The sequence below is a fragment of the Gossypium raimondii genome, chromosome 10, assembly GCF_025698545.1.
Source record: "Gossypium raimondii isolate GPD5lz chromosome 10, ASM2569854v1, whole genome shotgun sequence".
Taxonomy (NCBI): Eukaryota; Viridiplantae; Streptophyta; class Magnoliopsida; order Malvales; family Malvaceae; genus Gossypium; species Gossypium raimondii.
Window position 1 is genome coordinate 43,978,627 of NC_068574.1, and position 72,089 is coordinate 44,050,715.

General features: G+C 33.6%; 2 protein-coding genes across 3 annotated transcripts; one reads left to right on the forward strand and one right to left on the reverse strand.

The window, feature by feature from the left end:
• Nucleotides 1-35,158: 35,158 nt before the first annotated feature.
• On the forward strand, nt 35,159-41,655 carry LOC105776475 (ISWI chromatin-remodeling complex ATPase CHR11). Of its 2 annotated transcripts, none has more exons than XM_012599137.2 (25): nt 35,159-35,421; nt 35,632-35,763; nt 35,842-35,948; nt 36,166-36,272; nt 36,360-36,457; nt 36,585-36,764; nt 36,834-37,055; nt 37,420-37,554; nt 37,645-37,927; nt 38,002-38,075; nt 38,277-38,497; nt 38,565-38,652; nt 38,742-38,835; nt 38,929-39,117; nt 39,215-39,246; nt 39,356-39,432; nt 39,522-39,611; nt 39,694-39,763; nt 39,853-39,907; nt 39,991-40,049; nt 40,124-40,289; nt 40,476-40,654; nt 40,750-40,965; nt 41,125-41,223; nt 41,322-41,655. In XM_012599137.2, the coding sequence occupies exons 1-25, from the start codon at nt 35,230-35,232 to the stop codon at nt 41,337-41,339; spliced, it is 3,183 nt and encodes a 1,060-aa protein (XP_012454591.1). In that variant the 5' UTR covers nt 35,159-35,229; the 3' UTR covers nt 41,340-41,655. The 2 variants fall into 2 exon arrangements, with proteins under 2 accessions (XP_012454591.1, XP_012454592.1); XM_012599138.2 differs by having other exon boundaries at nt 39,994-40,049.
• On the reverse strand, nt 41,647-46,334 carry LOC105776477 (serine/threonine-protein kinase PBL27). Its single transcript, XM_012599139.2, has 5 exons — nt 45,884-46,334; nt 44,819-45,018; nt 44,470-44,659; nt 42,795-43,186; nt 41,647-42,634 (listed from the first exon to the last, which is right to left on the reverse strand). The coding sequence occupies exons 1-5, from the start codon at nt 46,023-46,025 to the stop codon at nt 42,011-42,013; spliced, it is 1,548 nt and encodes a 515-aa protein (XP_012454593.1). The 5' UTR covers nt 46,026-46,334; the 3' UTR covers nt 41,647-42,010.
• Nucleotides 46,335-72,089: the final 25,755 nt, after the last annotated feature.

Below are 72,089 nucleotides of genomic sequence, written 5' to 3' on the forward strand. Positions count from 1 at the left end.
ACCACATTCACTTTTCCACCACCATGGTAGTACAAACCAACTCACACACAACCGGCCAATTGTTCACAAGAGCAAACAAAGACGGACCAAAAACAAACAAGAAAAGAAATAGCCAAATCTTAGAGAGAAATTTCCCCTACCAACTGCTACCAGTCGACATTCCTATGTTATTCTTGCATTATAAATGTAAGGTTGCAATTGAATTAATTATTTAATCGAATGAAATTGTAATTAATTGACAAAATATTTAATTGGTACATTAATCTTCTTAAGTGTAAAATTATATTAAATGAGTAATAGTATTAACCGATATTATTACCTTGCATAATTTAAGATTTTGTGATTAAATTTGTTTTAGTATAAAAATATATTGTTACTTCACTCTGTCTTATGTCGCTAATGAAAATTAATTAATTAATTTAACATAGACATATGCTAGAAAGATTAATTGATTTTAATAAGTATGTTTGCATCGGTTAACAAAAGACCAAGTTCCCATGGAATTATTTGTAACATCATAAACATTGTTTTAATAATTCTAAGTTAAAGAATAAAATTAATCTAATGGACCTATGTCATATTAATTAAACATGTTAAATATTTGCTTTCACTTTGGGTTTTAATTAATTTAATATGTTACTTAGTTAATTTTTAATCTAGGTAATAGCTCACTTTCCTCAAAATATTTTTCCACTACCAATTTGCGTAAGTATATATTTCATAAATATTTGCTTGTTCAATCTCAGTGGAGACGATAACTCGATATACTTATCACTTTTTTACTTGTTATGATAGTGTACACTTGCACATTACTTTTGTCCCGAATGCAAGAGATATGGGATAAGAGACTCGAGGAGGGACCAAGCCAGATCGTGATGGGTCAAAGGGCTTCAAAGAGAAGTGTCATGCACATAATTTAGGGGTCACCTTTAGGAACTTTGTCAAGGGGGCGATTATGATATATTTATTTAGATTCCACAGAGTCTATAGTTTGAACAGCAAACTTTGTTTAAAATTTAGACTTGGTTGTAAGTTTAATTAATAGAAAATATAATCTATTTTAATGTAGTGAAATTTTAGTACGAATGATAAACCGGTTCAGTTGTAACGCTCGCACCCGAATCTGATGAACAGGACGGGCAGCGATGTTACAAAGTTGTTGTTTTATTTTTTAATTATCTTTATTTTTCAAGATTTTGTTTTAGGATTTTGGTGTTTACATGGCATTTAGGTTGTAATGGAACCGATTTTTTTTTTTTTTTACTTTGGTTCTGTTTCAGTGAGGGAGCTCAATGATAAGAAATTTTGCATAATAATGATAACTTTTGTGTATAAGTGAGCCTTTAGTACTTAAAGTTTCTGATGCTAACCGAATTGTGGTACAAGTTTGAACCTCAATGATTGCGCATAAGTTCAACCATGAAATTTTAATTTCCTAAAGAAATCTAAGCATGCATGAAGGTATAAGTCTTTAGAATTTACTTAATAATTCCTTTCAGGCAAAATCTTAGGAGGCTTTGAGATTTAGAAAGGATTTAGGCAAATTTTTCTTGGACTGTTTAAGGCTTTCAAGCCTACCTTGTTAATTATTATCCCTAGAAACCCCACTTTGAGCTAAATGGCCTTTTTTTATTGACTTATCCATACATTAAGTAGCTATTCCCTTTTTGTGTAATCCTCTTTATTTTCTACCAAATCTTAGACTCAGTTTGTCTTGGACATCATCGTGCTAAAGTTTAGGGGAGTTTAAAGAGGGTTACTTTTTCTCTCATTGACTGTTTCTAGTGTCAAATAATACACAATTTTATGCTCAAATTTATCTCAGCTAATACTAGCTGTAATATTTTCATTTATTTATTAAAAAAGAATTAAAATTTTAAAAAAATAGTTTGTCTAGTATTGTTATTATTGAGCATATAGTTGTAATTGAGAAAAATGGAAAGAATTGGGTAACCTTGAGGGATATCTCCATTTGTAAAGGGTTAATGCATAACTATTCATGAGGTCCAAGGCAAGCTAAGTTTTAAGGATTTTAGCCTATAAATTTCCATCTTAATCCATACCTTGAATCTAGCCACATTACAACCATGTGAAGACCTATTAATCTAGATCGCTATGCCAACTACATTAGTGGTGAGGGGTTATTGAGTTCAACTCATTAAGGCATGAATAAAAGCTTAGGATTTCTTTTTAGCTTAATCTAAGGAATGGGGATTGATTGGGAAGAGCTATTCACACACTCACAGGGAAAGCAATCAAATCACGACTTTGTTAACATTTTAATACTTGAGGAATTTGGCGTACAAGTGCATATGAGTTAGATATTTGAAAAATTAATTTAAGAGCATTATATCCTATTGTATGACCATTTGGAGAGTTGATTTTGATTAGCTAATCTTGATCCTTTTGTTTTTGAGTATCTTTGTGTTTCTTGGGTGTCATTTGTTCTGTAGGTTATGTCTTTTAAGTTGGATAGTGTCATCACTCGGAATGAGCAATAAATTAATTTTGAGGGTGTGATAACTCTAGGATATAAATTTATTTTATTACTCTTAAGCTTATATTTCTATCAAGATAAGAGGGGTTTAGAGTGTTTTTGTAGTTAATTTAATTATGTTTATGTTAAGTAGTTAATTTTTTAAGCTTTTATTTTAATAATGTATTTCTGCCAAATGAGATACTAAAAATGTGAACTTTTATCCTTGAAAGTTGCTAGTAGAACATTAGAAATGTGGAGAAAAAAAGATGTTGAATTTTAACATCTGAAACCCCAATGTTGCAACAAAATCGTAGCATCAAGCTTGACGGGAATAGATCAGAGACCGCCACATTTAAAGAATGCCACATCAGCTTTTGGGCTTAAACCATATCTTAATTAAGTGTTGATTAAGTGTTGATGATGACTGAGAATCAGAAGGAATAGGGCTTTATGAAAATTGAAAGGCCCAAACACTCCCAATAAGACAAAAATATAATAGAAAGGAGAGTTAGCCTAGCCTACCATCTTTTGGGGTTATAAATACCTCATTTTTGGAACATAAGGGGAGGAAGCTTCCTTGTACAAGAAAGAACACTCATTTTCAGAAGAAGATAAGCTGGAAAGGAAAAAGATAATAATAGGAAGGAAAAGAAGAACAAATTGAGGAGAATCACCTTACTTGGCTTGAAAGCTCTTCACTTTTCTCTTTGCATTTTGTTTCTTTTCTTATTTTTATCTTGGATCATGGCTGGGTTTTTCTTAGTCGTTTTCAATTTGGTGATTACAGGATAAAGGTTTATTAGCTAGAATAATTATGAAAACCTAATATGAGATTATTGGTTCTTTGCTAAGGATTCTTAATGCAATATGAGATTTATTTGTTCAAGTGTTATTCAGGTTTCATGTCTACTATTGCCTGATCAACATCAGTGGGTGATTGAGTAAATTACTAATTCTGAAAGGGTTGTAATTAATAGACTTAAGACTTGAATTTTGCATGTTTAGTTTCTTTGATTTTAATTTTTAATGATATAGACATATATTATTACTATGCATAATCTTGTAGGAATGATGCTTTAAAATGTATTCATGACATAAAATTGGTGTAGACATATGTTATCTAATTAAAAGATTAAATATAGTGACTTCGAGAGAAGCCTATAAAATGTCAATTCTAGATTAATAAACTGTCATATTATTGCAGCATTGCTACTGACATCACTACCAATAGTTGCATATTAAGGGAATTAATTATTTTGGCTCTTCAATTCATTATTATAATTTTGTGTTACTATTCTTAAATAGCTTTGAATATTTCTTTGCATTCAATCAATTTTGTATTTTCTTTCCAAGTTGTCATTTGTTAAATTCACAATTTATGTTTTAAAATCAGTCCTTGTTGAGACAATAATTGATCTACTACAATTTACAGTGGCTAATTAAGCTTTTTTCACGACTTAATGAGCTTGTATTCAAGTAGTTTGACTTATTTTATGTTTATTTTTGAATTATTTAGTTCTTAGTATAAATTGAATAAAATGCGTTTTTAATGTGATTTTATGACTTGTTAGGCCAAGCTGGGCTTAAGGGAAGACTTATATGTTGATTGAGTGCACAAGTCATCATTTTAGGCTGATGAGTCAATACACTGCCCGAGATGTCGCAACACCCAACTTCGAAGCTAGTCAAGAGCATTTTGCCATCGATGCTGCGAAACAAGAACTTTCATGTTGCAACATCGAACTTCGAACCTGCCAAAGGAGTATTCTATCACCAATTTCGTGACACCAGTCCTATGGTGTCATGACATCAATTTGATGAGGCCCAATTTACACCCAAGGGTGTTTTTCTCTGCACAGTGATAATTAACACAATAAATGGTTAGTAACTTGACCTAATCTAGTCATCTAACCCTAGCACTATAAATATTAAGCTCTTAAAACCTTATTAAGGAGTTCAATAGATTTCTTTATACAGTTTTCTATTCTTTTCAGTAAATTGAGGTTTCTTATATGATTTCTTAGTTGGAACCTTTCTATTCCTAAGTTGAGACAATCGCGAGTGGAGCATATGCAGGACACGCTCTTTTATTGTTATTCATCAATGAGCATTCTCTATCTCTTTTCTTATTATTTTATTGATATCTCTTTCGTTAACTTAGTTAATTGAATGTTTGTATGAATATTAGAATAAATTGGTGTTTTACAAATATCTTGCATGAATCAACTGTTTAAACTAATTATTTGACCAAGTAAATAATAACCTACAACTAAGTAGTTATTCAAGAGACTTAGTTTACTAGGATTGATGACCCGAGTAGAATATCTAGATAGATGAGACCGTGAAGGTATCCTGTTGAGTAAACTTGTGCCAAGCGGTGAGATTGGGAGGGTATCCATATTCCTAGGTGAGACTGAAAGGGTATTCCTTAAACTAAGTTTTATTTAATAAATTTTTTTGATATAAAAATTAGAAGTATTTTTGAATAAAAGTTAAAATTGAACAAAATTTAAAAAACGATTTTTCAAATTGAAATCTAAGAGATACAATTTTGAATATTTACTTTGAACTCTTAAAAAAATTTTGAAACAACTTTAAAATCAAGTTGAAATAATTTTAACAAGTAAAATGTCTTTTAACAAATCAAACTATCATTCAAACAAGTGAGAATAGCTCTAGACCAAAAAGTACTGATACCTTTTTGGCCAAGTATCAATATTTTTTAAAATATGGATATCCATTTGAAAAGCGATACCAAATTGACCTTTTGTTTACACAAATTCAGCTAAGTATCGATCCGGTACCGATACCTATATAATCTTTATGGTATTGATATTTCAACTCCAACGATCATAGAATTTAACATTTATTACAAAAATATCGATACCTTTTTATCTGGTATCGGTACTCGTTGTTGTAGGTGAATTAAATGCTCTGGTATTCACATCCTCAACGATTCTATTCATTTCTCCAGTAACCACAACGGTTGGAATTCAATTCAGGGGTATAAATACCAACTTCCAAATATCCTACAAATACAAGAAAACATACTCAAGCAAAAATCATCAATCAAAGAACATTTGTGCCAAATGCTTCCATATTTTTCTTTCATACACTTGTGAGCTTTATTTTCATTTTTTTACTTAAGTGCTATTCGTTATAATTGAGCTTAATTTTCAAACACTTTGATCTTGTAAGAATTGTTTCTTTGTCTTCTTATTTGCATCTCTTTGAGAGGGTTCGTGTCTTAGGATTTGGGTAAAAATCTTAAGGGAGTTGTAAGGTTAAACCTTGTCTTCAAATGTTGATCAAATTAGTGAATTTTGGAAAATCTTTAGTTTTGGAAAGCTAAGGTAATAGAGTAGGCAATTGGGGTCGAACCACTCTAAATTCTTGTGTTCATTTTTTTTATTCTTTCTCTCTAGCTTTCACAAAATTTTTAAAAGTCAATTCACCCCATCTCTTGGAAAATTCAGTTTGATCATTTGAGCTAACAATTGGTATCAAAGCTAGTCTTTTTTAGATGGTTTAACAACCAAAGAGAAGATCTTTGATGAAGCTCAGCATTATTCAACTCAATTCCTACAATAATGTTTACTTTCGGCTCAATTTTTCTTGGTGAGCCTCAATCTATCTCCAAGCCTTCTTACTTTAGTGGTGCTAATTATTCTTATTAGAAGACAAGGATGATGCTATTCATCCAAGCAAATACTATTCCACTAAATCAAGAAGGAGAGCTCTTAGTTCCAAAAAGTATGAAAGAATGAAATGAAGAAGATAAAAGGAGTATTCAACTAAATGCCAAGGCCATACACACTCTCTTTTGTGCCCTTGGTCTGGATAAATATAGTAGAGTATTGTCATGTTCAAACGCAAATGAGATATGGGATAAACTTTAGTTAACTTATGAGGGAACTAACCAAGTGAAGAAATCAAATGTGGGAATCCTCACTCTCAATTACAAGACCTTCAAGATGAAGCCCGAGGACATAAAAGTAATGTCCGATAGATTCACCATCATCACCAATGGGCTAAAATCTTATGGGAAATGAAGAAGTTGTGAGGAAGATGCTTCTAACCTTGTCGAAATCATGGGAAGCCAATGTAACCGCCATAAAAGAAGCAAAGAATTTAGAAATGTTGACCTTGGATGAGCTCATCAGTTCTTTGTTTACACATGAGATGAGGCTCAATGAAGGGGTTGAATAAGCCAAAATTAAGACGAAGAAGGTTGGTGTTGGTCTCAAATCCACAACAAATAAAGAAATTGAATCAAGTAAAGAGGTGGATGAAGACAAATAGATGGTCATGTTTGCTAGGAGATTCATGAAGTTTATGAGGTCCAATAGAGGGAGAAAATTCCAAAAGAATAAGGGACCTGAGCTTTAGTCTACCAAGGAGAAGGACCTTATCATATGTTATGAATGCAAGAAACTGGGACACATCAAGTTCAATTGTCCCCAATGGAAGAAAAAAGGGTCAAGAAAATAATAGCTCAAGGCACATGTTGCTACTTAGAGTGATGAAGACTCATTTGACAATGAAGATCAAGAAATAGCCAACCTTTTCCTTATGGCCATTGATGATCCTAAGGTAACTTCTAACTCATCTATTTCAAGTTCCTATTCTTTTGATAAGTTACAAAATGTCTATGATGAACTAGGTTTGGAGTTTGAATTAATGGTTTCAAACTATAGTAAAACTATTTCAAAACTAAAAGATGAAAATAATTCACTCTCTAAAGTCAAGCATGAACTTGAAAGTAAAATAAATTATATGCAAGCTATTATAAATGATTTTGAGAAAAAGAATGGTCACTTGCATAATTTACTTTAGAATTTGCACTACTAATTTGTGACTTTAGTAGATTAGTAATTATTATGGGTAATTGACTTAATAATAATTTTCTCCAAATAGCAATCCCTTGGGTATGATCCTCGAAATACTTCTCTGTGTTCCGTTGTAACACAAATCTATATTACAACCTAACTTGTTCGCTTGCAGAAATTGCACTTTCACTTCCATATCTAAATTGCATGATTTTCAGCCCCGACGTAAGCACTTGGGGTGGCGGTCAAGTTGTTGGTGCCATTGCCGGAGATTGCAACGATGTAAAATTATTATTGAGTTGATTACTTTGTAAAATAATACTAGTCAAAAGATGAATGAGCTAGTTAATGCTCTAATTTTTTTACTTAATTATTTTATATTTTCGATATTTTTATTTTTTTATTTTAGTTACCTTGTTGACCGATCAAATTTCATCATGGATGAATTTAACAATGATTACAAATGGTGCGATGATTGGTATATTAACAGAGCATCGAGTTGGGTAAACAGAGCTTCGACGAACCAGTAGAGTTATGATAGAGAATACGATATGCCTGGGTATTCAGCTAAACCTTCTTGTGATTCGTATGAGATATCCTTGTGCAAAGCAACTATGCCATCCACAACTAAGAAGCTATCATGTATAAAAGAACAGTTGGCACAAATGATGAAAATGATGAAATTGCTCCAACAACATTATGAGATGCAAACTCCAATGGAAGAGGTCGTACATGATATTCCCAATTCCCATCAAAAGGACCAGTATATAGATGTCAACCATGATGAATTAAAAGGTAAAGTTCAGCAAGAATTTGGAACCAAAGCTAGTAATGAGATATTGAATATGGAAAAAAGTGTCTCCGATCCAATTGACATAGAGGTAGATGTAAAAGTGGTAATAGTAGTAGAAGAGGTAGTTATAACTACTAAATTGGAGCTTCAATTGTTTTTGAGTGAAAGTGTAGATGAGTCGATACACTTTCTGGCCATAGTTGGGGAGATGCCAACAAAAGAAATTGATGAGTTCATATCGTTCTCATTTGATGATGGAGGCAAAGCTCGTGTAACCAAATCTTCACATGATATGGGGGTGAGGAAGATCGAGGTAATTATACCCCAGAATACCATTTGGAGTTGGCTCGGATTTGGCGTCAAATGACTCATAATGTGGATGTCGCACCAGTCAAAAATAAGGCATTATCAATGGAATCGACCGAAGGTATTGGTTTATATATATCAACAGAGGAACAAATGAATGATTAAAGTGTCAAGGGACAATTGGAAGTTCTTCTTTGGTGGCGATACAGATTGTCCCGATTTTTAAAGGACTTCTATACTAAATTTTTTTTAATTCTCATTTTTTAATTTTGCGTCCTTATCTATTTTGTTTTACGTGTTAAATTTAATGGTTTTTCTTTAGTTTTCATGGCAGGTATCGATACCGTGGAGTGATAGAACTGAAAAATTGAATAAGCTAGAAACTGGACTCGATGTCGCGACATTGCACCTCGACGTCACAAGATCGGGATGCTACATCACGATGAGGTGTCACGATGAACATTGAAGGGTCGAGTTTCATCTTAAACTCTTTGTTTCGACGTTTTGTTATCCAATATCAATCCCTTTCTTTCTTACTTTTTATTTTTCATATTTAATATCAGTTGGTCGTAGTATTTTATTTGATTTTTAGGTATTTTTTTGTTCACTTGGATTACACTGATCCCAATATCATCGGGACAATAAGGACTCAGCCTATCAGGGAAGTTTCCTTGTTTACTATTTATATTTTTACATTTGCGACAATGTATGCTCTAAAGTATGATAGGAGTATATAGGATTGTTTTGAGTTTTTTTTATGTTTTACGTGTTTTTATTATCTTTTTATATACTGAAAAAAAATAGTGCTATTTTTGTTTGAATTGCATGGTGCTTGGATTATGCTATTATTATGAATAATTGGTTGAAAATAATGAAGTATGTATGGATGTTTATCAAGCATGCAATTTTTATTGATATGACATAATCTATTTAATTTTAATATAGATTAATTAGGTTACTTAGTTAAATTGCATAATAGTCTAGAAAGACATATGTAAAAATGTTTGATTGTGTGTCATAGGATAAATAAGCATGATAGATATTTGTAAATGCATGATGGTTGAATTGATTATTATTCATCTAATTAATTAAAAACATGAAAGAAATTGTGTGTGGCAGAATGCTTAGGGATGGCCTTAGGCATTTGTAACACCCCTACCCCCTTTCCGTCATCAAATTAGGGTCACGGGCGTAACTAACCAATCATGACATTTAATTACATCATAAGTAAAACTACAAGCTGACTATTTACATCACATCATATAGGGAGCAATACATGCTAATTTAATATTTCCATAATAATGTTTTATACAATAGAATAATGAATCATGCTATGCAATGATAAACTTGGTCTTACACTATCTACACTATTATCACTATTTATCCCCACTTGAAAGCTAGAAGTTGGATACATAACAAGACTTCCAATTATTAGCATCAGAGTATTAGACCATACTCCAACTATTATCTTCGATGATATTAGTAGAATAACCTACTTCACCTAGTTCAAGTTTTCTATTTCATTCAAAATCAGAGTAAAAATACTCTTATAGTCCTTAATACGAGTCTATGAGACCCTAAAAATAGTCTAAAAACAACAGGGGCTAATTTCAAAAATACTTAAAAACAGGGGTCACATGGCCGTGTGGAATGCCCCAGGCCATGTGGCTTTTGAAGTTGGGACACACGGCTATGTCTCAACATGTGTCTCTACCCATGTAACTCACTGACTTGAGACACACAGCCATGTCCCAGCCCGTGTCTCAGGCCGTGTGTACCTAAATGCACCTTAAAACTCAAGTTTACTTCACCTGTCATTTAACATATTCAAAATACCATTAAACATGCTCAAAACATGTAAAAACAACCATCTTAAGTACCTAACCAATGTATCATCATTGGTACCACATTTTGTATCTCCAAACATATTAACAATGCATCAACCATTCATAACTTCCATTCAAACAAATTTTTACCAATATTGAACTAACTTTTAGCTACTTAAGTTATCAAGATTCAAGCTAAAAAACATGCCAAACATTAAACTAGGCAACATACCAAAGCATAGCTTCAACCATAACCATATACACAAATGACTATCACTTCACTTGAAAACCAAAATATTATCACATATCAACAACATTGACCAAAAGACCTCCTAGGTACATGTCATTACAAAAATAAACATCACTATACTTGAGTACGAGATCGTTGTTGGATGTTGAATCTACGGCAAACCGAAAAGTACCTAACCTGCGCATAGAAAACAAAACTGCATGCTAAGTATAACTCAGTGATATTTCTATAATCCGAATGATTTAACTTAGTATAAGTAATTGAAATGTGAAAACGCAATAAGTAATGTTATGATCATAAGTTTTAAATCAATAACGTAAATTTTCTCATTCTCTATTCTCATCCACAAGATTTCACATGTTATAGTACATAACAATGGCACTCATATGACATTTGATAATTCAACTCATGCAATGTCATGATTCATCTCTTTGTTCAATACATGAACTCATTTCAATATTCACAGCTCATTTCATCATTTCATGTTCCATTTCCCATTTCATATCCATTTTTCATTTTTTTTCATATCAATATCAAACACATAAATTTTACCACTTTGTTTCCCCTATTAACACAACTTGGACTCCGACGGATACAAAAATCCAACTAACACACTAGTTTGGCACCCAGTGCCTCATCGACTCGAGGTCGAAGAAATTCCTGAACTCTTTCTATCTTATGGCATGCCATCTATATCTGACTTAGCCCAAAACAGTTAATAGGATTTCTTTCACTTTTCAATGCAACCAATGTTCCAATTTCATATATGTACTAATTAACACACATATAAGCATGTATTAAATTTTATAACAACCATAATTTCTCAATACACATATTTTTCAATTTTGTAACATTTGATTTCATAAAAAACCATCGATTCTAATATTCCAATCGAATAACAACCTCACCTTAATGCTTATCATCACAAATATATCAATATGTAATAGTTTTTAGTTTAGTTCAGATAATAGAAATAAAAATCGTATATTCTGAGCTACTCAACATCAACCTTGTATTTCCCCTTCTTACTCGAGGATTCTAAGACAACATTCGTAATTTTGCGTTTGAACCATAAGGTCACTAGCCGTGAGTCTCCTTTCTTTCTTTTCTTTTCTTTCTTTCTAATGTTTTCCTGTGATGGTTTTGTTGTTTATTACTATTGTTTATTATCATATTTATATATTAAAGTTAACTTAATTTATATAACATATATATTTAATAACATAACATTAATGATTTTAACCATAATTGTCCACTTTAAAAGAAATAAAGATATAATTGCTACTTTAGTCCCTTTTAGTTTATTTCAATCTATAATCCAACTTTTAACTCTTACGTGATTTAGTTCTTGTTACTTAATAGCTCCTAATTCATGTAAATTACCTATCCAAAATTTAATTCATCTCTAATATAACTCCGTAAATATTTAAATATTCATTGGTCCGGTTAACGAAAATGGAGTCCCGCAAATACACTTTCTAAGACCCCTAACTATCGGGTCGTTACAGTATTGTTTGAATAGCCAGTATTTAAATGACTTATTCGTATGTTATTTACCCCTAGTTCCCATGATTGCGCCTAATGACTTCTTCTTGATGAACCAGTAATATTGAAATTGTTAGCCTAAGTGTGAATGAAAACTTAAACTTTTTCATATCTTTGGTCCCTTATTGCGTTATGAAATAGACATCATGTCATAGATATTGAGGGTTTAAGTAGAGACATTTTAAGGGTTTCAAAAAACTTGAGCGGAAAAAGTAAGAAACGGTACAATATAGTGACTATAAGACTCTTACAAGCTTTTATTAAAAATGAAAAATTAGATGAGTGAACAAAAGCATTGTGAGTTTTAAAAGCAAAACAAGTGAAATAAAAGCATGGAATGAGTTAAAAGCAGTGTGAGTGGAAAAGAGAAATAATTAGAATGTGATCAAATAAAAATCACATGTATGATTAGGACATTTTTCATTCATATTGCACTTAAACTTGCTAGAATTGCTAATAATTAAATTGGTTGAATGATATGTGATTCCCATCCTTGTATCTACTCGATATTTGTATGACTTAGATTGAGGGTAACATGATTAAATATTTGGTCAGTGAGTCACTTCTAAGTTTGTTAGTTATTCAAATTTGTAAAGTAGGAAATTTACTTTAGAAATTTTCAAATTATTGATGTATCAAGATTAAGTTGCATGTTAGATAGAATTAATACCAGTTTAATATTTGCTAACCATGTTTCCTAGTAGTAATATAATTCAAGGGACGTCTTTATTGTATGTTGAGTGTTTGTTTGCTTGAGGACAAGTAAAGACTTAAGTGTGGGGAAATTTGACCTACCACAATTTACAGTGGCAAATTAAGCTCTTTTCACGACTTGAAGAGCTTGTATTCAAGTAGGTTGACATCTTTTATGTTAATTTTAGAATTATTTAGTTCTTAGTGTAAATTGAATAAAACGAGCTTTTAATGTGGTTTTATGACTTGTTAGGCCAATCTAGGCCTAAGGGAAGGCTAATGTGTTGATTGAGTGTGAGGAAATCATTTTAGGCCGATGAGTCAATGGACTGTCAGAGATGTCGCAACATCCAACTCCAAAGCTAGCCAATATCATTATGGCATTAATGTCATGACATCAGATCTTTCATGTCACGACATCTAACTTTCAACCTGCCAAGGGAGTATTCTGTCACCAATGTCGCAACACCGGTCCTGTGGTGTCGTGACACTGGTTCGACGAGGCCCAACTTACAACCAAGAGTGTTTTCGTCTACACAATGATAATTAACACATTGAATAGCTTATAACTTGAACTAATTTGGTTATCTAACCCTAGCACTATAAATATTAAGCTCTTAGAACATTATTAAGGAGTTTAGCATATTTCTTTATACAGTTTTTAGTTCTTTTCAATAAATTAAGGTTTCTTTTATGCTTTATCAGTTGAAATCTTTCTATTCCAAAGTTAAGAAAATCGCGAGCGTCGCATGTTCAGGACACGCGCTTCAATTGTTATTCATCAAAGAGCATTCTCTATCTCTTTTCTTATTATTTTATTGATATCTCTTTCGTTACCTTAGTTAATTGAATGTTTGTATGAATATTAGAATAAACTGGTGCTTTACAAATATCTCGCATGAATCAACTGTTTAAACTGATTATTTGACTAAGTAAATAATAACCTACAACTAAATGTTTATTGAAGAGACTTAGTAAACTAAGATTGACGACCCTAGTAGAATATTTAGACAAGTGAGACTAAAAGGGCATCCTATTAAGTAGATTTGTTCCAAGCGGTGAGGCCGAGAGGATATCTGTATGCCTAGGTGATACCGAAAAGGGTATCTTAGATGGTAATCCTCAGTGAAGAAGAGACCGAGAGGGTATTCCTAGCTAAGGGTGGTAAATACTTACATTAAGGGTAATTATCAACTAAGTTAATAATTAGGGCTTCAATTGATACTAAGCTAAGTAGTTTGCGCAGTTGAAACTAGAAATAGGAGAATCTGATAACTTAACCTAGGGTTAGATTTAGTTTAATTTAATTAGTTTGTTATTCTTGTTTTACTTAGAATTCGCACTACTAATTTGTGACTTTAGTAGATTAGTAATTATTATGGGTAATTTACTTAATAATAATTTTCTCCAAATAGCAATCCATTGGGTACCATCCTCAGACTATTTCCTGGTGTTCCATTGTAACATAAATCTATATTACAACCTAACATGTTTGCTTGCAGAAACCGCACTTTCACTTCCATATCTAAATTACATGATTTTCAGCCTCGATATAAACACGTTGGGGCGGCGACCAATAACTGTAGTAGTTACTACTATATTACTTACTAGCGATTGTGTACACTTGCACATAATAAGAAAATTTGTGACAATGCCCAGCAAAAGTTCGACACTCTGGTCAAAGACCATATTATTACTCTTATGGGGTTCTTTGTCGAGGCCACAGATAATAAGGTCAATCTGGCTAGAACACACAAGTAGAAATGGTGTTCAAAAACTTGTCCAAGGACTTTGTAGGCTTTAAGGACGCATATAACCTTGGAAAAAAGAATCTAATGCTTACACAACTAATGAAGGAATTATAATTCTATGAGTTGATGTTGAATGGCGGTCAACTGGTCTAAAAAGCAGAAGCAAACTTAGAAGTTTCTTTTCCTCTAAAAGGAAGGGAAAACACACTAAAAGAAACAAGGTTAAGTCCTTAAGGCCACCTAAAGTGGAAAGGAAGAGAACCAAGAAGCCTAAAGACGTAACTAAGTCTAAGTGTTTCTTCTGCAATAAGAAAGGGCACTTCAAAACCAATTGCAATGAGTGGAAAGATTACCTAACCAATAAGGGCAAAAGTTTGGACCTCTTTATGCTAGAAGTTTGGTTAGTGGAAGATTCATAAACCATTAGGTTATTGATTTTGGAGTCACTAATCATGTATGTGTTTCTCTACAATGGTTCAAGGAAACGAAAGATCTTAGAGATAAAAGCCTATCGTTGCGGACTAGAAATGAGACAAGTGTGGCAGCTGAAGTAGTGGGATATGTGCATCTTTATTTTGATAATTTTAGGAAGATTATTTTGAAAGATGTGCTCTATGTACCAAGTTTGGAAAGAAAATTAATTTTTGTTAATGTTTATTTAAAGATGGCTTGCCTATGACTTTTAATAATAGTGTTGCAATATTTAGAAATCGTAATCTTACCTGTAATAGATGGATGTCTAACAATTTCTATTTTATCAAACCAAAGATGTACATACTATTTGAAACAGAAATATTGAATAAAAGACTTAAAACTTCTCAATCTAATAAGGCAAACTTTTTGCATTTGAGACTTGGTCATATTAACCAAGAAAGAATCATTAGACTTGTGAAAGATGGCACTTTAAATTCGTTTAAAGAAGTTGTTCTTCGACAATGTGAATTTTACTTGAAAGTTGATCTGCCATAGCAAATTATGTTATTAGCCGCCCTTTTCACAAAATTTTAGTTTGTTTAATAGTAAAATCAAGTCCTTTTAGTAACAATTTACGTTTTTACAATTTAAGTAGTCAATTTATGATTTTCAGTAGTTTTTATAGTATTTGATATCTAAATAAGGTTATGTGGTTATGTAGGATGGATCGGGAGCTAAAAGGTGCAACTTCGGGACAAAACTGCCGTCAATGTTGCGACCACAAAGTATGAAAGTTGAAACATAAAAAAACAGACACAAAATAACTTTGGGAATGAAATTGGTGCGAAAGTCATGACATTAAAGACAAAAGTGAGAAAGGGCCACAAACAGGTTCCACATCACGATGAGGAAGACACCTCATGTCAAGATGATTTCTAACATGTCTCAGTTGGGATTTGAAGGGAAATTAGGTTCTTTTTTCCACTTAAAACCCTATTTGTTGTTATAAATCATTTGAGCTCTAATCACATATGTCTAATTAGTCCCTAAGCTAGAAATGAATTGCATATTGAATAAATGAATAAAAATTGATATCAATGATAAAGTTAAAGAAATGAGTTACATTCGAAATGAATGTGGTTTCTTACTAAGTATAGAAATGATTTGAGAATTAATTTAATTTTTTGAATTATTATTTAATTGAATAATTGAAGTTTAAAATAGAATTAAATTAATTGGTCATTGTGAATCCATTGAATGTAAAAATCAAATATATTTTTCATAGACTCTTTTATGGTAAAGTTGTCATGACTTTAATGGAATTAGAAATGGGTTGATAAAATTATTTAATTGGAAAATTAATTTATTTAAATAATAAATCATATTTATTTTTGGAAATATAAAAAACATGTATTGGGTTGGATTAAATTATAAAGTGCTAGGTTAAAAGTATAAGAAGCACATATAATTTGACCCGATATAAGAGAGGCCCAAAACCCCTCACAATAAGTATGAGGGGCGACAACCCTAGTATTATAAGCTAGGTTTAGTCGCCCCTCTCTCCTAATTCAACTAGGAGATTGATTTTTTTTTCATTGATTTTTTCATCAAATAATTATTATTTGTATTCTATTAATTCAACTAGGGTTTCTCTATCTTTCCCTATAAATAAATGGCACTGATAGAGCTAAAAACAGAAGTTATACACAATTTTGAGATATTGTTATTCTTCCTGAAAATAGTTAGAATTTATTTCTAAGTATATATTCTATTCTTCTAAAATAACAATTCTATTGGTTTCTATAAGAGAGTATTTACGTTTCTACTGAAAGTAAGAAAATTATTTCTGGTTCTATATTTGATTGAAATTGTTTGAGCCCACACTCGAAGCAATTTGTGGTACAAGAATAGTGAAGAAAGTTGTTCGGTTAAAAGACGGGAATGTAAAGGATCTATCTCACTCAAAGCACAAGTACTTTTCGAGAAAATTTTATTGCTATAAATATCACAAACTGGTTCGATTTTAAAAAAAATTGTGATACAAGAAAACCGTTTTTAAACTGGATTTTTTATCCAAAAAATAGATCTTTAGTGCATCCTAAATGTGTCCTAGAGGATGTCAATTCATTCTTCATGTTGATTTCACTGTTTTAAATTTTAATGAAGACTTAAAAATCCCTATCATGTTAGGAAGACCATTCTTAGCCACTTCTAGATTGAATATCAATGTCAAAAAATGTGAATTAACGATGAAAATAGATAGTGAAGTGGAAGTGTTTAAATTTGTTATTGTTTGCCCTGACATGGTAAATTTGTATGTTTCTCCTATTTATGAATGTCACTTAACTTATTCTTTATTTCCTTATGCTACTAAACAAATTGATCAAAGGTATTAGTAATGGTGTAAAGTTTTAGGTCCACATTCAAGTCCGAAAGGAGTCAAGATTCAGAAGAGATTGGCAATCTTTTGGTGCTCAATGAACGATAATTACATAGTTCATCTACAAAAAAAATGAAGGATTCAAATGTTAAGCACCTCTCTCATGCACTATTTTGGGGGCGTAAAGGTTCTCCCAAGAAACACTTTTTAAAATCCTATTTGTAGTTGGTTGTTTTGTACATCATTTAGATTTTTGGGACTATACTTCAATTTCATTTATTTTTCAAACTTTCTTTTATGTTTAAGAGTAGGATTTTCGTAGTGAGAATGAAAAGACATTTTTTGAGTGAACTGTGGTCAATGTTGTGACACACTCTGGTGGTAGTCACTGCACCAACGACGAACAAGGTGTTGAAGGGCATAAATCATGTCCAGTGTTGCAACACAGGGATCTTACGATCCCGACACATAAGCCAGACCAAAAACAAAGTTGAAGTTCAAAACAGCAGCTGAGTCGAGACATTAGGGTACTGTTTTCACGACACGAGAGAAAGTTAACCCCCATCATCGCAACACCAAGGTTAGGAGTCACGACACGGCTGTCAGGATTTGTGAGAAACCCATCATCTAGTCACGGCCCAACCCAAAACAAATCTTTATATTTCAACCAGATTTACACCCCCTTTAGCCCTTATATTTTTATTTTTTTTTAATTTTCAACCTAAAAACACTTCCCCCTTCTTTTTTCCCTCAACCTAAGGTTAGAAGTTTTGATTTTATTTAAAAATTATGCACTTCAAAATTTTCTACACTTTGTTTCTTTCTTTTATTCTCAATTTCAGCACCATTCTTCACCATTGAAGTAAGACTTAAGCAAGTGGTGGTCAACATTCATCTTATTTTTATCCAGAACTAAGGTTAAGGGTTCCAAACTTTAACTTTTAGGGTAATTTAATATATTCTTGTAAAATTTTTGATTGAATGATTATTTTGGGTATTTTTTGAATAGTACTTATCTTCTTTGCACGCTCATAGTGTTTAGGGATTTGAATTTATTTGCATAAGTATTTAACTTCCCAAAGGAAGGTAGTTCTTGATTCGTGCTTGGAAATTTACATATTAGTTGGTTAGAACTTTACGGTGTAAAAACATTATTGTTAATTTAAATTTAATGGTGATATTAGTAGTTAGTCTCCAAAGGACAAGAAACGGGCTTAAACCCAACTGAAACTGCCACCAACCCTAGATCGAGACGAAACTCATTTTCGTACTAAAGATGTTGAAACCTATAATCTAGAACTTCAAGTAAAAACCTTCATCTTTGAATGGGGATTTGACTCGAAGTCAGCACTTTGTAATGAGTTATGGAATTTAGTCCAATACCATGGTTGGTACAATTTTTTCCTTACCCCAAAAGAGATCGTTGTCATCTCGACTATTGTGTTTAAGTAGGTACCAATTTGGGTGAGAAATATGGTTTCGAAAATGGCCTTTTTTTGTCCACACGGGCAGAGACAGAGACCTGTGTCTCAGTCGTGTGTGACACACGACTAGGTGCCACGGCCGTGTCCCTTGTAACTTTTAAAGAAAATAAGTTAGTAGCCTCACACGACCTAGCACACAGGCGTGTGGCTTGGACGTGTGACACAAGTTAGTATACCCTTCAATTTTCATACGACCTAGCACACGGCCTAGCACATGGGCATGTGAGGTCATTTGGAAGGGCACATGGGCGTGTGGGTTGGTCGTGTGACCCAAGTCAGTGATTTACACGGGCATAGACATGGGTTGAGACACGACCATGTGTCCCTATTTTGAATGCCCACACGGCCTGAGACACGGGCGTGTCTCTTGGCCATGTGAGACACACTGCCTGGCCAGACGGGCGTGTGTCCCCTGCACCTTTGAGAAATTTCCATGTTTTTCAAAAAATTCCTTGAGTACTTAGTTTAATCCCAATTTGTTTTTAATGTCTATTTTGGGCCTCGATGGCTAGTATTAAGGACTATATGATTTTTTATAAATGGTTTTAATCTGAATGTGAGATGAATGTGAAATGTCTGTTTGTTCAATTGTAAGTCCGGTAATACTCTGTAAGCTTGTTCTGGCTTTAGATACGGGTTAGGGGCATTACATTTATTGGTATCACAGCTATAGTTTAGTCGATTCTCAAACTAACGTAGCGTATGTGAGTCTAGCTATACATGTCATTATATAACCTGTGATAGTGTGATATCTCCTGACAGTTTAAATCATGTTTTCATATAGTAATGGATTCCAATCCAGTAGACTCTGATGATGTAGAAAGTAACGCGCCAGCCTCCATTCGCGGAGCAGCATCGTCTGGATCGAGATCCGTATCTGAGGGTCGTGGAGGAGAGGCTAAGGAAGCTTTCTTCTAAATGATGAACGAGTGGTTCACTGAGTTTGTCCGAACTAATCTGGCTTCTCAGCAACCTGTACCCCAATATTTTCTCCAACCGGTTCCCGTAGCTCCTCAAGTTTTGGAACCTATATGCTTCTGTAAACTGCTTGTAGATGAAATTTGCAAATATGAGGCTGAAGAGTTTAAGGCTATAGTTGATGATGATCCGGAAAAAGCCAACTTTTGGCTAGGGAATACGATCAGAGTCTTCGATGAGTTATCTTGTTCACCAACCGAATGTGTTAAATGTGTTGTATCTCTTCTAAAAGATGTTGCATACCAGTGGTGGAGCATGTTAATCTCCGTAGTACCGAGAGAATGAGTTACTTGGGAATTCTTTCAGAATGCGTTCAGAAAGAAGTATATAAGTCAACGATTCATCGATCAAAAGCTTAAAAAATTTCTAGAATTGAAACAGGGTCATATGACCATATTTAGGTATGAAAAAGAGTTTATCAGATTAAGCAAGTATGCTTGATAGTGCATTCCAACGGAAGTGGTTATGTGTAAACGGTTTGAAGACGGGTTGAATGAAAATATTAAGCTTTTAGTCTAAATTTTTAAACTGAAAGAATTTTTTTTGTTTTGGTAGATAGTGCACACAAAGCCGAGGAGCTTAGTAAAGAAATGAGAAAAGACGATTCTGAGGCTAGAGATTCGACAAAAAGGTCAACAAAAAAATCGTATCATTCATCGTCAAATAAATCGAAGGAATTCCATAATCGTTCGACTGCTTTAGTAGGGCGTTCTAACAAAGATTGTGGAAAGCAAAACGCAAGTTCAAAAGCTCAAGCTACAGCAGTAGTGAGTGTTGGTAGTGTTAAGGCCAATAGACCTGAGTGTCAACGATGTGAAAGACGACATTTTGGTGAATGTCGAATGAAAGACAAAGCCTGTTTCAGATGTGGCATTTCATTCGAGAATGTCCAAAGTTACCTAAGAAAGACAAACTTCAGACTATTCGACCGAGCAATACAACTACAAGAGGGAGACCAGCCCGAAATACTAGAAATATGAGTGGTAGTCGAGGTGCAATGAAGGATTCTGCTGTGAGATCCGGGACATGAGTGCTAGCCAGAGCTTATGCTATTCGCGCTCGCAAAGATGTAACGGCGCCATATATTATCACCGATACTTTTTCTCTCTATAACAGTGATGTAACTACTTTGATTGATCTTGGATCAACCCATTCTTATGTTTGTACGAATTTAGTATCTAGTAAGATTTTACCTATTGAGTCCACTGAATTCGTGGTTAAAGCATCAAACCCCTTAGGTCAGTATGTCCTAATTGATAAAGTTTACAAGAATTGTCCTTTGATGACTCGAGGTTACAGTTTTCCGTCTGATTTGATGCTTTTACCTTTTGATGAATTTGATGTGATTTTGGGCATTGATTGGCTAACTTTGCATGATGCTGTTGTAAACTGTAGACGAAAGCTTATCGTATTAAAATGTCAAGATGGTGAGACTTTTCGTATTGAATCAGATGATTCGAGTGGGTTGTCCATTGTGATATTGGTTATGCTAGCACAGAAATATGTGAGAAAGGGTTGCAATCCTTACCTTGCGTATGTACTAGATACTAAACCGTCTGAACCGAAGATTGAGTCAGTGCCAGTAGTTTGTGAATATTCGGATGTGTTTCCAAAAGAGTTACCCTAGTTGCCACTAATCAGAGAGGTCGAATTTGCTATTGAGTTAGTACCGAGAACATCATTTATATCTATAGCTCCGTATAAAATGGCTCCTACAGAGTTGAAACAGTTGAAATCTCAGTTGCAAGAGTTAACAGACAAAGGTTTTGCATGACCTAGTTTCTCGTCTTGGGGTGCACCAGTTTTGTTCGTTAAGAAGAATGATAGATCAATGAGATTGTGTATCGATTATCGACAGCTCAACAAACTTATGATCAAGAATAAGTATCTGTTGTAGCGAATCGATGATTTGTTTGATCAGTTGAAAGGTGCAACAGTATTTTCAAAGATTGATTTATGTTATGTTTATTATTAGTTGCAGGTTAAAGATTTGGATGTGCTGAAAACTACGCTCAGAACTAGGTACGGACACTATGAATTTCTTGTGCTGCCATTTGGGTTAACTAACGCTCCTGCAGTAATTATGGATTTGATGAATAGAATCTTCAGACCGTATTTAGACAGATTTGTGGTTGTGTTCATTGATGATATCCTAATATATTCCGAAGACGAGTCTGAGCATGCTGAGTATTTGAGAATTGTGTTACAAACTTTGCGAGATAAACAATTATTTACTAAATTTAGCAAATGTGAGTCTTGGCTCCGAGAAGTTGGGTTTTTAGGACACATTGTATCGGTGGAAGGCACCAGAGTTAATTCGAGTAAGATTTCAGTAGTTGTTGATTGGAAACCACCAAGAAACATATCCGAAGTCAGAAGTTTTCTGGGATTTACTTGCTATTGTTGAAGATTTTTAAAAAGGTTCTTGATGATAGCTACACCGACGATTCGGTTATTGCAAAAAGATGTGATGTTTGAGTGGTCTGATAAATGCCAACTGAGTTTTAACCAGTTGAAATCACTGTTAATCGAAACACCAGTTTTGGTTCAGCCTGAGTCGGGTAAAGAATTTGTGATTTTCAACAATGCATCGTTGAACGGTTTGGGATGTGTTTTAATGCAAAAAGGCAAAGTGATAGCTTATGCTTCCAGATGTTAAAGTCGCATGAAAAGAATTATCCAACACACGACTTAGAGTTGGCTGCTATTGTTTTTGCATTGAAAATTTGGCAACAATATTTGTTCAGTGAAAAATGCCACATATGTACCGATCACAAGAATTTAAAGTATTTGATGTCACAGAAATATCTGAATCTGAGACAGCGTAGATGGCTCGAACTGTTGAAAGATTATGAGTTAGTGATTGATTATCATCTAGGGAAAGCAAATGTAGTCGCGGATGCTTTGAGTAGAAAATCTTTGTTTGCTTTGCATACGTGATTTACTTTGTCTGATGATGGTTCGATATTAGATGAGTTAAAAGCTAAACGAATGTTTCTTCAGCAAATCTGCGAAGATCAGAAATATGATAATAATTTCAAGCTAAACGAGTACTGTGTGAGTCGACTTCTGATTTAGAATCTCAAGTCAGAACCAATAGTTGTTTACTATTCCGAGGTAGAGTTTGTGTACCGAAGAATTCAGAGCATATACAAAAAATTTTGCACGAAGCTCATAGTGGTAGCTTGTCTATTCATCTAGGGAGTAATAAAATATACAATGATTTGAGACAGATGTACTGGTGGTTGGGTATGAAACGTGACATTTTTGACTTTGTGTCCAGATGTTTAATTTGTCAATAGGTTAAAGCCAAACATCAAGTGCCCTCAGGACTGTTACAGCCAATGATGATACCAGAGTGCAAATGGGATAGAGTTACGATGGATTTCGTATCGGGGTTACCCCTATCTCCGGAAAAGAAAGATGCTATCTGGTTTGTTGTTGATCGTTTGACGAAGTCTACACATTTTATTTCGGTACGTACAGACTTCTCACTTGACAGATTGGCTGAGTTATATGTTTCTGAGATTGTCAAATTGCACAGAGCACCAGTCTCCATTATTTCGAATAGAGATCCGCGGTTTACATCACGATTTTGGAAGAAGTTTCAAGAGGCTTTGGGTACGCAGTTGCATTTTAGCACTGCCTTTCACCCTCAAACCAATGGTCAGCCTAAGAAAGTGATTCAGATTCTCGAAGATATGCTTCGTTGTTGTGTTTTAAAGTTCGAAGGTAATTGAGATAAATATTTACCATTGGTTGAATTCACATATAATAATAGTTTTCAATCGAGCATAAAGATGGCATCGTATGAAGCTTTATATGGTCGTAAATGACGAACTCCATTATACTGGACTGAGCTTAGTGAAAAAAAACATACACGGGGTTGATTTGATCAGAGAGACTGAAGAGAAAGTGAAAGTGATTCGTGACAGTTTCAAAGCCACTTCAGATCGACAAAAATCGTATCCAAATTTGAAATGTAAAGATATTAAATTTCAGATCTGCGGCAGAGTGTTTCTGAAAGTATCATCGTGGAAGAGGATTCTTCGATTTGGTCGCAAAGGGAAATTGAGTCCGCGATTTATCGGACCATATGATATTATCGAGAGAATAGGGCCAGTGGCATATCGACTTAAATTACCATAAGAGTTAGAAAAGATTCATAATGTGTTTCATGTATCTATGTTACAATGGTACCAATCAGACCCTTTGCATATAATTTCTCCGACAGAAGTTGAGATTCAGCCAGACATGTCGTATAACGAAGAACCGATCAAAATTTTGGCTCGAGAGATTAAAGAGTTAAGAAAGAAAAGTATAGCTTTAGTGAAGGTTCTTTGGCAACATCGTGGGACTGAGGAGGCTACTTGGGAACTTGAGGAAAATATGAGAAATAAATACCCTAACCTATTTTCTAGTAAGATTTTTAGGGACGAATATTTCTAACAGGAGAGAGTTGTAACAGCCCGTTTTTAGTGAAATCAGAACAGTGGTTTTGGGACCACAAATCTAAAGTTGAAAAAATTATTTTAATATCATTTTGTGCTCTTCAGCATGATAACATTATAGTATAAAAATTTCGTTAAGAAATTTTACCGTTTGCATGTTCAATTTGATGAAAAAGACTAAATCGCGTAAAATGCAAAAGTTGTGTTCTATTAGCTAAAGGTGTTCAATAGCTATAGAAATTTAAACCTTATATGGTAATTAGACCATTAAAGGTAATAGTGGATGTGCATGGCTTGGTAATTATGAAAATTTTAAAGTTAGGTAAGGGTAATTTGGTAATTAGGTAAATAAATGATAATAAAATAAAATAAAACAAAGGGTCATCCTTTTCATTCATGCATGATGAACAAATTTTTATAGTAAACAGACACCTTGGGAGCTTGAAAATTTTCGCAAAGAAAACCCCTCGCATGTAAGTGTATTTTAAGTTTATTTTTAATGATTTTTATGTTTTCAGGATCGTTGTAGCTTAACCCAGCTAGCTCGGGGACTAATTTTCAAAATGGTTGAATGTCTAAGGTTTTACCATGAGTACATATTAGTTTTTTGTGAAGTTTAATAGAAGAAAATGAATTATTGTTGTTAGATAAATAACTTTTGTTAAGTGAGTTTTGATAAATTTGTAAATTAGGGGTTAAACTGAAAAATGTGAAATATGATGGTGTAAATTCTGAATTAATGAAATGTGTGGGCTTCTACAATCTAGAATAAAATTTGGCTAGGCTTGGGTAAGGAGGAAATTGCATGAATTTCATTTTACGAGCTAGGGACTAAATTGTAAAGAAGTCAAAAGTATAGGGGAAAATGGTAATTTTGCCAAAAACATGATTTTTGGATTGAATTGAATAGAATGAGGTTTAAATTAGTTAAATTTGATTATATAGATTAAGCAAAGCAACGTAGAGAATTAGAGCGGGGAAAAGATAATGTGTTGGAGTAATCGATCGATTTCCTCTGTACAAATTCGAGGTAAGTTCGTATGTTTAATAAGCATTAAATTATATTTGATTCAAATGCTTTATTATTATATTCTTGATGATGTGACTCCACGAAAATATTCGACGAAGTTTCGACAACTTATGGATCCCAGTTGAACCTTAGGAATATATAGGATACAAATGACATGTCACTAGGGGTTACCGTGTTTTGGGTGCTAGTCTCGTACGTCCTACCGATGGCTGAGTTTCCAGCATGTGTTACGATTACTTTACAACTTGTGTGAACAGCACCGTATAGCTACGTCTTGACTGACAGCTTCTGTGAGCAGACCCAGTTATGGCTCGAGGAGAGCATTGATATGTGATATGAGATAGTAGTGGTTTTGACCACATGTTGGTACTTAGTGTGCGAGATGCACGCGTATCTGATATTATTCCAAGTGGTTCAACAGGCATAGTATTGTTACTAGGTTATAAAAGTTCGATACGAACTAGTACAGGTATTTACGTGAAATACGAGAAGTGGTTTATATTTGACATATGAATACATGACAAACATGATTGATGGTTATGTGTTAGGCTTTTGGGCCAAATTGGGTTGTATTGCCTTAATTTTACTTACCTAAATTGTGGTTGAATGGTAAGTTGTATTTGTAGTTATACGAACTTACTAAGCTTAATTGCTTACTCTGTTTTATTTTTCTGTGTTTTATAGTGATTCAGAAGCTCGTTCGGATTGGAAGTTGTCAGAGATTGCATCACACTATCAAACGCTTATTTTGGTGCTTTTGATTATATATTTTTGTTTTAATGGCATGTATAGGTATTTTTGGCTAATGGTAGCCTATATGTTTTAGTCATGTATTTACCCATTTGATTTGGCTTGTATTTGGTATATTTTGTTATGTATATATGTGTAAATGGCCTTATCATATTGGTGGGTGTTTATCATGTAAGTGTGTGCTAGTTGTGAATTGGTATTTTGGGTATCATTTAGTTGATCTTGATAAGTGGCATACATGTTAAGTTTTAGGCACAAGGATACGTATATGTGTTTGACCATTTAGGTAGATTTTGGAGACATATTTGGCATGTTCTAAATGGCCAATTGAGGTGCCTATAAGTATCATGGTTGTATGTGATGTTATAACATGTTATAAGCTTAATATTGGTTGGTTTTGAATGCCTATCTATGTCATAGTTATATGCAAACTGTTGTGTTTAGGTGGGTACCAATGTTGTTGAGAAATATGGCTTGGAAAATGGCTTATTTTTGTCCACACGAGCAGAGGCACAGGTGTGTGTCTCAGCCGTGTGTGACACACGGCCAGGTGACACGGTCGTGTGTCCCTTATAACTTCTAAAGAAAACAAGTCAGTAGCCTTACGTGGACTAGCACACGAGCGTGCGGCTTGGCCATGTGACACAACTCAGTATACCTTCCAGTTTTCACACGGCTTGGCATATGCGTTTGTGAGGTCATTTTGAAGCACACGTGGCCTGGAACACGAGCATCTGGTTTGGCCGTGTGACCCAAGTCAGTGAGTTACATGGTCACATATACAAGCTGGGGCACGACAGTGTGTCCTTATTTCGAATGCCCACATGGCCTGAAACACGGGCGTGTCTCTTGGCCGTGTGAGACACACGACCTGACCACACGGGTGTGTGTCCCCTGCACCTTAGAGAAATTTCCATGTTTTCTAAAAAATTCCTTGAGTACTCGGTTTAATTTCGATTTGTTTTTATATTCTATTTTGGGCCTCGAGGGCTCGTATTAGGGACTATATGATTGTTTATGAATGGTTTTTTATTTGAATGTGAGATGAACATGAAATATCTATTTGTTCGATTGTAAGTCCAGTAATGCTTCGTAACCCTGTTCTGGCTTTGGATACGGGTTAGGGGCGTTACATATTTTCTTTCTTACTTTGCGTGAAAGAGAGCAAGAATTCTGCCAACTTTTTTTCCATTTCAATATTTTGGCTTAATTGTTTCCCAAGCCTTTCCCCGTTCACTTACCACCATTTCCATTCAAATCCACTTCCACAACCAACCAAAGCATGATTAATATCATGCTTTACTAAATTCAAATTAGCTTTAGGCCGGTATTTTTTTCGATCAGGAATCGTGAGAAACATATCCGTGCTAAAAATCCTTCAAATCAGTATTCACCATCTCTCTAGAATATTAGGATTGACAAATTCATCCCTTAAAGTTAAATTGATTTCAATTCAAAAAGCGCATTGGGTTGGAGTCGTTTTGGCGGACAGTTGGAGAGACGAGCTGGTCATGCTGTATTTGGATTTCCACGAACAAATCAAGAGAGATAGTGACCAAATTTAAACGTTCCACACAGTTAAGGTTGTTAACCTGAGTTGGGTTCTTCAGAACACAAGGCTACCAAAGTTTTGAATTGCGAATGCGTGTATCGCGGTTAGATAATCGGTAAGGGTTGGTTTACAGGGTGTACCAGAATCTACTACAAGAGGAAGAATTGGTAGTTATGACGTTCTTAGCTGCGATAACCAGTTTATTATTTGGAGGAGAAAACTCATTTTTTGATAATCGGTTCAGAGACCAAACTTCATCGAGTCTAGTGCTAAGGCTTTATAATTCTGTTTACAAAATCCAAATTCATCTTTTAATTTAATTTTACTTTCGATTTCTTTAATTGCTTATTTTTGATACCTCAATTATTTAATTTTTAGACATTTTCAACTCCCTTAATTTATTCAATTTATTTTTCAGCAGGTTCGTTTGGAGTTGTAGGCATGACTATTGCCATGATTATCGGTTCGATCGAAATTCTGTTCACAAGAAAAACACGGAAGTTGATCATAGTTTTCAATCTATGTGGACTCGACCTACTACTCTTTACTACTGTTTAGAGTTATTTTATTTTATTGTAGGAATTATTTTGGGTGGTTTCGACGCCAATTAAGGAGTCATTTGTACTGATGTTTAAGACAAAGTATTTCCCCAATTGGACTTGATAGATGGCATATTAGTCTTTCAATCAATTTGCTCATTTTCGATTAGACTAATGACATGTTTTGGTTCATCTACTAATCTAAGTTATCTTTTCGTATTACGATCCAACTACATAATATCGCTTAGTATTAGTTAAAAATTGGATAATCAGTGAACTAATAGTTGCTTCCATTTTACTTTGCGTGCAAAAACCATTGAGGACAATATACAACAGATATTAATGTAATTTGCTGATAATTTTATTAAACCAATTTGTTCAAAAAACACACAAGTGTACATAGACGAAAACACTATACTCAGGGTACTAGATCCAACATCTTTCCCTTCAAACCATAAAGAAAAGTGGCATTCTTTTTCTCTTCCAATGAATACATATACTAAAACAACAACATGTTTGGTCATATATTGCGCTAAGTTCAGAGTATGATGAACCCAATAACCAACCATCAAGAGCTACAACCAACTATCTGGGTACTAGTCTATATGCATTTAGAAGATCTTAAACAAAAGCACGAGAAGAAAAATGAAAGTCTGCTTCTAACACATGCAAAACGCAGATAAAATCTAGGCCTATCCCCACCATAATTTAGCCCAAAGACTTTGCTTAAGTGGTGTGGCCACTAGAAGCACTAAAATTGTACTTAGAATACTTCGAAAGAAGCCTTTATGTAACACCTTCACCTGACCTGATCATCGAATCTGGGTGTAGAGTGCCACAACTAGGCCAATTTGGAATAAATATCAAATTTCAAGGTCAATAACTTCTAGACTAATTTTATTAATTAATAGCTATTTACTTACAACAGAAACCTTAAATTTTAAAACAAACTTTACTATCTTTAGACACATACAGTAAGGGATCTACAAAACCAAAACATGCTCCACCTCATGACGAAGCCTCTAAGTGTACCCACTTTCAATTTCCATGACTCTTACTAACAATAATCCTTGATCCATCACGGTCTAGCTTGGTCCCTCCTCGAGCTATTTATCCTATGATTCCTGCAAACCACAGGCTAACACCTTGGTAAGTTCAATGCACTTAGGAGTTTCTACTGCATTACACTAAATAAACCCCATCTTACAAGGGTTTTCAGATAAAGAAGATTTAGACACACTACTCCTTATTTCGTTTTGACTATTTCGGTGAGCCTGGGTGTCAAATTCTTCGTCTGCCTATCTTTAATGGCAGAACGGGTACATTCGTAATGGATTTTCCTTAAGGAGACACAGTGTAACAGCCCATTTTTGGGTCAAATCAGAATAGTGATTTTGGGACCACAAATCTGAAGTTAAAATATTAATTTTATTATATTAAAGTTTACAGCATGATAGAATTATTAGGTGAAAATTTTGTGAAGAAATTTTATCGTTTGCATGCTTAATTTGTTATAAAGGACTAAATCGCGTAACGTGTAAAATTTAGGTTCTATTCAAACAATTTGCTATGAAATTAAAACATGAGTGGCCTTAAATGGTAATTAGACAATAATTATTTTAGTGGACAAATTTGGACATTAATTAAGCATTATAAATAATTATAAGTAAGGTTATTATGGTAATTAATAAAATAAACTAAAATTAAATTAAGAAAAAGAAAGACATCATCTTTCTTCTTCATTTCTACTAACCGAATATTAGCTTGGGAAGCCATTAAAGACCATCCAAGCATTCGGCCACCCTTAGTTCTCATGCATGTGAGTATTTTTCGTCCTGTTTTTAAGGTTATTAGAGCCGTTGTAGCTTAATCTAGCTAACTCGTGTCTTCGATTTTCATAGTTTCCAATGATGAGCTTATGTGTTCCTTGATGTTTAATGGTGAAATATGAATATTTGATGTTAGATTTTCATATTTTATAAAGTGATTTTTTATGAAAATATAAATTAGGGATTAAATTGTGAAAAGATGAAAATGTGGGGTTTAAAGTGTGAATAAATGTGAAATATAGGCTGCTGGGGCACTATGGTAATTCGGCCAAGCATGGGTCTTGTTAAATTTTATGAATTTTGTGTATTTGTAAAATAGGGACTAAATTGTAAGAAATGTGAAAGTTTAGGGCCAAAGTGCAAATTGGCTTAAATATGTGTTTTTGGACTGAATTGAATGATTATATGGTTAAATGAGTTAATTTTGAATACATATAGATCAAGAAAAGAGGAATCCAGAATTAGATCGGGGGAAAGGCAAAATTATCGAGTAATCGATCCGATTCGTCAATTTTGAGTACGAGGTAAGTTCGTAATGTGATGATTTCATTATAATGTATGTTAAATGCTTTGATTATGCCTAAACTATGATTACGAGATTTTCATTAATGTATGAATTGTAAATATGACTTTACGAATAAATTCGAAGATAGAATCGACAAGCTAGAAATCTCGGTTGAACCTTAAGAATAGAATTAGATACTTGTGAAACGTTATAAGTTGATATACTGATTTGGCTTCAGGCTATGATATTATCACTTTGAGTGCGATTTATACCAATTTGGCTTCGGGCCATGCATATCGGATAAATTAGTTTCGGGCCATGATAATATTTCTTTGGATAAGTTACCTTGATTTGGCTACGAGCCATGGTATAGGTACTTATCATATGAGACATTGGAGTATTCGATTTCTATTTCGAATGGTTCAACGGGTAAATGAATGAGATGATTGAGAAAGAGGTTAGTACGAGACGATACAGGTACGTACAGAACCTATTCGAGTATTTAATAGAGAAAGATAATGAAATGGTATTTGATCATGTTTTAAGACATGAAAAAGGTTTGTTGTAATTGTATATATGGTGATGTTATGTACAATTAGTTGAATTGTATGTATTTGATGTATTGAATTATTCACTTACGAGCTTACTAAGCTATGAAGCTTACTTCGTGTTATTTTATTATGTTTTATAGAGAATCAAGGCTAGCTCGGATCCAAAAGTCGTCGGGAATATCATCGCGCTATCGAACATCTAAGTTGGTATTTTTGAATTGTATATATATGGTATATGGCATGTATAGGCTAGTGTCATCTTGGTATGTTTTGAGTTATGATATTAGCCATGAGATTTGGCTTATAAAGGTTGGTGTGTATTTGGCCATATGAATTTGTTGTTTTAAGTGTTGAGAAAATGCATGTTTGAACTTAAGATGAATTGATGGTTATAGTAAGTTAAATTAATATACTTTTGAGTTAGTTTGGTAGTAAAATTGAAATGAAATGAACGAAGTTTATTAGTTAAATTTTATATAGTATTATAAATGTTGTTGATCAATTTGATAAGTAAATGTTTTAGGCATGATTTAAATGTATTTGAATGTGAAAATGTGTTGGTTTCCATATTGAATGTAAATTGGTTGCGGTTGAAATTGCAGGGAAGGTTAGATATTTATAAAGGGGTTATATTGAGTTCGCACAAAAAAAATTTTCCCGAGTTTCCGAATTAGTCCCGAATCACTCCTAACTCGTATTATGGCCTCGAGGGTTTATCTAAGGGACTTTAAGATTATTTTATATAATATTTGATAATTATTTGTATATTAATTATAAATTGTCTGATAGGTCCAGTAATGCTCCATAACCCTGTTCCGGTGACGGACACGAGTTAGGGGTGTTACACATAGTCTTGACAGACATACCTGTCACTTGTGTCATCCCTCTTAGCACTTCTTTAGGGACAGGGTCCCTAACTGACCCCTCTGTTCCAAGTAAACTCACTGAGGTGTTTATGATCGTGTCTCTAACTTACCAGAAATTCTTATCGATAGATTCTTACTGTGATCCTCAACTATTTCTCCTTCCGTTTACCCATACACCAAGCTTTATTGGCTCGTCAATCCTCATGACTGACTCTTGTCAGGATACCACCCTCATGCCTTACAACTTTCATTATTACTTTTTTGACGGACTGTTCCCCATTTCTATTATGTTTTTCCTTCATTGACGAACTACCCCATGTTTACTGTCCCAGCGGACTACCCCAGTTGCCAAAGTTGAACTATGATTTTAGACTTTATACCTCTTTGAGGTGTCATATCAAATGACCTTACCGTCATTGCGGTATCACCCTATAGAGCCTACTGACTGCCATCGCAGTGTTGCTCTATGGAACCTTATGCTATCGATATTGATTTATCTCATATTCACCTTGATCCTCGAACACCAAAGTGTCCCCCCCGCAAGGCCTGCAACTTCGCACATCACAGTTTGTTCCCAACAATCTCGAATGGTGAAATTTTAACAAAATTCCATTTTCTCTTATTCTTGATGCTCAAACACCTCAGTTGCCCCTCCACAAGGTCCAGATCTTCGCACATCAGGGTTTGCATACAACAATATCGTATGGCGATATCTAACAAAAATTCTCATTCTCATATCCTAGCTCCATCTATCCCTTCGATTATTTTCCCACCATTCATTCATGTAATATATGTGTTTCACTTTCATTACTAACATGAAATATGCTATCCTTTTTAAATATGGATTTCTAACTATCTCATGCATACCAAGCTACGTGCCAGATACCATATATGAAACAATCTTATGCAAGCTTGGTATATGCAATCAGTAGAATTCATTCATCATAATAGAACTTAACACAAAACCAAGCCAATTGCCAAGTATTTCAGGAAATAGAGTACAAAAACTCACCTGACACTTCTTTGCCTCCTTCTCCGCTTAGCTTTTCTGAACGCTAGAGCTTCCACTCTTTTGGTAGCTAAGCATGAAAAATCCAAAATCATGAGTTAAACTTAGTATTTTCATATTAAAACTTAGGTTTCCAGAAAATATGCAGAATCCCCTAAAATGGTTTTTAAAACCCTTAACTTTGTTTTCTAAATCTTATGTACACCAAAGGGCTTAGAACCTTACTAACTCCCTAGATTTTCTACTTTTCTAAGTAATTCCTCATGATCATCGCTTCATGTAGAGCTTTCCATAACTATCGCTTCCTCGAAGCATCTAAGGAAGAAGATGAAGATGGGGAGAAAAATAGAACAGAATCAAGATGAATCCTCTTTTGGAAGTCACTTCTCAGCTATTTATAACCCTTCTTGCACGACCTTCAACCGTGTAAAATCCATCCATTGATAATCATGGTGTTCCCCACTAAAGAAACAACTGGTTTGAATCTGACCAAACTAGTATTAGATTTTAACCAAGTCCTAAATTCGTTACTATCTTCTCTTGATTTTCTAGTAGAGGTTGCCAACTTATGGCTTCTTTCAATGTAACCCCTTAATTATTTCTTAATTTCCAGTTTCAGTGGAAGCCGGGTGTGACACTCTATACCTTAACACCTTTCGCATTTGTTGTTTAATGATGGTGCATTCAAATTGACCAATAGCATTCGATTCATCCAATGCCCATTCCACAAATGAGTTTTCCCTCTTTGAGCTTGTACCTACCACAGTCGCTTATCTCAAGTGGCAGAAGACCTATCCTTTGGCAGTGGAGGTGATGGTTGGCTCATTATAAACTTTCTCTCTCTTGTAGACCTTTGACCCTTAGCCATTGTAGATTCTTGTGGCGAAAATGGCAAAAGAACAAACGAAAAGCTGAAAACAAAACATGAGGAAAACCTTTAAACTCCGAAGTTGGCAACAACTAAAGAAAAATGAAGAAAATGTAAGAATTAAAGAAAACATAAATGACTTCATAGATGATTGGAACCTAAATTTATAGATTTTCCCAACAAGATTTCATAAAGGCACCGTTTTGGGCTCGAAGGCTATGGCCAATGGCATCTAGCCATGTACCGTGTCAAACATCTTTCATCATGGTCACTTCTCCCTAAACATAGTCAAATTTATGATGAAACTTCTAGAATGGATGCAATAACTCTTCGCTTTCCACCGGTAAGGGGAAGCATTTTTCATCTTCTTTAAACAGTTACATGGATGAATGTTTCACGAAAGGCCATTGTATAACCTCTTGTTCTACTGAAGGACTATTGTTATACCCCTTCGCTACATAGACACGTGTCAGCATGGCAAAAAACGTTGACTTCCTTTTTGACTCCATTTGAGATAGTATCTTAGTTGGCCACCCATCTAAACTTGGGGAGTTGTAACACCTTTTCATCATCAAAACCACCTGCTTTTAGGTGTGAGCACACTCTCAATTCAATAAGGAGCTTGTTTAGGCATAACTTCTTTGTATTAATCAAGTACATAATAGGATGGGCCCCACGGTGCATACCCTTCACGCCCATAAATATCCTTTAAGCATTTTGTGGGACTGAGTATTTATCTTGCCATGTCACATTTATGGACATGAGTACCTTACCTATAAATACCCTTACAACGATGAAGAAAGAATTGACCTTTTGAAACCCTTAAGTTACTTTGAGCAAATCTCTCCTTTTTCACCTTAGTTAATCTATCCTCTTTTTTTCTTTCTGACTCTTCTCCTTTCTAGGTGAACCGACCTTCACTGATCCACCACTATGTCCTCCTTTATTGGGCCTTGCATCAACATACTATGTTCTCCTTTAAAGAAACAATAGTGTTTTTGTAATCTTCAACCATGGTGTTCATGTAAAAATGTTCATGAATTGAAATGAATTGCAACTTAGAATTTTAAATATTATTAAAAACTATTAAAAGAAAATTATTATTAAAATTTAAATTCAAATAAGTCGATTGAACTTTTAAAACTCAATCCAAATTAAATTGAATTTTTAAAAAATCGATTTTGAACCAAGTTTAACATGGCAACTCAAATCGGTGAATTGAAGGGTTGGAAATTTGCCAGCTCCGAGAACGAGGACGCTAAGGCCTGAGGTAGGCAGCCAGCGGGTTAAGTAGGCGGGAAACCGTGGTTTCTCTAATTGGCGGGAAATTCCTCAATTGACACTCAATCCACTTCAAAGCATTCAATCTCCCCATCTCCAAATCCAACGGCCACAATTTTACCAACTTTATTTCACTCTCAATTTTATTTTGCGCCCCATAACTTCCCTTACAAATAAATACTCGGCCTTTTACTTACTCTTTTTCTTTTCTTTCACTGAACGAAAAATAGAAGACAAAGAGAAAGAAGAAACCCTCGATCTGTCAAAGTGATGGCGAAATCGTCGAAGCCGGCGTCGTCTGATGAACCCCTATCCAACGGCTCCGATTCTTCTGAAGATGAGCGAATCAACGACCGGATGGAGGAAGACGACGACGACGACGAAGAGCTCGAAGCCGTTGCACGCTCCGACGCCGCTTCCGACGAAGACGATGAACCCGTCCCTGAAGAAATCGCCGATGAGGTCTTTTACTATTTGCCCCCTCTTATCAACTTCTTTATCTTGCTTTCAAAAATTTTTCCTTTGTTGTTGTTTATAGTTAGGGTTTGCTAATGATTGAAAAACTTTACTTTTAAGCTTTTAGATTTTACACTCTAGAATGAATTATGCTCCTAGGGAAGCTTAATTTCAACTTTAATGTTCCTATCTAAATTAAATGATTTTTTTTTGTAGGACGAGTCTAACGGTGATGATCCAGAAGTTAGTAAGCGTGAAAAGGAAAGGTTAAAAGAAATGCAGAAGCTAAAGAAGCAGAAGGTTCAGGAAATATTGGACGCTCAGAATGCTGCCATTGATGCTGATATGGTGTGTATTCTATAGAAAAGTTCACATTCAGTTATTTTAAGTATAATTGATGGTTCTGTAATGCTTGATTTGTGGCAGAATAATAGGGGGAAGGGGCGTTTGAAGTATCTTTTGCAGCAAACAGAGTTGTTTGCTCATTTTGCTAAAGGTGACCAATCTTCATCACAAAAAAAGGTGAAAGGAAGGTACACTCTATATACTGCAAAATATGTTGAAATCCGCAATTTATCTTTTTTTTTGTGTTGTTTTTATGATATTGCTGGTTGTAAACAATGCATTTTTTTTTATCATTTGGCTTCTATGATTTTCATTGTTTTTTTTTTTTTTGGGAACTACTTTATATTAAAATTGTTTTGACTTAGACATTCTCTAGTAATGGTTTCCTCCAATTGTTTAATATAGGGGCCGTCATGCTTCAAAAGTAACTGAAGAGGAAGAAGATGAAGAGTGTTTGAAGGAGGAAGAAGATGGTTTGTCTGGAAATACACGATTGGTGACTCAGCCTTCTTGTAAGTTCTTTCTCTCTTGCTCACCTAGACCTATCAGTTGGAGAAATCAGTTCAACGTTTTTCATTTCTCCATCTCTGTATCTCTAGGTATTCAGGGAAAGATGAGGGACTACCAACTTGCTGGTTTAAATTGGCTTATACGACTGTATGAGAATGGTATCAACGGAATTCTAGCAGATGAAATGGTATGTGGTGTAGCTGTGACTTTAGAGATTGTTTACTGTTTAAGTTCATTGTCAAGTCTCAATTCTATGGTCAGAACAAGCAGAGATGTCACTGGCTGATGTTTGTTCACTAAATGTTTGAATGCAGGGATTGGGAAAAACTTTGCAAACCATCTCCTTAATGGGCTATCTGCATGAATACCGCGGGATTACTGGCCCTCATATGGTTGTTGCTCCAAAATCAACTCTTGGTAACTGGATGAATGAAATTCGTCGGTTTTGCCCAGTCTTGCGAGCTGTAAAGTTTCTTGGGAATCCTGAGGAACGGGTAAGTTGCTTGATGCATGCTTTTCTGTTTACTCTATACATGATTATTGATGCCTTTTAATTTCTACAGAGATACATCCGTGAGGAGTTACTGGTTGCTGGGAAGTTTGATGTCTGTGTCACAAGTTTTGAAATGGCCATCAAGGAGAAGTCTACCTTGCGTCGTTTTAGTTGGCGCTATATAATTATTGATGAAGCCCATCGAATCAAGAATGAGAATTCACTCCTTTCAAAAACAATGAGACTCTACAATACTAATTACCGTCTTCTTATTACGGGTACTCCACTTCAGGTATGCATCCAAATGTTCTTTGATATAGAAGTACTTACTGAGTTTTATATGTCTACTTCCAGTCTTGGCGTCTGCTTACTTCACCATAAATGCCTATGCTATTTAATGTTCTTGACTTGCATTTCAGTTGAAAAGTTGGTCTAGCATGTATCCCTTTTTCTTGGTTGGGTCCTTTTTAGGTTCCACCTGTGAGTTTGCTAATATTTTTTTTTATCTGTTTTCTACTTCATTTGTTATTCATATTAGCTTGATCAATAGTGACTTTTTTTTCTTGTCTTGTTGATTTCTTGTACTTGAATCATTTTAACACTTCATTGTTCAGTACATGTAATAATCTTGGTATCTTTTGATTACTTTTTTGCAGAATAATCTCCATGAGCTTTGGTCTCTTCTTAACTTTTTATTGCCAGAGATTTTTAGTTCAGCTGAAACCTTTGATGAGTGGTTCCAGATTTCTGGTGAAAATGATCAGCAGGAAGTCGTTCAACAACTTCACAAGGCATGTTAAAATGAAAAATTGCCCTTCTTTGTGCCAGGCCTGTGGGTTTGAATGAATAAGTCATACCTTTTTTTGTCTCTGCATCCTTAGGTTCTTCGTCCATTTCTCCTTCGTAGATTGAAGTCAGATGTTGAAAAAGGTTTGCCTCCCAAGAAGGAAACTATCCTGAAAGTTGGAATGTCCCAGATGCAGAAACAGTACTATAGGGCTTTGTTGCAAAAAGATCTTGAAGTTGTTAATGCTGGTGGAGAGCGTAAGCGTCTTCTGAACATCGCAATGCAGCTGCGCAAATGCTGTAATCACCCATATCTTTTCCAAGGTGCTGAACCTGGACCTCCATATACTACAGGGGACCATCTTATAACCAATGCCGGTAAGTTTAATTCCCAGGTGATATAGGCTTTTATTGGTGTTGAATGAGAACTGACCTTACCGACTTATTTCCAGGCAAAATGGTTCTCTTGGACAAGTTACTTCCAAAGCTGAAGGAACGTGATTCTCGAGTTCTGATATTTTCACAGGTAATTTTGAGGGTTGTCTAAAATTATCTATATGTTTATTGATGCCTCTGCAGTGAATGTGAATGTGTCGTCACCTCTGTATGTGTTCCATACATTATTCTTCTAATTTTAGTTTGTTTACAGCATTTACATCTTTATATGTTTTGTGTGATTTTCTGAGTTCTTATTTGTGATTTTGCTGTGGGAATTTATTGAATTCAGATGACAAGGCTGCTGGATATTCTTGAAGATTATTTGATGTTTCGCGGGTACCTGTATTGCCGGATTGATGGTAACACAGGTGGAGAAGATCGTGATGCGTCCATTGAATCCTTTAATAAGCCTGGAAGTGAGAAATTTGTTTTCTTGTTATCAACTAGAGCTGGAGGCCTTGGTATTAACCTTGCTACAGCAGATGTTGTCATTCTTTACGATAGTGACTGGTAAGGATCTACCTATTTTTTATTACTGTTTACTCATTGGATCTATGATAATAGGGGGATCTTGCAGGAACCCACAAGTTGATTTGCAAGCACAAGATCGTGCTCATAGGATTGGTCAAAAGAAAGAAGTTCAAGTGTTCCGCTTTTGCACGGAGGTCTAAATTTGAAATTTGTCTTTGTATGCTAGTTTGGAAGTTTAGCATATGCTAAGGATAGGCTCATTTGTTTGGTTATTATGGAACAGTATACTATTGAGGAAAAGGTGATTGAGAGGGCTTATAAAAAGCTCGCCCTAGATGCTCTGGTTATCCAACAAGGACGATTAGCAGAGCAGAAGAGTAAGAAGTTTTTATGCAGTGCAATTGTTTTGCATGATGCAATAATTCTGTAGGAGTGTATGTAACATTTCAATGTCTTCCCATTTCTTTCAGCTGTTAACAAGGATGAGTTGCTTCAAATGGTGAGGTTTGGTGCTGAAATGGTCTTCAGTTCCAAGGATAGCACAATCACTGATGAAGACATTGACAGAATCATTGCCAAAGGAGAAGCAGCAACTGCTGAACTTGATGCCAAGATGAAGAAATTTACTGAGGATGCAATTAAATTTAAGATGGATGATAGTATGGCTATCTAACTCTTGTTTTGCTTGTTTAGGAGTTCACTCTCCTATATAAACAATCATATTTTTAGAGTGCTGACGTTTTTCTGTTTATGTAGCTGCTGAATTGTATGATTTTGATGATGATAAGGTATTTCCCCCTTGTTTCTTTCCCCTATCCTTTCTGTTTGGTCTTTGCTAAGTCTACTGTTTTAACAATGCCTGTTATTGTCTATGGTTTTGTTTTCTTCTTGATAAAGGATGAGAACAAGTTTGACTTAAAGAAAATTGTAAGTGAAAACTGGATTGAACCTCCTAAAAGAGAGCGGAAGCGGAAGTAAGTTGGTTGCTTTAGCATTCTACTTTATTTTTGCGTTGTTTATCTTTTACTCTATCTGATTTGTATTTCTCCTGTCCTTCAATCAGTTACTCAGAATCTGAGTACTTCAAACAAACCATGCGCCAGTCAGCTCCAGCAAAACCAAAGGAGCCTCGTATTCCTCGCATGCCTCAACTGTATGCCCCTTCTCAAACTAATGTTTGTTAAATATTTTGTATTGTTAGATATTGTAGCTAGTAAAATTTTGCCATTTTCCAGGCATGATTTCCAATTTTTTAACACTCAGAGGCTAAGTGAGTTGTATGAGAAAGAAGTACGCTATCTCATGGTATGCATGATATCCTGTTTTTATTTTCTCCATTTACTCGTTGATATTGGTTGAGTTATTTCTTGACTGGTTTTTTCAATTAAAATCAGCAAACACATCAGAAGAATCAGGTAAAGGACACAATTGATGTGGATGAACCTGAAGGTATTTTACTTTTGCCATATAATCTGTTGCTTTATGGTTCACCGTCTTCTTTATGCCCATTTGACTAAGTTCGATTAATTTAGTAGGGGGAGATCCATTAACCGCTGAAGAGTTGGAAGAAAAGGAGAGACTACTAGAAGAGGTGAGTGGAATGTGGCATGTTATGCTTTTTAAACTGGCTGGCTTTACTCAAACTTATTTCTTTTGGTGCATTAGGGATTTTCTTCATGGAGTAGAAGAGATTTCAATACTTTCATTAGAGCTTGTGAGAAGTATGGACGGAATGATATAAAAAGTATTGCTTCAGAAATGGAAGGGAAAACGGATCAGGAAGTTGAAAGATATGCTAAAGTTTTTAAGGAACGCTTCAAGGAGTTAAATGGTAAATGATCTCTAATATCACGTTTTTTTTTTTTTTTTTCTTTTGCCTTGTTTGGGTAGGTTTCATGTGACAACATATGCTACATTGATTGTTAAAGTGTTGATTGGTTCAACAAGTTCCAGTAGCTGGTTCAGGATGAGGTTTTTTATGATAACATTAATTGCTGGAATTTTTTTTTTTTTACAGATTATGATAGGATAATTAAGAACATTGAACGAGGAGAGGCCAGAATTTCTAGAAAAGATGAGATCATGAAAGCAATTGGCAAAAAATTGGATCGGTACAAGAATCCCTGGCTGGAAATGAAGATCCAATATGGTCAGAACAAAGGGAAGCTGTACAATGAAGAATGTGATCGATTCATGGTGTGTCTCTATATCATTTTTATCATACAGGAGTTTTAGATCCTCCTTATCTTTACTTCTCTGATACGATACCTCTGTGCATTGTATGTAAACAGGTATGCATGGTTCACAAGCTTGGTTACGGGAATTGGGAGGAGTTGAAGGCAGCATTTCGTACATCACCCTTGTTTCGATTTGATTGGTTTGTGAAGTCGCGGACGACTCAAGAGCTGGCTCGGAGATGTGATACCCTCATCCGATTGGTTGAGAAGGAAAACCAAGAATGTGATGAGAGGGAGCGACAAGCCCGCAAGGAAAAGAAACTTGCCAAGGTTCTCATCTTTTACGGCTACCAAAAATACATGCTTGTTATGTGCCATCAATCCATGCTTATAACCCATTTAGAACTATATACATTTCTTTGGTTTACTATGTTTGTACGAGTTTGGTCTTCTGGTTATCATGATCCTCATCTGACATGATATTTTCAGAACATAACACCATCAAAGCGTGGAGGGAGGCAGCCAACTGAGAGTCCTACTCAACAAAAGAAACGCAAGCAGCTATCAATGGATGATTATGCGAACTCGGTTGGTTTTGTACTGAAATCCGAGTTTTTTGTTGATGAAATTTATTTCCTTCACTGTTGTTACAAAAGTGGTATTTGTCTCGTATATCTGTTTTGCAGGGTAAAAAGAGGAAGTGAGCGAGTAATGTGAACTACAAATTTTGGGTCTAAAAGCTCTGATATTTATTTGGGTTTAAAAGCAGAAATATCAGAACGAGGAATTGGGCTGTAGTTTGCATTTGGTATTTCATGGAACTCTTGAGGTTGGGTGGGAATTAACCACCATTAATGGAAGTTAGTTTAGGTTATAAAAGGTGTATAAATGAGTATAGTAAGTTTAATCACAAGGGATTTTTAAGAACAATCTATTCTTATCCGTCTGGATTTGGAACCATATGTATTATGCTGACCATTATTACTGAAATTATATTGGAGCCGGATACGATTATGACAATTTTTTAAAGGTGTATCATTTAAATGACAGGCCAAAAATTACACATCATCCCAGCAACTCCAGTAACATGAATCTCAACAACAAAAACAGAAAAAGCCTAAATACATAGATTAACATGGAAATGTACCTGTGAATGCCCCCAAATAAATCAACAGCTCCACTACGCGTTCTTTCAACATGATGTGTACATGAATTAACTCTTATTTCCTGGGTAGAAATGGAGAGATCGACTGTCAAGGATTCAAGCTTTTCTTTTTGCCACTGCTGACCCTTTAAAATGATTCAAACATGTTTTCTTTTTTGCTTGAACTAAGCAAAATGACATGTATTTAGTTTTTTCTTTTTTTGGCAGGTTTCAGTCGTTTCTTCCATTAGAGCCACCCATCGCATTCGCCCGTTTTTTCTCCCTCCAAGTCTCACCCCACACTTTAGCCTCTGCAACAGCTCGTTCCCTATCAAGATCGCGATTACGTGATGTTTCCCTTGCTCTAGCAGAATTCATAGGGCTGTCTGTATGAGATTCTTGCTGCTCTGATTCATCCAAACTACCCCATTTCCTCCCTGATCCCTCTCCAGGTTCGTTCCTACTTAACTCTGCACCACTGCTCATTTCCCGAACATGGTTCTTCTTCCTGTAATCAGGCGAATTTCTATGGGTGGACGGGGAACCTACCCGTCCACGTGCATCTGGGCTGTCCAGACCGTCTGCCATACTCCTTCGATCATCCTTGACTCTTGGAGTTGACGGACCAACTCTGTTGCTTTGATTGCCAGGTGCGTTAGGGTCATAGGTTTGCGATGCTAAATATGTAAGTGCTGTCACAACATCGCCTATTAGAGGCCTTGTTGCTGCTTGCTCCTGCAAACACATTGCTGCAACTGCAAGAGCTTGGTACAATCCTCGTATGGGATAACGACCTTGTAGTAGTGGGTCAGCCATTTTTGGAAACTTCCTACGATCTCTGAAAAGTGGTCGTGCCTACAAACCCACCATTTCAGAAAGAAAAGAAGTATTAGAATACACGTTTTAAGTTAAAGCAGTAATGAATAGAAGATGATAATAATTCTGCATAAGCATAAATTTGGAAGAAATCTATTACACCAGAATCTTGTCAGGGTCAGAGAGAAAAGATACTTACCCATGCAACAAGATTCTGCTCTCCCGGAGCACGTGTATTATCAATGGCCTTGCGACCGGTTATAAGCTCAAGAAAGACTACCCCGAAACTGTAAACATCAGATTTTAGCGTGAGCTGCCCAGTCATTGCATATTCTGGAGCACAATAACCATAAGTGCCCATCACACGTGTTGACACATGTGTTTTGTCACCAACAGGACCGAGTTTCGCAAGCCCAAAATCTGATAATTTAGGGTGAAAGCCCTCATCAAGAAGGATGTTGGATGATTTTAAGTCCCTATATATAACAGGAGGATTAGCTTTATCATGCAAGTATTCCAATCCCTTTGCTGCGCCGGCTGCAATCCTCATTCTCGTATTCCAGTCCAGAGGTTCCTTGTCGGATGGAAGATCTGAAAACAATTTAAACAAGGTAATCACTGTGGTCTGCCAAAAGTGTCGTTCTCTAATTCTAACCTGATAGGATATTAATGAAATGAGCGTGGAATAAACCGATGGAGAGAATACATGTTTACTGCTATCTTAAATACAAGAGTATCCCCAGAACACAATCCAAAAGTTAATGCTCATGCTGTATGTCGAATAGAAAACATGATCCAACTGAGTAGTTACAGGGATGAGATGATTTCACAATGATAAAAATTAAACCTGGTCTTCATTTCTTTAGGTCAGATAAAACTCCTGCAGAAGCTACTTGGCTAACTTTACTTCATTTTCTCTCTATTACAACTAACTACAAACTTTGTTGGGAACAATGTAAGTCAGAGATTTTACTTTTGAAAACTTAAACCCGGTTTGGAACTTTTGGAATCATATCAAATATTAGGCATCCGAATCTCTGGCCGAGGAATCTATGCACAGATGTAGATTTTGTCAGCAACAAGTAAAAAGTGCACATAAGGAGACACTCCGTAGATATTAAGTCAAACTACCATCCAACTTCATAACCTTTATTGGTCATATGGCACTTGCAAAGATATTGATCAACATAATTGACCATCTCTAGCATGAGGAATCTGATAATTCCATTTTTACCAAAATATTAAAGCCCAAACAGAGGGGAGGGGAGGGGTTGCAATTATTTTTTTTTAAAGCATGCCATCGATTGATATTTATGTTTAGCAATTCTAACAACAGTTTAAGACACTATGAAGAAAATTTTAGCCACAGCCTAATGACCAGGCAGTGCTTTAAAATATACTAAAAATCTTTTGGAGAGCTCAAAGTGGCATTAAGGAAGAAACCAGGCATGGAAAGAAACAATAGAATGTCTGGTTACATATTGTCTAGTAGCACAGATGAAGGCACAAGCAATCAACAACCACTAATTCAGTGCAAGAAAAGCCATTCATTCTCCCAACAATTCTACAAATATTTCTATCTTTCTAGTAGGCATTAACTCTACATAATCGGTTAAAAGACATCTATAGAAGGAAGTATTCTTAGTCTAAAGTTTATCCAATGCTGCTTCATCACTAATAACTTGGTACATTAAGGTTACAAACCTTCTATTGCAATTAACTCGATCGAAAAATTGTAGAACCTGAAGACTGGCAAAAGCAAAAAGCCATGCATGTTCATTGACGTGAAATTACTTCATAATTAATCCTGAGGATGCAATTCAGATTTCAAGTTGCTGCAAGTACCATGAACACTAAAATACCAGCACCCTTACCATGTAAATGATCCTCCAAAGACCCTAAAGGCATAAACTCGTAGACAAGGAGGCGTTGGTCCCCATCGGCGCAATAACCAATCAAATTCACGAGGTTTGGGTGGTGTAAGAGGCTAAGCATGAGAACTTCAACAAGAAATTCTCTATTTCCTTGAAGGCCGTTTCTATCAAGCTGTTTGACAGCAACTACCTGCAAACATAAAACAATTATTATTATTAGCATATGATTTGCATTCTAGACGCCTGTAATTCAACACAAACAGTAAAAGTGCAATAATGTGCTTTATAACTTAAGAACATGCTTAAAGCACAGTGTCGTTGACATCTATTAGAAGTATCTCTTACAGACCTGTCCAGTACTCTCCAAGTGGCCCTTATAAACACGTCCAAACCCCCCTTCACCTAATAGACATTCTGGCCTAAAGTTCTTCGTGGCAGCAGCAAGCTCTCGGAAGGTAAATGTTTGTGCTGCAATATTTGCTGTTGGTCCATCTTTAGGTACTGCTGGTTCCTTCTTAGGATCAGAAACACTCCGAGATTTTGCTTTGTCTGTTCAAAGAAGTGAATCAGATACATCGGAGAAAATGAAAGGATGACAGTAAACAATAGAATTATTACAATTAAAAGGGAAAAAGAAAAGTTAAAAAGCTGCATTCCAGTAATTGTGGCATAAAGTGAACATAAGAGCTCAATGCAAGTTTAAACTTTCAACCGCAAGAAAACTAAGTCACCTTGAAATAAAGACTAAACCTTTTATAACATTAGAATTGTGTAATATACTTCTTCAATAGAATACCAAGTCCGAGATGAATGTAAACTGTTGTGAATTCATGACTTAGAAACTGCATTTTACATTCTAAATGGAATATAGGAGACAGTTAAAATGCATTTACTAGCATTTAGTCTATGTTAGCTTAATGGTTGTGGATGAACAAGAATTTTAAAGAAAATGAGAAAATCTGCATTCCTTAACCTAAAACCAGACTTACAACCTATGTAGCCTGGATTCTTCATTCTTCTTTAAGTACCCTTTTGCAACACATGGATATGAATATATGACCTCCAAATATATGAAAAAACTTTGAAAATTCTAACCATACTTGTGCAAGATACATACCTATATTGGGCAGTCACGAAGCCCTTCATGTAAGTAGAATTCAAAATATTTTACCAACAAAAGAATCACTAACCATTAATTCATATAAACACTCAAAGATATATTGATAAACCACCTAAATGGATCAAACACCCTAAAACAACCATTGATGTATCAGATCAAACCAGCAACATATTCTAACAGCTAAATGCCATCGAAAACTTGAAAACGAACTCATAAAAAACAGAGATTTCAACATTCTCCAGCTGATGCATAAAACAGAGTGAAGTTTGGGTAAGAAAAAGAAAAACATTTTACCTGAATTAACTCTGTTAACATGATGAGGCTGTCCAACTGAGCTGTCTTTAGTTGAATCCTTTTTGCTCAGTTCTTTCACACTGCCCCCACCATTACTGCCTGCCTTGTTCGATGATCCAAAACAAGGAAAACACCCACCCATAATCAAAACCCAGAATTCAAAAAACAAAAAAACCCAAAATTGAATACAATTCTTCAAAATTTACTCCACTTAACCAAATAAAAAGAAAAACCCAGCTCCGAAAATTTCCCCTTAAAGTTACAATCTTTAAAAATCCTTATTTTCCCACTTCAAATCCTGTACGTCTTTATGATCTCAAGTGCCCATTTAAGACAAAGATCGAGACCAAAGTGGCAGATCAACAAATGGAAGAAAGAAAAAGAATCATGCTGTGCAAGAAAAACAGGAAGGTAAAGAGAAAGAAAAGAAAAAATAGTTTAATGGGAAGAATAAAATGACGCAGTCTCGTATTATTACTTTTACTTACTTGAGGTTTACCGTTGGTGAGTGTTTGAAAGGGGTAAAAGTAAACTTATCTCATTCAATAATAGTCATAGCGGTTGGGGGGTCCCACCGTAGGGGATGTGGTTTCCACAATGCTTTATTTAAACTTGAAAGAAAAAGGGTGGGCTAATCCCCGAATCCAAGTATGATGACCTTGATTTTTGTGTGTTGAGTTTTGAGTCGTTGGATTTAGGTACAAAAGGAACATCCTCCATTTAAATAAAACCATATCCTTTCATTGTTACCTTTTCTTTTTCTGAAACTGCGACCTTCTGTTTTCCTTTTTATCCCAAAATAACTATTTATCTAAGAAATTACGTTTAAAATATAACCACTAAAAATTCATTTTTTTAAATCTATGAAAATAACCATACATGCTACCCTCAGCATCACTTCAAATTTATCCTTTTAGTCAAATTCCACATTTAATTTCTTTCATTCAAATCTTATTCTCTATTGATTTATAAAATATAACATTTGAGATTTAATACATGTACTTAAAAACTTTAAAATTAAGTCCTCCTGTTTTTATAATTTTAAAATCCTAGTCCAATCATTGACATTGTTAGTATTTTTGTCAATTTTTTCAACTCGGCATATTAATTAGGTGCCTCATATGATGTGGTATATGATCACGAAAAATAAACATATTAGTTTGACAAATTCTTATGGAAGCTATCAACAATGATAATGACTGGACTAAGATCTTTAAATTAAAAAGTAAAACAATTGAATTTTTAACTTTTAAAATTCAGTGACTAAATCTCAAATTCTATAAAAGTACAAGGATTGATAACACATTTTAACCAAAATATAAAAAATAAAAATACACTCATAATAATACAATTTACTTAGTTCAATTACGAAATAGTTAAAAATTGTAAATTAAATTTTAACCATTACGTAATTAAACTAAGACAATTGATGGACAAAAACATTAATTTTTTTTGGTACAAGTAACCATTATTGTAATACATATTTATGATTTTCCTACACAAATTATATACTAGATTACTTTACGTTCTCTAAGTTGATAAATAAATTGGAGAGCTATTTATTTTGTGTCAAATTTTCAATGTTGATAATATTGAGAGTATAAGCGGAGATGAGAAAATGAACTAGTTTAACTTTTATAGACATGAGACTTCCATAAGCAGTGGCTGAGTTAGGGTGCTTACTGCTTACAAACCTGATTTTTATAATTTATAAAATTTTAAATTATTAATGGTAAAATTATAGTTTGGCTTCTTAAAATGTCAAAATTTGATTTAATTATTTAAAAATATAGACTATTAAAATAATAAAATTGTATTTTTACTATTGTAAAAATATACAATTAATTCGACCCCTCAAAAAAAATTCTACATAACCCTTCAATTGATAATATTACATTACATTTTGTATTAGATACAACATTCTTGTAGAAAAGTTTTGGGTTTTTAAATTTTTTCTTATTTTTAAATTTATTCTATATATTTATAATATTTTATAGTTTTCAAATATTTTTTTATAATTTTCTATTTTTGTAATTTTACATAATTTTATTTTAATCACTTTTATATAAATTTTTGCAATTTTTTATAACTTTTTTGCTATTATATATATTTTATATATTTTTAATCATTTTTTAACAATTTTAATGAGGACGTACCAATTTTTATCACGTTGCACACTCCTAATGTGGCATGTGACAACCATGACAATCGATAAAGGCTTACGTGAAACTTCTTAATTAATTGCTTATATTCAATTAAGTTTACAATTAAATGTTGTTTATTGTTTGATGGCTCAATTAATTATTAATTATTATTTATTTATACGAATTAGGTTTATTTTATTTTTAGAAAAGAACAGGGTTTTAAAATTATTGTCAAATAAGAATTTTGTATACATTATTTACATCTATAATATTATTTAATTATGTGATTGTATTGATGTCATGAATCGATTTACCACCAATTCAATCGAGAAAGTATTAAAAAAATCAAATTTTAAAAATATTATAGGGTGTTTTATCAACTTAAACTTAGAAAAATATAGACACTATGAGATTTGAATCCAACCATGAAGCATAGTAAATATTTAACTTTTGTTGGAAAAATGGTTTATGAAAAATAGTTTTGTTGTGTAGTAGAATTTTAAAAAAATTCATAAAACTAAACTTTTGTTGTCATATCTATAGTAATAAGTTTTAAAAATTTAGTACTTGTGTTTCTGAGCTAGGGAGATTCATCAAATATTGGATCTAGTGCCTAAATCCTATTGGCTTTTAACCGAATGATCTTTTTTACTATTATCGAACTCTCGAATACTGAAAGAGTGAGATTTATTCAAGAACTAGACATAGGATGAAAATCGAGACTTTCCAATGGAGAAAACCATACTCTCTAAGGGAAAAACTAAAATCGAAAATTCAAATTCATAATTTTAAATTATAATTCTCAAAGAATTTGCAATTATAATCTCACCAAATTTATCTCAAAAATACTTACAAATAATAAAATTTATTCGAGTTGATGAAAAATAACCCAAATAAAATTTTCATTAAAATTTGGCAAAGCATCCTCGTATATTTTGTCTCTCTCTATATAAAAATCATAAGAGTTCTATCAAGGAAAATAGAAAATAATATTTTAATAAAGAAAACGTTGGAATGCTTATTTGTTATAAAACAATTAATTTCAAGTAATTAAATTAGAAAAAATATTGTATAATAATATTTGTATGTCTTTAAAAGTTGATAATATAAGATTATTTTATTGGTGTCTAAAACCTATATATTTTAGGATGATCCTAATGTAAATTATTCCTATAACTTATATAATGTTTTCTTAGTCATTTCTCATCTAAATTGGTATTCGGTTAACTACATATCCACTATGTGAGTGAAAAAATTATATAATAAATATATTAATTAAAATTTCATATAAAAACTAATTAATGGTTTGACTACAATGGTAAAATTAAATGTTTATTATGCATGGGGATTTATGTTTCTATCTTATTTCTTATATAAAATGCGATCATAGAAATATATTTATAATAATTTTATAATTATTGGATTTTTCCCACCATTGTAGTTCAAAATGGTGGTGGAGGATAGAATTATAGATTTCTTTTGTTGAAAATCTGAAAAGAAAATCAAACTTGGGTTGATAGTCAAATAATCCCACTTTACACTCAACTTTTAAAATTAATTTTATATATGACTTTAATTTATCTACTTTTCATCTCAATAAACCAAACTTTTTGACTTTAATGTTCACGTATAAGGTAAAAATTAGTGCACAAGGATTATATATATATATTAGATAAAGGTGGTTCTATGATGCATTAAAGTTGACTTTTTTCCCTTTAAATTATTATATATTTGGTGTAAGAAAATTTAATCAACTGTTTGGTTAAAAAATGAAGAAAAAATTAATGTAGAAATTGTTAATCCAATATAATCTTTTATTAATCAATGTATTAATAATTTTAACCATTCACAGGCAAAGCCTTAAAGCAAGTATTAAAGTTCACAAATTTCACACTTACTTTTAATTTTTAGCCCAAGGAAAATTCAATGTATAAAGAAAGCCTAGTAATCTATTTCTTCTTTCTTTTATAATAAAGGATATTGTTAACCTTTTTTTTACTAATTTCACACTTACTTTTAATTTTTAATCTATGAATAATAAAATTAAAATATAGAAAATATTAAAATAAAACTTTGATTGAGTGCAAAATTTAATGTTTTTTTTTAAGTATCATCATATGCATATTTTGTTGATTTTTAAATAAATTAAATTAAAGTACCCTCAAATAATATAATTTAATTTAAATGCGAAGGACATTAATATAATTTTCTTGAGTTAGGACTCGATTGATGGGTAACACCAACTTGATAAAAGGATTTATAAACAGTATAGAAGTATAAAAAATATTTAATACATGAATATAATTTCAATGTTTAAATTAATACTTTTTTTAAAGGTAAATTCATTAATTCATTCTATGAATGGAATCATACAATTTAGGAAAAAAAAATAACAAACACTTGTCGTAGATGGTGAAGGGCAAGCTACATCAACACAACAAAAGTTTTAGCCTCAACATCAACAGAATATGGCACGTTGACAAATTGCTTTGTCACAACTCAAGCACGACATATCTGGAGTGTTTGCAAGCACTTAATACGATAAGAAAATCAGCCCCAGATGGTCTAAAGCGGCGAACAAAAATCGACAAAATAATCAAACATTCACCAAACTAGAGAGGACGACAACAAAACGATTCCTAAAATCATTTCTAAAACTAATAATATTGTATACATTAACAAGACTAAAAAATGTGGTACAAGAGCAGACAAAAACTTTTAAAACTAAAAACTTATTAAACAATGGAAAAAGAAAATATAAAACTTAAGACAAAATGGGTCTAAATCAACTTGTACTAACCCGGAAGTTGACACCGTTATTGGGCAAAACTAAATTAATACTTTATTTGATTATTGTTATGCCAACTAACCCAAAATGCTAATACTATTAAGTTTTAAATTTTAAATTTTAAATTAGCATTTTCAACAAATCATAAACCAACACGTGAAGTATATAATTCTATTAAATGAATTTTAATTTAATTTAATTATTAATTAAAGGAAAAACATTTACTTTCTTCCACTTAGTTCGTTAAGTACTGGAAAAACAATGGGTTTTGTGTGAGATAAGCATAAGCGATATTAGATACAATAGGACCTGAAAATTTAATTAGAAGGTAAATAGAAATTCAAGTTCCAATCATTGATGATTAGTGTTTTTTTTTGTGTGAATTGATATTTCTATTTTCTTAACAACTTAATTAAATAGTGTATATTTCACAAATTGCTAAACATATGAATCTCTTCAAAGTTTTTGTATATATAAGCATTAATTGACGTTTTACAATCAAAATAACATTTATGACGTAGACAAAATTAAACCCCGTCAACTATGATAATTAAAATATTCTTAGTCTCTATATTAAAATAAAATTTTCTAAATATTATATTTATCATTTTCCTATTTTATTTAGTGTTTAATATCAACTTTTTTCTGTTTATTATGCAAAAATAATATACAAAAAAAATGCAGAATTTCCTATATAAAAGAAGAAGAAACTAAAGTAGCTTTCATATGTTAATAATTATTTATTTGTATGAGAGGATATCGTTTATTTATTAGCTGGGCTATGAATTTCACTATTGTGAATGATGTTACATATTGCAGAAGTAATATACTCAACGCATTAGCTTGCGGTTTCTTATCTATTTGAACTCAGGTTTTTTACTTACATCAAAGTATACGAGTCACATATATATAATCCTTCATCCACTCAGGATTTAGGCATGTCACACTATGAATGTCACAAGTGAATAAATCTATAAACGGATCTAGGATCTATTCTACTTGAGTCCTATCTGATGTACTGTCAGTTTAGTCAGTGAACTTTCTTCCCATTACCAAAGATCACCTTTCCAACTAGGCAATCTTCAAAAACAGTAAGATGTAATTGGTTACTTGTCATGCGATGTAAGCAACCACAGTCAAAATTCCCTTTGATTTGTTCTTTGGGAAAATTAGCACTGGCTTCAAACTTCTAAAATCTCCTTGCTTGTTTCTTGAAAGCCTTATTGAAATTCTGAGTAAGTAAGACTATTTGTTCCTAGAGGTCTTCTATGGTAGCATTCTGGGAAGTGGACACTTCTTTGTTGATTTGGAAAGCAATGTTTTTAATACCCTTTCCCTCGCCACATTATATTTCATCCAAATTCATCTCAAAGGTTTGTAAGGAACCAATGGGTTCATTTATGTCTAGTTGTTCAAGATTCTTTGCCTCCTCAATAGCTGTGACTTCAATGGAGAACCTATTAGGGAGAGACCTTAACACTTTTCTTCTAACGCCTTCAACCTGACCCGATTCACGGGTCTAGATCTTGGTTGTTACTTTACATAATACTTAAAGATATTCGAAATAGTAGACAAACACTCTTTACTTAAAACACTTTTTCTTATCATTTTATTTAAAGACTTAATATAAAAAAAACTAAGGAAAGTATTTTAGAAATAAATTATTACATCAGACCAATTACAGCTCATTACAATACAAACATTTACTAAAGGCAGACTCTTAGAGTATGACACTACAATAGACCACTTTTCCACTGTGTGCATAATAGCCCACTTCGCCGCTACCTTGGTGTACTCTTGGCGTAGTCCCTCCTGGCGCATTCTCATACTACGTCACTTGAAACAATAACAAACACTATAAGTTTAGGAGAACTTAGTGAGAGTTAATACAGAATACCTTGACAGATTATTTTATAATATTTGAAGAACATTTGAACTCCAGCTTCCCTTCTTAACCACTTGCTTTTTTTAGGCAAATGCTATCATAGTATCATGCTTACACTTACACGACAACTACTATACTTTTAATCGTGCCAATTCTCTTGGAACTACCTAACTAACTTAAGATTTTTCTAGACATTACCTTAATCTCATATTTTTCTTAGAACCACAAACGGTACTTTTCAAAGAATATCTCTTCAGAGCCTGCTACAATTCAAATCAACTCTTCATACATACACTGATTTCAAAATGGTTGATCACAAATACTGTTCACTAGCTGATACATACACATTTGGCGGATACTTACATAGATTTGAATACTATCAGTTTACTAGTCAAATCATATTCTTGTTACATACCCTATAGGCTCCCACTAATAACGAATTATACAGATCATCCAAATGAATACAACACAATTTTATTATAGAACCCCACATACTCAAAAATACGATGACCTAGATTCCATAAGATTTCAGAAGAAGACAAGATACTATTCAGATATGGTGGATACCATATAATTTAAATTCAACCCTGCATGGTACAGACAAACTTAGACTAATGGATACTTTTCTCATTTGTAACTCCGAACACGTCTAGATTGCAAACTATTAAGTTAACATGGCGGATACCTTTTCTAAACATATAGATACACATTTCTTTTCAAGAAATTCCCTTAAAAATTATTCAATTTCATCACATATCTTATTCAATTACTATAACTCCAGACGTATCATAACATTATCATAGCAGTACAGATCAATCAGAATTTATCTAAAACTTACCATAATCATGTTCTACCAAACAGACTTAACAGAGTACGCCACAAGGGCCGAATAGAAAACGCCATAACGGCAACATACAAAATCACGTGTTTTATGTCCCAACGGACTTTCACAGAAAGTTCCATGGGTTTTCCCCTCATGGACTTACACATAAGTTCATGTATCGTGATCTACCTGTTCGATATCAAAGGCTACACCATGAGCATTCATACGACATATATTACCATGGGTTTCGGCCATATGGATTTACATACTTTCATGTATCATGATCTGCCAATCTAGTCTTTATCTTTCTGAAGGCTACACCATGAATGTTTTCATATCATACGATGCCATGGGTCTCAACCTCATGGTCTTACACTTGTTTTCATATCGTGATCTGCCAGTTTGGTTAGTAATATAACTGCCCTACTAGAGGCATCATAGAGGACATTTTTCACATTCACTTACCCAGATTTATTCGCATTTTCGACTGATTCATACTTTTCATATATCAAACTTTACCTGCATGCTTACCAATCAACATTCTTTTCCACGAAACTTTGTACATATCATTACAACACATATCTCATATTTACTATACTTATACACTTACCAATTGTCATAGATCTCATAATCTTATATATATTCTTTTACTTGAACATTTATAAGAGTTAGGGTAGAGACTCACCTGATACTATCCTACAGTAGTTCGAAGTTCCAGACTTAGACATCTTTCTCGAACCAGTAACAATAACTGCTTAAAGAACATAGGATTATCAAATTAAAACTCATTCACACACAAATTTTTATCATCTCAATTACTGACAACCCCCATGCAAAGCCTAATGTTTACAACTTACTGTTCATTTGCCCATTATAGACTTACTCTTTTAGAACTTAACATGCAAAGTTGTAATACTTACTTGGAGATGGAATGACCACTGATTAAATTACGAGCCTTTACTTCTAGCTTAAGGAGAAAAAGATGCAATTGAATTAAAGAAGAGAATCAGAAAGTAGCATATTCAAGAAAGAATAACTTTCTTACAAAATCCTTCTCACACATATAAATATGACTTATCCTACTTAGTGGAATTTAACGAGTGTCACAAATTTTAGAATTTGTCATTCTTAATGGTCTATAGTTTTCGAGAGAAAAATAAATGAGAATCCTGCATTATAGATATCATACCAGTCTATCCATTTGGTTCCTAACTAGGTCACTTTACAAACTAACTAGCATAGTACTTCAGACAGACAAGGCGTGCTATACATTTGGTGTTAACTCATATCATAATTACATTTTTACTTAACAAAATATTTTTCTTTAGGTAACATAATAGTTTGAAATAAAATCTTTACTTACTTACACAGTGGTTACTATATGCCCACACATATGTGCCGAAAAAAACAATTGGGTGGATCACACTTCGCCAAACAAATTATTTTACTAGAATACCCTTAAATCTTGGACCTGCCAGACTTGGAATGTGACAACTCTCCTCGCCTTAACAAAATATCGTTCTAGAAATTTTCTAACTTGGAATAATTCCACTACACAAATGAAACTAACCATTCGCGCCAAGCGCATACTACTAATTTGGCGAACTATCATTCTTACTTATTATAACTTCTTTTCAGATATGTACACTTTGGGGATCCACTACTAAGAAGAATTCTATCAGTCTGCTTCATTGGGCGAATTTAGAATTTGGCGGTTAGTCACGTAAATCCAAACATTACATAAATTAGCTCTTGACAAATGCCAATTTTGTATTAGAGAACCTAAACAATTTTCAAGAAATAAATTTCTTGCACACGTTTGTCTCTATAAAATACATACTTAAACACCCCTTTCAAACACTTTTGTTAAATCAATCAAAACCCTAACTACTTTCTGCTTAATTTTTCTGCCTTCTTCGTATTTAGTCTCATCTTTCTCAAATGTAACAATTTCTTTCCTTCATTTCCTTTTTCCTTTCACCTTTATACATAAAAAAATGGTTAGAACAACCACTAGAGGGAGGGGCCATGGCTGAGATAACTGAAACACCATCCCTAGAAATCCATTCCCATTTGAACCTCAAGGTCCCAATGATACTCCACCATGCGTGGAGACTATTTAATATGAATGTAACACCACCTAGGATGAAATACATAGATATTTAGGAACTCGGGGTACTCTTTACCTAAATTTTTCTTATGATTTTAGAGGACCACAAAGGTGTCGTCTGAGTGACAATACCCTAGGTTTTATTCTTCCCTTAGTTTTATTGGAGGTTGGTTTTCATTTGCCATTTCATCCATTATTTTGTGCAGTATTGAATGCGTTTAGTATTGCACTTGGACTACTATCAGCCTTGTCCTGGTGAACTTTGGTGGCTTACTTCATAGCTTGTTGCATACGTAATGAACCAACACTTTTGGGCATATTCCAAAAATTTTATCAGCCAAAGATAAAAAGACAAGGAATTGTTGCTAGAAATGCCCATTTTATCATATGCCAAGGTTGCAAACCAATAATTTAAAATAATATTTTAAACATGCATTTAAGGAAGGATAAATTCATAAGAGTCATCTATAGACTCGAGAATAGTTTTAGCTTTCCTACATGTTGGTCCCTTCCTTGGGAATCCATTGGTGCTTATTACTAGTCAATTGATTCACAAGTGGCCTTAAAATAGTATAAACAACTAAAAAGGGGGCATACACTTGAGCTGGTGGAAATGGTTATAGTTAGAAATATCTTCCAATATTGTCTATAGAATCTAAACCCCAACGGTCATCGAGTAACTAACTGTATCAATTGGTTTGATTATTACAATATGCCCTCAACTTCAGAGGCCTGGCCTCACAATGCTACTAGCAATTTAGCACAAGTTTTGACTAGGCATATAGGGGAACCTCATTTCTTTTTTTAGAAAGTTTGTGGAATTCGTTCTTACAATTGGATTATCCCACTTCCTAGTACTCTTTCTTCTTTTTCTTTGAGTGGAGCTAATTATCATATTGATGGTGCAGGATCTTCTTCAAACTCTCACACCACGCTCAATCAAACACCATATATAGATATCACAGCTCTTTCGGGTGAGGCCCAAGCTAAAAAAAGAGATACTGCTACTCCTTTGAAGAAGACAACAACAAAGAAAAAGCAAAAGAGACTTAGAGTAGAAGAGAGTACTCAAGGAACTAAAGAGAGTGAATGCCCACAACCATGGCGGCATAGACTTAGGAAGGGCTCTCTACTCTTGAGATTTAGGCCTCTCCAGTTCCTGCAGTACCTGTAGTTACAACGAAGTTCGCCTATTCTGCAGACTCTCCAGTTCACCATAGTGATCCTCCATTGGCTAAGTTCCCAGTAGAAACATTACCTTTAGAGCAACCAGTGGCTCCTACAAGTACTTAGCCTCAACAGTCCTATTCTAATGCAACAAATGAGTTCTTCCCATGGCGTGACTTATTTATATCAAGGCCACCTTCTATTTCTCTTAGTTCTATCTTTCAGAGTCAAAATTGTATGATACCACCTTATCTGAAAGAGTCTCTCTATTCATATTTTTCTTCTAATCCAAAATTGTCTCATCTCTCATTAATGGAAAAGTTTTCACAAGCTCTATTTATGGAGTATGGGCTGTGGAGTGAGCTCTTCCAAGAAACAAACAATTACTATAAAGCTAAGGTTGCGAGCTTAGAGGAGACAATTAAAGCTAGTGAATAGACTATAGTTGAACTACGCCGATCTTGTCAGATTTGTATATACAAGATCAAACATCTTGATTCCTGTATCATGGCCTAAAAAAATAAGTCCATGGGCATGCATACTAGATGCACCCAACTGGAAGGGGATGTCAAATCACTAGATTTTGAATTTGGATTACATTTGCGAGTTTCTTGGGTTTGCATAAAAAACTTGTTATTTCTTCCATCAAAGGTAACCATTCACTTTCTTATAAGTTTTTAATGTTATTAGGCCTTTGAAATCAAATTTTTAATTGTTAAATTGCATGTTTTGATTAAAAGTTGAAAATAGTCGTTAATGGTGAATTTTAGATTTTTGAGTAAAAATGTGATTTCAAATTGTTAATCAGTAGGTTTTGAAATGATTAAGAGGTTTCTAAACTTGTTTTAAAGTTTCGTTAAAGATTTCTCAAGTTTTAATGTATTTTGGGAAAATAGCAAAAAACATGTCAAAAAAGTCGATACCATGAATTGAGTTGTTCTGTGTAGTTTAAAAGTTGGAAAGTAGTCGTAGGTAAATTATAAGATGAATGGAATTGGTTTTAGGCAAAAATAATGAGTATAGACCTAGATATTCGAATTTAAAGTTTGCTATGTTTAAGGTGTCAGTTACATGGGAACATAAGTTAGGCTTATGTTTTTGTATGCTTGTAATGAGTCCTTAGCTAATTTTTGAATGTATTGTTGTGTTGAGTTTTGGATTCACTAGGACCATCTACAAGCTAGGAAAGGCTAGTTTGAGCTGTCGGCATTGCGGCGAAAGAGTATTGGTGAGCGTTTAGATTAACTACTTGTGGACACGATTCAATGCGTTATTTGGGAATTAATTGTAGCCTAAACCCCTACTCTAAATTTTGAGTGTAATTTCTCTCATGCTTATGTTTAACCTATGTATTACATGCTCGTGTTATAGTGAAAATGTGTATTGAGATGATATGCCATTACATGTGGTATGTGTTCTTGATTATTGTTGTGGAAGTATATATGAAGGAATGCCAAACATGCTGAGTGATAATGATAATATTATGTTTATGATGCAAATATGCAGTGGTAATAAACGGAAAACCTGTAAGTAATATATGTGTTTAATAACGAATATTTTGGCCTTGTGACACTTGAGACCATTGGATATAGTTGGCATGCCATAGGATTGTGAGCAGTCACCTATATGTATATGTGATTTTGGGCATTGTGGCCCTGAGACATGTTTGGAGAGATAAGGGATTGTGAGTTAAGCTCCATTCAACGAGACATGTTTGGCGTGTTGGAGCGTGTTAGCCTAATGCTTCACTTACGGGACATGTTTGACTCTATGAGTCTATGTGGTGTGTTGGAGATCCATGTATTTGATGTGTGGTGATAGAGCCCACTTTTATGTTTTATAGTTCAAGTCCCAAATTATCTTCAAATATATATACATATATATGTGTAATGTGATGTATGCTTAAATGATTATGTGGTTTCTATGCAAATTACCCATAAATATGATTGTATGTATTGCGTTGTATGTATAAAGTGTATGTGTTGGCTTTGTAAATAAACTAATAAATTTGCTTGAGAAGTAAAATATGTCAATGGGTTGAGATTGCTGTACTTATGCTACATATATGTTCCTCTAATGCTTGATGAATTGTTTGCACTGTAGTTGTTCTAGACATTCATTGAGCTTATAAAGCTCACCTACTCCTTTTAAAACCCTTGCAGATTAGTTGTGTGCCAGTTTGAGATGTATGGTTCTGAAGGGTGATATGAGCAAGTCCATTTCCGTGTTTTCATAGGTGTTATTATTACTTGTTTACGTTTTGGGTACAAGGCAATGTGGTAAACTTTACGCTAGTATTTGATATAATACTTAGGATGTTTCCATGGTTAAATTGTTCTTGGGATTTTGAGTTTTAATTTGTATTACGTTGATTATTTCTCAGACTCAATTACGATCTTTTGGACAGTTATTTCAGACATTCTATTTCTCGTTTGATGATGTGGATGGAACATGTTGGTTAGACTTTTTTTGGCATGATTTTTATACTTAAAATTGTTTAATTTTCGATGTCTATAACAGGGGTATCAATATTCTGGTTTAAATATCGACCTCCATGATTTTTGAAAGTGCAGGAAGACAATAACGTAAGTTGATATTGATACCTTATCTTGAGTATCAATACTCAAGGTGGATTAATCGATACTTTGGCAGACGTACCAATAATTTTCGAGGTTTGGGTTTTTAAGCGAGAAACTGTAAGCAATTTTGGTATCGATTTTTCGAGCGGTATCGATACCACTTGAGAGAATTATCGATACCTTGCCTTCATTATCGGTACCTACGTAGCCAGTTTTGAAATTTTGCTAAATGGATCTTATGTATGTGTAACTATGATTATAAGACTTTTAGATGAATTTTAGCATGTGATGATGATTTAAAGAGCATGTTGACTAAAACCTATACGAATGATAATAATAAAAATGTTTCTATAAGAATGAGCTTTTAATTGTTGTGTAAGACATGAGACAGTGGTATGGCATCTTGATATTCGGGCTCGGCAACCGAGTCGGATATAGGGTGTTACAATATTGTACAAAATAAGCTATTAAACTATTCCGATGAAAGCCAAATCTAAGTACAAAAGTACCTAAATCAACCATTCAAGATTATTCTATACAAAAATTCACCATTCAAGCTTATTTACCTTCTAAGTCAATTATCCATATTCAAAACACTACCTTCTTTAATTCTTATACTCAATATGCAATTTAAAGACTAAGTAATTTGCTAAACTTGCCATGAACTAACCAAATCCATCACCAAATCATATAAAATTTCTTAACATTCAACTCACCATTTATAAATCATTAAGCAAACTAGCTATTTCAAATGGTCCAAATTCAAATCATAGCATACCAACCAGTCATGAATAAGATCATTACTTTCATAACATCATCATGACCAAAATATGCCTTATTTGGTTTCATACCATAGGTTATAATTAATTCAACCATCATCACTATTAAAGATGATACTACCAAATCCCAAAATACCCAAATACATACTAGGGACCCTTAAGTACATGTCAGATAGTCTAAACTCAAAATGAACTTATAAATACCATCTCAAGATAGTGTGTGGTCCTCCACTGATCCGACTCGCTAGTTTCGCAAGGTGAAAATCTACAAGGAGAGTAAACAACTAAGGTAAGCATTAAGAATGCTTAGTAAGTTCAAATAGAAACTAAATCATACCTTGATTATTAAGGCATAGTTAAATAATCTATTGGACAACCAACTTAACTATCCTTGGCACATTATGACATATCTATACATATAACAACATCACCAATTAAATGCATTAGTTAAATTTTAGAATCATAAGTAATATCACAATTTAAACAAAGTCATGTAACAATCTATAAATCAAGTATCACCAAATACCATTTCATTTCCATTCCATAGTTTAATTTCCTTTTTCATTCAACTGAATATCTCCCAATGGAACTATAGAAAAATAGACTTGAATACAGGGGAATAAGTTGCTCACACAAGTTGACATTATAATAGAGTAGCTTACACAAGCTAATATTATATCAAGGTTATCCGTCCGGGATAAACAAACGATACATTTCAATCGAGAATATTCAACAAATGCTAGATCTCATAATAACATGTAAAATCCTTGATCAATCTTGCGTATAACCCTAATGACATGCCAAACGTATCCTAACATTTTACTAAGTTCACTCGGGCTTCATTTTCATATAATTATCAATACTAATTATTGTACATAATTTCATTTTTCATTTTCGATTCATCTAGTCAATCAACAATCATATTTTCATCATGTATTGTTTCTATATAACCAATATTTACATGAATTTACAATTCAGTCTATTTCGAGACATATGCGACAAATTCACTAATTCTATTAAATTTTAATATATATATAAAATCAAATATAATTCATACATAAAATGAAATAGAGTGATAAGTTCCATATGAACTTGCTTGTTCAAAAACCATAAAGTGGATACTTTAGGGGCTAATCCACAATTTTAGCTTTTCCCCGATCAACTCCATTTCGATCCGATTCTTGATCTAAACAATCATTTCATACATAAATCAATATCAAATATTCCTACTTCTATGTTGTGATATGTATGAACCTATATGAATTTTATTTTTCAATATCCTTAAAATTTTGTAATTTATTCAATTTAGTCCCTGATCTCAGGATAAATGTAACTTTCAATTCCTAGCTTTGGAGTAAAATTTGATTTCAAATATTCTCACTAGAGACCTTATAAATTCTATTTCTAATATAATTTTGTAACAAGTTTTACATTTATTCAATTTGGTCCCTAATCTGAGAAAGTTAACAAACAAGCTAAACTAACTTTACATTCTAGTCCTTTTTATATTCTAAGCTCAAAATCTATCAATTTCAAGCCTAATTTTTTAAGAAATCAACAATAAAACTTTCAAAAACTTTAGCCGTTTAACAAATTGGCACATTGGCTAGCTAAATCAAGCTCCCATGACTCTAATTTCATAAAATTACAAGAAAAAGACTTTGAATTACCTTAAAATTGATGGCTGAATGTTTCAATATTTTCCTAAGTTTTCTTCTTCACCTTACGACAATAAAGAAAACAAATAGGAGAAGATGACATCTTTTCCCACTAAGTTAAGCCTTTTATACTTTAAATATACCTTAATTAACGTTATGTAATTAACTTAATCCTTAATTAATTTACTTTAATTATCATTAATCTCATTAGTGGAAAACAACATCATCATCCATTTTGTTATGAAAGAAAATGGTTTATTATCTATTTTGAACCTTTGGCTAATTACAATTTAAGTCCCTAAGTCTTTGGCCAATTAAAACCTATAATAATTAAAATTTTACAATTTAGTCCCTATACTTAAATTAACTTTTACTGAAAAATTATTGACCAAACTTTAATAAATTTTATATTATCATCGTAAATATTAATATCTAATAATTACTAACTCGGTGTAAGAAAATGGGGTTTAATAATACATTTTATATTATCCTTGTCGATGAATGATATTTGATGATAATGTGACATTTTGAGCTCAATTATTGTGTTTCCAATGTAAAATTAGCATATTTCTTATTTATCATGATTGTGTGAACATAATTTATTACTTAAAACAAGAAAGCCTTTATAAGGTACTATTGTGACAATGATTGATATGTATATTACTTGAAAACCTATTATATTGAATTGTAATGTTATAGTATATGAAAGGGCATTTGACTCAAGCTATACACAACAATTATAACTTACATTTTCAATTCACTATAATATGGTAAAAATGATGAATGGTATTTATAGTTATGCATGCTCAACATTTTTGCTATTAAAATTTATGCTTTATTGCAATGGATCAAATAGGAGAATGTAAAAATGTAGCTCAAATTTGGGGGCCAAATTAATTCTAAAATCAAGTTGACCAATTCAAGGTAATTGATGTTATTTACTTTAGTAGCAATTAAATCCTATCCATGTTGGATCTGATGCCCTAAGTGTAATACTTTTTTCTAAGTACACTTCAAATAATTTTCGAATAGGTTAGTTAATAAAATAAATTCATTGGTTACAATTAATATACTTTGTATTATTGCATTTAAATTATTTTTCCACGCAATAAAAATAGAAGCAAATGTTGCTTATTGGTTGTCTAATGTTTAACTAATATTAAGCGGCATTACGTGGACGAATTGTAATACGAAAAGACAGCTTGTATTAGTAGACGAACCTAAACATGTCCTTAGTCTAACCAGAAATGATCAAACCGATTGAAAGACTAATATGCCATCTATCAAGTCCAATTGGGGAGATGCCTTGTCTTGGGCATTAGAGTGGATAACTCTCAAAAGATAAAGACATGGATGTGACTGACTGAACTAACAGTACACTGGAAAGGACCCAAGAGGAATAGATCCTAAATTTGTTTATCGATTTATTCACTTTTGACGTTCATAGTGTGACCAGACTATGTATGCGTGACTCGTACACTTTGATGTAAGTAAAAGCCTAAGTTCAAATAGATAATGAACCAAAAGCTGATGCGTTAGGTGTATGACTTCTATAGTATGTAACGTCATTCAAAATAATGGAATTCATAGCTAGAGACATGGGTAAATGATATCCTCTCATTAGCATTACATGGTTGATGAAAACTAAACATGGCCATAGGTCTTTCGTCTTTGTGATAAATGACTTAATTACTATTCAGTAGTAATTGACTTTTCATGAAGAAAGATGTAATAATCACCATGAGAAAAAATAGGATCATATTAGGAAAAAAATTTTATCCCAAAGAGATCAAGGGTATCCTATGATGGTAACACACTTATGACAAGGTCATTGGACAAGCACTAAATAGTTGCCTTTGTAATAATATGTCGTTAGAGACAGCTTAGTCATGATACTATAGTGGAATGACTTCGTGACTAAATAAGTTTATAATTAAAAGAAAATAAGTTTATAATTAAAATAAAAATAATCAAAACTTAATTATAAATCATTTGAGCCCTACTTACATATATGCAATTGGTCCCTCCGCTAGCTCGTTGAAACTGGAAATGAATTGTGTGACTGAATCAAAATGAATATAATGAATAGAAATAGAGAAATGGAAAATATTCAGAAATGATTATGGTTTTCTTCGAAATGGAGAAATAGAATCATTTGGCAATAAATGTGGTTTTCTCAAAAATGAAAATGAGAAATTATTCATTTGCAAATGTACATGGAAGAATGAGTTTATGCTTTTGAGCAGTTTTAATGCTCAAAAATGAAAATAAACCATTCGGCCATAGTGGACAAATTGAGTTGTGAAATAGAAAATATATTTTCTTTTACCAGTGGTAAAATTGTCATAATTTTACCGAGGTAAAATTGGGATGGGAAAAGTATTTAATTGGAAAATTAATGTCTATTCTAGAAAATAGAAAAATATGTATTCGATTGGATTAAATTATAAAGTATTGGGTTAAAAGTTTAAAAATCACATATAATTGGGCCCAGTACAATGAGATACCCAAATCCCCATCATAATATATGAGGGGAAGTACACCTTATTAGCCCCGATCATAATATATGAAGGGAAGTACACCTTATTAGCTCTCCTCTCCTAGTTGGACTAGGAAGTTACTTTTTTAATTTGAAATAAACATTTACGATTCAACAAGGGTTCTACCTTCTCTCCCGAAAAAAAGATGGCATCGGTAGAGCTATTTACACAACTTTGAGAGATTGTTACTCTATCGAAAAACAAAGAGAATTAATTCTCAACTATTAAATATATTTTTCCTGAATAACAATTCTATTGGTTTCTATTAAAGAAGAGAGAATTTTCATTTTCATCTCAAATAAAAGAGAGAAAACTTTATCTAGTTTTGTGTTTATATTCAACTGGTTCGAGCTCACACTCGAAATAGTTCATGGCACAAGAATAGCAGAGAAGATCGTTTGGTTGAAAGTCGAGAACAATGAATGTCCACTAAGCTGAAAACACATGTATGAATTCAATTAGGGTTAATTGCTATAAATATCACAAACCAAGTAGATTTTCAAAATTTTAATTTTTTACCGTGCAAAAAAATCGTTTTAAAATTGAATTTTTCTAATAATTGGTATCAGAGCCAGGTTGTGCTATGTTTATAGTGTAAATCGAGACCAAATCTCTCTATTCATTTTGTTTGATTGATATCTGATAAGATTTGGCATTCTTGTAATTACTAGCATGTTTAGGGGAATATATGAGAATGAATGTGATACTATATATTTGTTATATAATTATTTTTTTCCAAGGTTATGGTTCTTAGGAAATAGACCGTGAACTATCATTTCCAAGTAGGATTATTTTTTTATATAGAATTCTTGTAAGCCAGAAACAAACATAGGACTTAAATGTAATTTTTCACAAAAGAAGTCTATGGCGAGGAGAAGATGGAGTGATGGTGGTTGAAGACAGAAAGAATTCCTTGTGGTGAAAACTATGTAATTTTTGGTTTTTCATTTATTTACTAGAAATAGAACCATGGATACCTTGGTTGACAATTTTATTTTAATTACCCATCTACTTATATATCTATTTAGTAATTGTTAAAGAAATAGTTGTGATATATATGTATGAGATGATCCACAGTTGACCAATTAAAGATAAGAAGTGTGGTAATGAAAAAATACGTGTGTTGTATTATTCCATTCACTTCTTTAGGTTATTCGATTGCTATGAGAAGTGTGGTAATGAGAAGGTGCCTGTCTAGGATTGGCTCTGACAAGGAAATACTTCTTTTTTATGTGGTCAAATATGACTCACCTCCCTTTTCTGAGACCCTACCTGGTGTATGATTCACATTCACTTCTTCGATATTTTCCCTTAAAAAAATGTAGAGAATCAAAATTGGAGATTTTATGAATAAATAAATGTGAATATTATAAAATTTCCATAGCATGTCATACATATATGAGATAAGCATGTCATATAGTTTAGGAAAGAATTCGACATATACTTATCAGTGCATTTATTAATCATTCATGATTGAAATCAGAAGATAATAGTCTTGCATGTTTTTAAAATATTGAGTGGAAGAAGGTGCCAAAACAAGACTTATGACCTTCATCAATGGTCTTTTGTGATGGCATGACAATTGCACTACCCCATGATAGGATTGCTATGTGGATTTCACTGAGGAGATTTCCTAAAAGAAAAAATAATTCTCTTGTGATTAAATGATAATTGTACCGACCCATTGTGGTAAGCATTATCATGCAATAGGTCAAGAAATTCTATCTTCAAAAGAAGACAACTAGTCAAAGCATGCTACTCGGTGAGATTGTCCCACAATGACTCATTTTTGGTGCATGATGTGATAGGTTTTGAGTTGATGATTATACACTCAAGATCTTTTAGTTAAGTAACTCCCCATGGAGCTCTACTTAAGTTAGAATGATGGCCAATCGTTACACGATTATTAGTACGTGTGATTGCCTAAGGAATTAGATTCATGTATTAATTGGATGGAAATTCTTATTCTTACTAGTTGATCATTATCACCTCAAGGTGGTTTAATTCAATAGGTGTGGGAACTATCGTTGCAATAACTTACAAAGTTTTTCCAAGGTTTAATGTAGGATCCATGCATAATCTTAATGCCTATTGTAATGTTGCAAAAATTTTCAAACATTTTCTTATACAAAGATATTAATAAATGAATATTTTATTTTCAGTTTGAAAATGGAACCTACTCTTTATTAGACATACTTACTGAAAAAAAACTGAATAAAAATAACTATAAGGAATGGAAAAGCAACCTGATAATTGTCTTGAGCTATGAGAAACTTGAAACAATTATTGATACTAAGTGCTCTCCTGCCACTCAAGCTAAAAGTAGAAAATGTTAGGAAGAGTCTGATGAGATAGCTTGTTGCTAAATTCTAGCAAGTGTGAGTAGCACTCTGTATAAACAATTGGAGAGCTGTAAAACTGCTAAAGCGATTTTAGATAAGCTAGAAGACATTATTGAAGGCCAAGTTGCCTTGGCTAGACAGCCTGCCATAACTAACCTTATGAATGCCCAGTAAAAACCTGATACACTGGTTAAATACCATATGATTTCTCTATGGGATACTTTTTTAAGGCCGTGGACAATGAGGTAAATTTGGACTAGAACACCCAAATAGAGATGGTGTTCAAGAGCTTATCCAATGATTTTGCTTGTTTTCGGGCCACTTATAACCTTGGGAACAAGAATCTGATGCTTACACAACTCATGAAGGAACTACAGTTCTATGAGTTGATGTTGAAAGACATTTAGCCGGTTCGAAAAGTGGAAGCAAACATAACCGTCACTTATTCCTCAAAGTGAAATGAAAATGCACTAAGAAAGGCAAGACTAAGGTCTTTGGACCACGACAAGTGGAAAGGAAAAGAACCAGGAAGCCTAAACACTTATCTAAGTCTAAATGTTTATTCTGTAATAAGAAATGACACTTCAAGGCGAACTGTAAAGAGCGAAAAGAATACCTAGCTATCAAAGGCAAATGTATGAAACTCTTTACGATAGAAGCTCGTTTAGTGGAGGATTCGATAGACCACAGGGTCTTTGATCTGGGAGCCACTATTTATGTTTGTATTTCTCTACAGGGGTTCGAGGAGATGAAAGATCTTAGAGAGAAGAGCTAATCATTGCGGACTAGGAGTAAGAAAAGTGTGATAGCTGAAGCAATGGGAGATGTACATATTTATTTTGATAATTTTAGGAAGATTATTTTAATAGAATTTTTCTATGTACCAAGTTTTAAAAGAAACTTATTTTCTATTACATGTTTATATAAAGACGGCTTGACCGTGACTTTTAATAATGAAATTACAATATTTAGAAATTGCAATATTATTTGTAATGGATGGATGTCAAATAATATCTATTTTATCAAACCAAATATGTACACGCTGCTTAAGATTGAAATATCAAATAAAAGACTTAAAATTTCTCATTCTAATGAGGTGTACCTTTGACATTTGAGACTTGATCATATTAACTGAGAAAGAATCACTAGACTTGTGAAAGATGACATATTAAGTTCGCTTAAAGAAGTTGATCTTTCACAATTCTTAGAAGGTAAGATGACTGAGTGATCTTTTAATGCAAAAGGAACGAGGATCGAAAAACCTTAAAACTTGTACACATTAACGTATGTTGCCCCATGAGTATTAGTGCAAGAGGTGGTTTCGAGTATTATGTAACATTTATTGATGACTATTCCAGATATGAGTATGTATACCTAATGCATCACAAGAGTGAAACCTTTGATAAATTCAAAGAGTTTCGTGCAGAAGTGGAGAAAAAACTAGGTTTACCTATAAAGACATTTCAATCTGATCGAGGTGAGGAATATTTATATGATGAGTTCTTAGGGTACCTCATAGAGAATGAGATTTTATCTCAGTTAATAATATCGAGCACTCGACAATAAAATGATGTGGAAGAGAGAAGAAATCGAACGTTGTTAGACATGGTACGCTTGATGTTAAGTTATTCGAAGCTGTCAATCTCTTTTTGGGGATATACGATAAAAATGATGTGCTATATTTTGAATGATGTTCCAACTAAGGCAGCATTGAAAACTCCATATGAATTGTGGCATGGCAGAAAGTTGAATCTTAATCATTTAATAATTTGGGGATGCCCGACCTACGTATTGGACAAAGATGTGAGGAAGCTATACTTATGGATAGAATTGTACATGTTTGTAGGATATCCAAAGGGAACAAATGGTGGTTTGTTTTATAACCCAGAAGAGCAAACTATTATAGTGTCAACTGATGCTACTTTCCTTGAAGACAGTTACATGAATGACTTCAAACCTCGGAATAAAGAGGTATTCAACAAAATAGTTCTAGAACTAACTCCTAATAAAAGACCTGCAAATGATCAACATCATAGGGTGCTTCATCGTAGTGAGAGGGTCTTTCGTAGGCTTAAGTTCTTCCAATCTGGCGAAAGTGTTTTTAACATTGAGTCTATCGAATAGGAAGATGATGACCTGCTCACATATGACGAAGGGATGCAGAATGTTGATTCCAAGCTTTAGGAAATAGCTATGAAAGCTGAGATGGACTCTTGACCGCCTTTAGACATACTAACGTCTAGAGTGTGAATATTGCAACCAATATGAGAGTTAGATGTCTTCCACAAGTATATGAGTCCAGTTGTAATATAGTTTGTTTACAACAAAACACTTGGTAAGTATTCCGAGGATCATACCCTAGGGATTGCAATTTGGTGAAAATTGCTATTAAACCAATTACCTAAAATAACTATTAGTCTACTCGAGCAACAAATTAGTAATTTTAATCTGGAAGCAAGATGATAACAGTAATAGCCAAATAAATTGAATTAAATCTAAATCTATTCCTAAGTTTATGTATTGACTTCTCTTATCCCTTGTTTCGACTATACGAGTTTCTTCAACCTAAATCCAATTGCTTTACCTGATTAATTATTGATGCATGATTCTAAATAGTTGGTCACTAATTAACCTAGTAGGGCTTCTCAACATTCTACTAACCTAACTAGTCGGCAAGAATTATTCACCTCTCGATGACACAGTTCAGACTGGGGTAGGGTAAGGTTTTCACGAATAGGAAATAACGATTTCGGGTTAATTCTTTTCTATATGACTTCCTAGGGTTTTCAAACCTAGGGTTTATGTTCTTCCTTCCCTAACCCCTAATATGCTAAGTGATGCTTGGTAGGCAATATCGATTTTGGGTTAATTCCTACCTAAATGACTTTCTAAGGGCGTCAAACCTAGGGTTTAATTGCACTCAACCAGATCCAACCAATCCAAATTGAACTCTGCCTATAAATCAATTAATTAGATTCGTACGGTTGAAACATGCGAAATATGTATAAAACATAAATTAATTCTAATCTTTACACAAACATTCAATTAACACTGTTAAAGAAAGAAATATAAATAATAGAATAAAGGAAAGAGATGCTCATGGATTTATCGATGAAAGAGTGACTTTGGAATAATCTCCACTCGTGAAAGTCTCACTTCGGAATAGGATCTTCCGATTACAAGAACATAATATAAACTAAGAAAAAACTAAAAATGAAATAAAACCTAAGAATCAATCCCCCTAATGTGTTGTTGTAAGCAAGTATTTATAGATTACATGTATTATGACCTAATTAGGTCAAGTAAGGATGGCTAAGCATGTTAATTTATGTTGTGTAGATGAAAACACCCTTGCTCATTAAAGTGGCCTCGACGCAGCTATGTCGCAACACTCTCAAGCTTATGTCGCGATATCGAAGATATTTTTCATTATTTTTGGTGTCTTTAGGGTTGTGTCACGACACTGTTAAGACTGTGTTGCGACATCTTTAAGAAAGTACTATTTGGGTAATTTGCTTGTTGTGTCGCAACATCCCAGCTCTGTGTTGCAACATCGAGAAAAGTCCACTATCTTTTTGACCTCGAATGATGTCATGCACACTTAATCAACATGTTAGTATTTTCTTAGACCCAGATTGGCTTATAAGGTTACGAAACACATAAAAATTATCATTTTATTCATTATGTCCTAAGAATGGAAACTTAATAAAAACTATATTAATTTTATATAAGACCAGCTCGTTAAATATAGAATTAGGCCTAATCTTTTACGTCAAATTATGGCAGGTCAAACTTCCTTACACTTAAGTCATTGTGTGTCCTCAAGCAATTGAAACATATAATTAAAAGTAAACAAAAAAGACAAAATAGAAAAATAAATTTGAAGAAAAAAAATTAGCTGTAAACAAAAAGGCAAAATAAAAAATTTTGACTTGGTTTCTTTCTTTAAGCAAGCTAGAGTTAGTGAAGATGGATGTAAATAAGAGCCTCACACCTAAACTCCCCCACACTTAACTTTTTGCTTTTCCTCAAGCAAACCAAGTCTAGATATATAGCATGTAAAAAGAAGATGTCCCTTGGATTTTATTACTACTACGAACATGGTTTTCAAATATTAAAGGTATTACAATTCTTATCTTACGAAACTTAATCTTGATATTTTTGATGCTTTGAAATTTTTTAAAGTAAATTAGGATTATTTTACAAAGTTACGTTACTAACAACTTAGAAGTAATCCCATGAACAAATGTTTAAGAATATCACCATTAACACAAATCAAACAAATATTTAGCAGGCACAATCATGTGAATAAAAAATATTCATTAAGTATAATTATTTGCAATTTAGAAAGATTATGCACAAAGAACACTTAAGTTGTAACACCTTGAATAATTTATTTCTGTTTCTGTAAATCCTAACATAAATGAGTATTTGTTTCAATGGTTAAGTGATTTGTGTGCGTGTGTGAGGTCTTGGGTTCAAGTCCTACTCTCTGGAAAATTCTGTTATTTCTTTGATCCAAGCCTTATCCCTGTTGGGTGGGCTTATATAAAGTTTTCTATTAATCCATATTAGAATGAGCCTGTTGGTTCGAGTAATAAGGAGTTAGCTTGCTGAAGGACTTGTGTTCGAATCCCTACGTGAGCGAGGGTGATAATTTTTGTCTTGCTTGTCTGAGAGAGCTTGCATGGGTTTGAAAGCCCATGTAAGTGGATGAGAGAGTGGGTAGTTGGGATTGGGTTAGTAGGAGATCAAGCTTAAATTTGAGGGATAAGAGATTTTATTTGATTTAACTTATTTTTTTAATTATTTTTTTCTCTCTCTCTTCCTAAACTTTTTCTGATGTCAATTCTGCTTTCCTCCTCTGTCTGACATTTTTCTTTTCCCTTCTCTATATTTTTCATTTTTCGGTTCTCCTTTAATCTTATGCAGCCCCTTTTGTTTTTTCCTCGTGGCAATCCAAAATTTCAGTGTTTTATGTACAGTTGGGTAAGTAGGGATTTCACTTGTTTGTAGGTTTCGATTTCAGTAAGCTGTTGGGTTTATTCTTTTCGTTTGCATTTCTAATGGTGTGAAGAAAGGGAGATTGATTCTTTACGATGTATTGTGCATGAGTTGTTGGTGAACTTGCAGATTTCACTCCAACAGCATAAACTGCAATAGGGGTTGTTCTTATCAGAGGTAAGTGTGTTTGCGCGTTTTGATTTTACGTTGTTAAGTTCATAATTGGTTGTTAATTGCTTGTGGTAATGTCATTTCTAGGTTTTGGCGGTATCAGAATTACTGTGGCATAAAAAACGAACTTGGTGTGTACCCTAAACACAAAAAATCGAGGTTCAACGAAAGCCAAAAAAGGGCACTGTCGATGTCACACGGGCGTGTGCCCGACTA

What these genes read in the sequence shown, in the direction of transcription:
- LOC105776475 (XM_012599137.2), top strand. Translation starts at nt 35,230, where the DNA reads ATGGCGAAATCGTCGAAGCCGGCGTCGTCTGATGAACCCCTATCCAAC. An exon ending in ATGATTTTGATGATGATAAG is followed by an intron (nt 39,247 to 39,355) that starts GTATTTCCCCCT and finishes TTCTTGATAAAG; the next exon opens with GATGAGAACAAGTTTGACTT. An exon ending in AAAAGAGAGCGGAAGCGGAA is followed by an intron (nt 39,433 to 39,521) that starts GTAAGTTGGTTG and finishes TCCTTCAATCAG; the next exon opens with TTACTCAGAATCTGAGTACT.
- LOC105776477 (XM_012599139.2), bottom strand. Translation starts at nt 46,025, where the DNA reads ATGGGTGGGTGTTTTCCTTGTTTTGGATCATCGAACAAGGCAGGCAGT. An exon ending in ACTTGGAGAGTACTGGACAG is followed by an intron (nt 44,660 to 44,818) that starts GTCTGTAAGAGA and finishes TTATGTTTGCAG; the next exon opens with GTAGTTGCTGTCAAACAGCT. An exon ending in TTTGGAGGATCATTTACATG is followed by an intron (nt 43,187 to 44,469) that starts GTAAGGGTGCTG and finishes AATTGTTTTCAG; the next exon opens with ATCTTCCATCCGACAAGGAA.